This window comes from Bubalus bubalis, chromosome 1 (genome assembly GCF_019923935.1).
Source record: "Bubalus bubalis isolate 160015118507 breed Murrah chromosome 1, NDDB_SH_1, whole genome shotgun sequence".
Classification (NCBI taxonomy): Eukaryota; Metazoa; Chordata; class Mammalia; order Artiodactyla; family Bovidae; genus Bubalus; species Bubalus bubalis.
The window spans coordinates 38,605,427-38,665,073 of record NC_059157.1 but is presented as its reverse complement, the minus strand read 5'-3'; the positions used below and the strand labels follow the sequence as shown (position 1 = coordinate 38,665,073).

The window sequence follows — 59,647 nt, the reverse complement described above, 5'->3', positions numbered from 1 at the left end:
CAACCATCTCATCCTCTGTCGTCCCCTTCTCCTCCTGCCCTCAATCTTTCCCAGCATCAGGGTCTTTTCTAACGAGTTGGTCCTTCGCATCAGGTGGCCAAAGTACTGGAGCTTCAGCTTCAGCATCAGTCCTTCCAATGAATATTCAGGACTGATTTCCTTTAGGATGGACTGGTTGGCTCTCCTTGCAGTCCAAGGGAATCGCAAAAGTTTTCTCCAACACCACAGTTCAACAGCATCAGTTCTTTGGTGCTCAGCCTTCTTTACAGTCCAACTCTCACATCTGTACATGACTACTGGGAAAACCATAGCTTTGGCTATATGGAAAGGCTGCATGTCTCCTTAAGTTTTTGGCATTGAGTCTTTAGACAATACATGGTGATTGAGGAAATATTATGCTCTTTGACTCTTCTGTTCTCACCAACTTTGTCATATGGGACAATTATACAAAGGGTTATAACGGATGAGAAAATTTTAGTTTTCAATGTGAACTCAGTGTATTTAACTTTCAGATGCTACTAAGAACATAATACATATGTGATACTGGCCTCTCTTTTAAAGAAATAACTTAAAAGTACAGCTTCTTTTTTCCAGAAATGGACCTTATTCAATTATTTTCTTCCTTGTATGATAAAGAGTCCCCTTGCAACACAGAGGACTTTTTGGTAACTAAGACTTTGCACTCAATGAGCCTTGAAAAGGTGCTGGTCAGAGATACTGACCTCTGAAAAATGTGAAAGCCCACAGAAAAAGTACAGGATAAGCCATCTGGTCTCCAGTGGTTAGGTTAATTTGTCACCAAATTTAGAGAGCCCAGGGTTTGGAAACGTTCCAGCGGAAGCTGTTTTATTTTCTTACTTGTTAAACTTCAGTGACTAAAAGGACTCTTGGTCTGCAGAAGTAGATAAAAGGCGCTGTATCCTGCTGTTCCTGATCACTCACTGCTCTACCAGGCATTCAACCATGAGACTCCATTTATTGCTTTCTGTTCTCCTTCTCTCTTTGGCTATAATACCAAAAGGTAGGTGGTGAATAACTATAGAGCTGGATTTCTTAGGAGACCTACTCAGACACTGAGTTATACCATGGCCATCTTGACTCAGACCTTAACGCACAGTTTCAGGGATACAGAGGTCCAACATGAGTGTCCTCCTTAGAACTGATGGGGTCCAAATTGGGAAGAAAGACAAGGATTTCCATCAACAGAAAACAAGTTCCAAGAGCTCCATGATTACAAAGAGGGGCTCAAATATAGGTGGAGGGGGAGAAGCCTTGACATCTGACTCAAGGATATAAATCAAGTAGCTTTCACAAGGGCCCCCATCTCCAAAAGAGACAGTGGAAATGGCAGCTATTGGTTCAGACTTGGTTAGCAAATGAACGTGACCTGGTATCTATTGGCAAAGGAATATTTGTGAAGGGTGCAAGTTAGGTGTGTAAGACAACTCAACAACAACAAAAAAGAATTCTATCGAGTTATTAAAAACCAACAGGGGGCAGGGGAATTTGGAAAAAGCACAGAAATTTGGGATGGCGCTTCAGTGGCAAAATTTTAAGCATAATGGAAAATAAGCAGAAAGGAATTCTAACAGTTCGAGGTACATCCTTGGTGCTCATGATTGAGAAGCTGGAATATTAAAGTGTAGATGAAGGAGAAAGGGAACGTGTCGTTTTCAGGCTGGGTCATTCAGATCCTTGTAAAACTGTTCACAGCAGGGTATTTCCACCCCTCAACATCTGGCTTCATTTGGGTAACTCTCTCTTTTCCTTGAATCATTTATAACATTCTTTCAAATACAATCGAATATATTGACTTGTTTGATCTTTACCTGATCTATGAATATCTTAGGAACTCTGATGTATAGTTGTCCCCTTGATTTGTGAACTCTTGAGGGAGTTCACATAATTCTCATCTGGCCCTCAGTTCTGTCAGAAGACAACACACTTGCAGTGACAGCTAATATAAAATTACACAATGTTAAGGACTTAAAGATAGAGGGCAATTTAATAGTTAATTTCTTAATTTTACAGATAAGAAGATCCATGTCCACACAAAGAATGTTTTCACTAAGATCACATAGGTAGGGGCAACACTACAGCTGGAACTGAGTATTTCTTTTTAACTTTTACTTTATATTGGACTATAGCCAATTAACAATGTTGTGATAGTTTCAGGTAGACAGCAAAGGGACTCAGCCGTACATATATATGAATCCATTCTCCACCCAAACTGCCTTCCCAACCAGGCCACCATATGACATTGAGCAGCGTTCCATGTGTTTTCAAGTAGGACCTCATTGTTGAACCAAGTATTTTTAATCTGGGTCAGTGTTGTTTCCATTAATCTATACCCACAAAGTGGTAACTCTAATTTCTTGCAGGCTTTTTAATCTCCTAATTAGACACTGAGGAACCTGAGAAGATTTTTAAGGTTCCTCTTTGGGGAGTCACAGTGTCTTTGAAACATGTTACTTCACTTAACTCTAAACTCTTTTTCTTCAGTGTTTGTGGTAGGCATGTCCATTCGGCTTAATATTCTGGCATTATTATTCGGCATAATATTCGGCATTATTATTACACTAGTCTGTAGATTTTCCTGATCAGTGTTCCTTAAAATTAGATAATAGTGATAAATTCTCAGATTGCTGAAAGCAATTGCATCAAGGCAATTATGTCTGCATGATTGATTAGTGAATATTTTATTTTATTTTTAATTTTTTGTTCATGCTTGCTTTCCACCACTTAAGCTAAATTCAATTCAACATAAATTACTGTCTCCATCCAAAGTCATACATACCCCATGTTAAGAACCTTTTTTTTTTTTTTAATTAAAAAAGAAAAAGTTAAGGGGGATAGTTCTCCTGGAAGTAAAGATCCAGCCAAAAGTCATCACTGGAGTAGGACAAAGGATATGGCAGTGGTTCAGTTATAGGGTGAAAAACAATTTTTAAAAAGATTATCCTAAAACAAAGACCAGAAATAACTGACAGGAAAATAAGACTCCAAGAAATCTAGGCCTAAGATTTAGAGAAGTTCTTAGGGACTGGACACCCACAAATACAATCATATATCCAAGAGTGGGGACCAGACAGTCAAAAACAGGCTGGAGACAGGAAGTTTTAGAAGGAATAAGAGACAAATAGTGTGTGTGGTATCAAAGAATACGTATCTGCATTCAGTGGTAAAGAGTGTGTACTGAGTGCCTGCTACTTCCCATGGGCTGTGGGAAACACAAAAGATGCAGCGGGAAGCAAAAGAAAGGACGTCTTCCCACAATACAAAAGACAGACACTAGGTAAATGATAACAAATTTATCTATAATTATAAATTTTGCCAAGTACAATGAAGAGGAACAGAGTATTAAAAGTGCCTGAAGCATGTGGTCATGGTCAATTTGCAGCATCTGGGAAGAGTTTCTTGAGGTATGCCTTTTGAGCTGAAAACTAGGAGGTACGTGTTCATGGATAAACCACTTGCAAGGAGCCCTCAATGCTTCTGGCAAAGGAAGAAGTCGGTGTAATTTCCCTAATGCAGAAGAAACCACAGTGTCTGCAAAGAACGGCAAGAAGGCCCCTAGAAGACAGCAGTAGTTTATACCAGAAAATGTGCCACGCGTGTCATGGCATTACGCACCAGTAAAAGCTACAAAAGCCAATGCTAAATCTGCAGGGGTGCTTCAAGAATGAGGGCAAGGACTTCCCTACTGGCCCAGTGGTTAAGAATCCAACTGCCAATGCAGGGAACACAGGTTCAATCCTTGGTCGGGGAAGATCCCACATGCCACAGGGCAAGTAAGCCCGTGCGTCACAACTGCTGAGCCTGAGCGCCCTAAAGCCCATGTTCCTCAACAAGACAAGTCACTGCAAGGAGAAGCTCCTGCACCACAACAGAGAGTGGCCCCTACTTGCCACAGCGAGAGAAAACCTGGCCTCAGCAACAAAGACACAGTAGCCAAAAACAAACAAATTAATAAAAAAGAACAAGAAGGGCAAGTCTGCCAGACTTTATACTGGAAAGTGGTAGATCACTAGTATCTCTATCACCCAGGAGTTTCAGTTTACCCTTAAAGTAGGATTATCTACAGGTTTTAGGCAGCCTATGAGCCTGAGATGTCTTTCCTTTTTTTAACACTACTTCCACTATTCTTTCTTTATAGTTTCTCTTCCTGGTTCTGCCACAGAAGGAGTTTCAAGTGTAGGGTAGCTTCCTTCTTTTCTAATCCTGAGATAATTATCTTTTGAGGTACCCAAACAGAATGGAGCCTCAGAAACCACCGGCAACTGTGTAGAAATAGATAAAGGGTATCAGTAATAATAGGTAATATCATTTATTCTATCTCAAAGCCATTCTTCTGTAAATGTATTGCTTTATGTACACTATCAATACATGGATGGTGAATTAATGATGTTGTTAAATCTCTTTCTGTGCAGCAAGGACTGGCCTTATTCCAGGACAGAAACAGTGTAATCTGCTGAAAGGGGTGTGCAGAGACGGAGGCTGCACCACTATAGAACAGCCCATTGGTGTATGTAATGAAGACAAAAGATGTTGTAGAAAGTGGTGGATATTTTTTCCCTATCCAACGCCAGCTCCCAAATCAAAATCTCCTTGATAAGAGCCAACTGTAGGCTCTTCAAACTCTAGAACACATGCATGAACTTCATAGGCTCCAGCTTGGCCCAGAACTCCAGAACTTGAGGATAAATTATACAGACTCCTCTTAAACTTGTTTTTTCTCCATTGACTGGAAATAAATGTCCTAATTCTACTTGTATTCATCCCTGGGGAACTTCTTCTCAATGCACCGCCAGCATCTTAAGAACTACAAGACTGAACTAAAAGACAGGCCATCTCATACCCTAAAAATGATTCTCTTAAAAAGATAAAGTTTTAAAATAAGAAAAAAAATCATAAGGGTAAGAAATAACAATAGGTAGTTTTGCTTATCTAAAGGGGAATATTAGACTTCCTCTTCATCTGACTCTGAACAAAAATCATTTTCATTGTTAAGATAGACCTACTTGGGTGGCCTGACTCAAGGTCTGTTCATCACGTGATCCTGCTAACCGGGGCACCTGAGCTGGAGGCTTTTGTCCCACTCAGTCCTGCCAACACTAGCTGAGGCTGGTCTCGCCCCCTTTCCCCAGGCCCTGGGGGAGTTAAACACAAGAACTCTTCCCTGTGAGGAGGTTCATGGGTAGACGACAGAGAGCTAAGAACTCAGTGAGCCCTGCTCGTTCTTTCCAAATGTGCCACGAGATCATTCCACATTCTGGCTGAAATCATTTCCACATAGTAATTCTGGATAATTCATACTTTGTGCTGCGTGTATACTCAGTCCCTTCAGTCATGTCCAACTCTTTGGAACCCTGTGGACTGTAGCCCACCAGGCTCCTCTGCGCATGGGATTCTCCAGGCAAGAATACTGGGGTGGGTTGCCACACCCTCCAGGGAATCTTCCCAAACCGAGGATCAAACCCATGTTTTCTGCACCACCTGCATTGCACGTGGATTTGTACTTTATAGCTAAGAAAATGAAAGGGGGAGAGAGAGGACAAGAATGTTACAGGATACAGGTTTCACAGGATGGAAAAAAATCTATTGAATGAGGCCAAATGACTCCACAAACACCTCTGCTTAGCCTTCCTCCAGATGCCCTCCACACCCATCTCACAAAGCAAGGCAATCTCTCCCTCCTTTGTGTTTCTACACACACAGGCATACCTCCATGGGAGTTCTTCACTCATTTTAGTGAATTTGATTTAATTCAGTTGCACTGAATTAAAGTTTGGTTTAATTTGGTGACACTGAAATTTCCTGAGATAACAAAACTGTCAGATGTGGATATGTTAATAATAAATTATCTAGAACATCCTGGGTTTTTATATGAATATAAATGTTTTGATAAAACTTTGATTATCCATAATTGTTAAGATATCCTTTGTAACTGAAGAACCTCAAAACTGAGATGATGAAGACTAGTTACATTCTAGGAGGACTAGAGATAAATGTCAAATGTTGAAAAGACAAGTTGGTTGCTCCACAAATTTCTAGAATGGCATTTTGAAATAAATTCTTCACCTTTGTCTAGTTTATTTTATTCTCTTTTCCCCTTACTTGTCTAATCCACTCAAAATACAACAAGGATTCAATAAAGAAACAATTTTGTTAATGAAGTTCATGTTAGATTTGAGTAATACAAACCAATAAGTTCCTTTTAACTTATATTTAATGAACACTTTATCATTTTATTACATTTTTGAAAACTTAAAAGTTAAAAAAAGCTTTTAAATATGACATAGTTTGCCACAGAAGATACTGTATTATTTTAGATTCATATGCTCAATAAAACCAGAATTGGCATACACCATGGGAAATCGTGTCAACTATAGAATAGGAGGTGATAAGGCTGAAGGAGGAAAACATCTGGGCTCAGCAAAGCAGACTCTGCCTCCTAATCCTGTGTTATTATACCTTAACAAAATGCAAGTTAGCCATCACTGTTCCACTCAAGAAAAGACAAACCATGACCCCTCGTGGCTAAAAGCCTCTTTCCATTTTTGACAGTTTTCAGTTTCCCCAACAGCTAAGAAGTTGTAGCTTTTCTAGCAGAGTACGCAGCATTAGATAAAAAATTGGAAAAATATAATAAGTATATACTATTAATAAATATATGGTAAATTGGAATATACAATAATCATTGAAAATACAGGTTTAGCTTGCATACTAATGGAAGTTATTTTCGAATAAAACTCATTAAGATGGTTCTGGTTTCCCTTTTCTATAGAACTAATACTTAATATGATGCAGTTAAATAAAGAAAATAAATTGGAAATGGGTATTTTAAATTCTAGTAACGCATATAAATATAATGCATATAATAAATACGCATATGTAAACTGACAGCCTTAGGAGTCTCATACATCTTCATGACTCAACTAATAGAAATCATCAGCACAATGCCCATAAGTGAAGTAGTCACCCTCCCCAATCATTTCTAAGCAATAGGTCTTTGGCTATAATTCAAAACAACAAAAGAAGGGGAGTAATTGTAATTGTTAACTCAACCCAAAACATATGTGCAATTGTGTCATAAATACATATGAACTCATCAAATTTACTCAGAATACTAGAGAAATAGAGAGGCTAACATTTGTCCCAAGCCCTCATGAGTTCCTCAGCTGGAATTAAGGCACTTTGTATCCAAAATCATTATTTAGGAGAAATATTAAAGATGATCATTTTCTTATAGGAAGAAGGAAAAGAATAGCAAGTTCTAAGAGAGGGAAGGCTAAATTGGGAGATTAGGACTGACACATACATACAACAAAATAGATAGAAGGGATTAGATCTGGCAGACAGAGTGCCTGAAGAACTACGGAGAGGGGTTCATAACACTGTACAGGAGTCAGTGACCAAAAACATCCAAAAGGAAAGGAAATGCAAGAAGGCAAAATGGTTGTCTGAGGAGGTTTTACAAACAGATGAGGAAAGAAGAGACTTGAAAAGCAAGGGAGAAAGTAAAAGATATACCCAACTGAATGCAGAGTTCCAGAGAATAGCAAGGAGAGGTAAGAAGGACTTCTTAAATGAACAATGCAAAGAAGTAGAGAAAAACAATAGAATGGGAAAGACTAGAGATCTCTTCAAGAAAACTGGACAGATCAAGGAAGTATTTCATGCAAGGATGGGCACAGTAAAGAACAGAAACGATAAGGACCTAACAGAAGCAAAAGAGATTAAGAAGATGTAGCAAGAATATATAGAACATACAAAAAAGATCTTAATAACGTAGATAACCATGATGGTGTGGTCACTCACCTAGAGCCACACATTCTGGAGTGTGAAGTCAAGTGGGTCTTAGGAAGCATTACTACCAACAAAGCTTGTGGAGATGATGGAATCCAGCTGAGCTATTTCAAATCATAAAAGATGATGCTGTTAAGGTGCTGCACTCAATATGTCAGCAAATTTGAAAAACTCAGCAGTGGTCACAGGACTGAAAAAGATCAGTTTTTATTCCAATCCCAAAGAAGGGCAATGCCAAACAATCTTCAAATTACCATACAATTACACTCATTTCCCATGCTAGTAAGATTACGCTCAAAATCCTTCAAGCTAGGCATCAACAGTATGTGAATTGAGAATTTTCAGATATACAAGCTGGATTTAGAAAAGTCAGAGAAACCAGAAAGAAAATTGCCAACTTTTGTAAGATTATAGACAAAGCAAGGGAATTCCAAAAAAACCCATCTAATTCTGCTTCATTGACTATGCTAAGCCTTTTACTGTGTGGATCTACAAACTGTGGGAAATTCTCAAAGAGATGGGAAGATCAGACAACCACCTGTCCCTGAGAAAACTGTATGCAGGACAAAAAAACAACAGTTAGAACCCTACATGAAACAACTAACTGGTACAAAATTGGGAAAGGAGTAAGGCAAAGCTGTAGATTTGAGAGAGCTAAGCCTTAGGAAGGTTGATAAGGAGTCTAGGGCCCTCAAGGAGGAAGAGGTCTTGGACCCCTTGAGGTTTTTTTCTATATTGCGTTGTCTTAGTCACATAAGACATTTTTTCTTAAACTCTGAGTTTTTATGACAACAATCTTTAAGACTAACTTTCTTTAAGCCCAGAGCTAATGATTACACAACAAAATAACTCATCTTGCTCAAGGATATGTTTTTCCTTAGGCTCTGTACTAATGATTATATAATAGCAATGTATCTTGCTGGACATGAACCTTCTGACTAATCTTGTATATTGTGGGAGTGGGCCTGGTAAAGTATGCTGCTGCTGCTGCTGCTAAATCACTTGAGTCGTGTCCAATTCTGTGCGAACCCATAGACGGCAGCCCACCAGGCTCCCCTATCCCTGGGATTCTCCAGGCAAGAACACTGGAGTGGGTCGCCATTTCCTTCTGGGGCACTCCCTCTTCTGATGTCTATGCTGAAACTTTCTCTGTCCTTTTTAACTTTAATAAAACTCTGCTACACAAAAGCTCTTGAGTGATCAAGCCTGGTCCCTGGTCCCAAAGCTAAATCTTCTTCAGAGATGACAAATTCGACATTGTTCAGTGTATAGCTATCATATTGTCATCCTGTTTATTTAACTTATATGGAGAATGCATTATGTGAAATGCTGGGCTGGATGAATCACAGTCTGGAATCAAGATTGCTGGGAGAAATATCAACAGCTTCCGATATGTACACGATACTGCTCTAATGGCAGAAAGTGAAGAGGAACCGAAGAGCCTGTAGATAAGGCTGAAAGAGGAGAGTGAAAAAGCTGGTTTACAATTCAACATTCAAAAAACTAAGATGATGACATGCAGTCCCATCACTTCATGTCAAATAAAAGGGGGAAAAGTGGAAGCAGTGACAGACTTTATTTTCTTGGGCTCCAAAATCACTGCAGATGGTGACTGCAGCCATGAAATTAAAAGACACTTGGTCCTTGGAAGAAAAGTTATGATCAACCTAGACAGCATATTAAAAAGCAGAGACATCACTCTGCCAACAAAGGTCCATCTAGTCAAGTTATGGTTTTTTCCAATAGTCATTTACTGATGTGAAAGTTGGAACATAAAGAATGCTGAGTGCCAAAGAATTAATGCTTTCAAACTGTTGTGTTGGAGAAGACTCTTGACAGTTCCTTGGACTGAAAGAAGATCAAACCAGTCAATTCTAAAGGAAAACCCTGAATATTCTTTTAAAGGACTGTTGCTGGACTCCAATACTTTGGTCACCTGATGTGAAGAGCCAACTCATTGGAAAAGACCCTGATGCTGGAAAAGAGTAAAGGCAAAAGGAGAAGTGGTGACAGAGAATGAGATGGTTAGATAATACCATCAACTAAATGGACATGAATTTGAGCAAATTCCAAAAGATAGTGAAGGACAGGAAAGTGTGGCATATTGCAGTCTGTTGGGTCACAAAGAGTCAGACACAACTTACTGACTGAAGAACAACAATATACACACAACTACATATAAAACAGATAATCCATAAGGACCTACTGTATACCACAGGAAACTCTACTCAATATTCTGTAAAACCTATAGATGAAAACAATCTTTAAAAAAAAATCACTCTTTCAGTCAGAATTACCTCAGAAATCTCCTACTTTTCATCATTTCCCACAGAAACCTCCTTCTTTCTGTCAGAATTCCATCAGAAACCTCCTTCTGTTTGTGACAATTCCTTCAGAATCATCCTTCTTTCTGTGAGAATTCTCTCAAAAACATACATCTTTCTATCAATATTCCATCAGAAACTGCTTTCTCTTTCTCAAAATATCCTCAGAAACATCCATCTTTCTGTCAGATTCCCCTCAGAAAACTCCTTCTGTCAAAATTCCCTCAGAAACCTTCTTTCTCTCAAAATATCCTCAAATCTAATTTTTTGTCAGATTCCCCTCAGAAAACTTCTTCTGTCAGAATTTCCTCAGAAACTTACTTTGTACTCTGAGGATTCTTCAGAAACATTCTTTTTTATGTCAGGATTCTCCCACAAATCACACTCTTTCTCTCAGAACTTTCTCAGAAACCTCGTTCTTTCTGTTAAAATTGCACAGAAACCTCCTTTTTCTCAGGAGGAGGAGGAGGTCATAAATACATCTTTCAAAGCCCCTCATTTGTAGAGGGAGTGACACCATCAGTAAGGAGACACTAGCACATTAAATACATCATCCATCTGTCTCTGATAAAGGAAAATGAGACACCTTCCTGAGTCATGAATTTGATGGTTTTTAGACCACAGTAACGGAGAAGGCAATGGCACCCCACTCCTGTACTCTTGCCTGGAAAATCCCATGGACAGAGGAGTCTGGTAGGCTGCAGTCCATGGGGTCACTAGCAGTTGGACATGACTGAGTGACTTCACTTTCACTTTTCATTTTCATGCATTGGAGAAGGAAATGGCAACCCACTCCAGTGTTCTTGCCTGGAGAATCCCAGGGACGGGGGAGCCTGGTGGGCTGCCGTCTATGGGGTCGCACAGAGTCGGACAGGACAGAAGCGACTTAGCAGCAGCAGCAGCAGACCACAGTAAAGTATAAGCTGTGTTTGACCTGAGATGTCGCACTCTATCACAGGCCAAGGACACAAGGGCAAGGTCTCCAGAATGCAGCCCACTTTTCCTCCCTTCCCACACTACTTAAAAGCTTATCCTGGTTCATAACCATTTCTGGTATCTCTGCAGGCTTAGGGCGAGACCCAGCCCCAGTTTACACCTAGATTCTGAATATACCAGCCTTGGACTGGACTGATGTGGCTCCTAGCAGCCCTCAGACTCTCCCAGGACTTTACGAAGAAGGTAAAAGCTTAGAAGGACCACAGTGGGCACAGGTGAGCTTCCAACTAATGTATGCCCCAGGACTGCATCCAGGAGCGCGCAGGTCTTTCCCGTCACAGACAGCCAGACATGAGCCAGCCCTACTGGAGAACCCAGAGCTCAGAGGCATCATAACAGCCCTGTGCTCACTCACATCAAGCTCTGAGATATGTAATTAAGTCCTGGGGGGAATGGGCGTGGTCTGCTTTGTAAGGAACCTTGGCATGAAGCATCAGGAAATACGTCATATTGTCATCACTGTGATATTACGGGAATTGCAGCTGCTGAATGCTTCTCCCTATGGCTGCAGACCTGGAGCCTTTATAAAGTGAGCGACCACACTGTCCTGTCCAGTCTCAGCTGGGAAGCCAGGCAGCCATGAGGCTCTTCTACCTTCTCTTTGTGTTACTCTTCTTGTTCTTGCTGCCTGTTCCAGGTAAGATGCATTGGGAAATGAGAGGGCTGAACAGATAGAGAATTTATCATTCAGAGTCAGCCCTCTCCATTCTTCTGGGGCTTTTAGACAAAGTAGATTTATTGTCTAGGAACTAGACATCACCAATTTGTTTTTTTTTCTGACAAGACCATTAAAAATCTGAAAGTAGTTGTCTCCATCTCTTCCGATTAGTCAATCAGCTCACAAACCACCCCTTCATGGGAGGATTGTTATACTTGTTCATGAGACAGGAAGAAAGTGATGTAAAACTTTAATGCCAACAGGAAAAATGGGCTTAATCTGAGGACAGACGCACAGATTCCCATTTTTTAGCTTAGTGGTTGGAGGTAGAGTCTTTTGGCCTCTTAAGGGCCCAAAGGACTGTTGCAGCTCCTGCCACCTAGGTGTCACTTTGTAGTGCTGTGGTTAATAATTTAATGTTATTTAATAATTTATGTTTCTTAATGTTATTTAATAATAAAAATGTTATTGAATAATAATAGTACATAATATTTAATAATATTAAATAATAAAATGCTATTTAATAATAATATCTAATAACAAAATTTTATTTAATAATAATAAAAATGTTATTTAATAATTTAAAGTTATGCCATTAGGTCACCGTTTTGATGAAGCATGTACCAGATGGTGACCTGATGTACTGTGTTCATTGCTTGTACCCAAAGAACATGTGTACTTAGACATTACTTGTATTTAAACAGCTCATGTACTTAAACATCATGAAGAATGGGAGCATCATGAAAACATCCACCAAGAAACGGGAAAAGCATCAACAGTAGATAAAGATCAGGAACAGTAGGATTTGGGGAATACCATTTTTCTCCTTTGATCTGGCCAGTCAAAGGGTCAATCAGGTTTTTTCCCATTTCCCTCATGTGCAAACTCTGAACTCCTTTGAGAACAAAGAACTTTGTAAGTTATAAAATGGCACACACCTAGACTCACAGTGTGGTCCCCTCCACGCATGGACGCATGTAGTGGATGGTGCTCCCCCTGGGACTCTGGTGCGCTGACCACGGCGACTGCCCAGCTGCTGCGAGCCAGAGGAAGGTGCTTTCCCCTGGACGGGTGAGATTCATTTGCTAAGTGTTATTGTAAATTCACTTCTTTCCTTTCGCTTTGATCCTTGATTTGTACTAGCCTAAATACTTTAATAAATTGGTTTCTGTTACCAACCTGTGGACTACATCTTGAATTCTTTAAAAGAACCACTGAAGCAAAGCAAAATGTTTTTGGCATAGTCAGCATGTGTCGAGATGTGATTGCTTTTTCATGGTAAAGTTGATCCTATTCCAGGATGGGAAGATCCTTCTTTCAGCAGTTTAGCTCAGGAATGAGAAAGGGAGCTGGACTATGTGAAAACTGGGACACTGTAATGTGGTGTGCTGAGCCACTGGACATGTTGGGGCAGCTTCCCATGGTTAACTTGGAGAAAGCTAAGGAACAGATTCTTTTTTGGAAAACAAGGTTGGTGTTTGTTCATGGCTTATAGGAAAATACATACTAGGAAGGCAGAATTGGAAACTGAAAAGGTACAAATAGAAAAAGAAATTCTGGATTTACAAAGCCACACGGCTATGTTGCAATGTCAAAATTGAGTCTTACCTGATCAGCTTTCTAGATATCAGACAGTGTCAGAGAAAGCAAAAGTGCATGGGGCTAAATACAAATTATCTTCACTGCAAGGGGTGAGTCAATCAACACAAGGTACAGGTTGTCTTGGCCCATGCCGGCCCTGATTGGGACCCTGCTACCTGGGACGGTGATATCTGGGATAATGAGGAAGATGATGAATACATGGATAATGATGATAGTGTAGAAAAGTCAAAGGAAGGAGAACTTTGTCAGGCAGAACTGACTTTACATGGAAAGATGGAGCAAAGAGGGGGCCATGCTCCCACAACTAAAATGATATACAAGGATTATACAGAAGAGATGAATGATATACCGTCCCACAGCATGCAACAGGCTGGAGAGCCGCTTGTAGCCTGGCTGGTCCAACTGTCTGAAACAGGGGGTCATGGAATAGTTCCAGATGACCAAGACTGTATTAAATTTATCCCTATATTCCATGACCCACAAGTTCAACAAGCCTTTGGTGATTGGAATATTAATTATGGGCAGGGACCTGTAGCTTTGCTACAACTATGTGCTGCGGGACATGGAATTAAATGCCCTACTCTTGGCTCTTGGCCAGCTGCACCAAATCTTGGTATATACTGTGGGAGTGTATACAAAGATTGAAGGAAGAGGGTATGAAAATTTCTCTATATAATAGACAGGGACCAGCTACTATACATAATACTGCTTTGGATGCAAGTAGCTGTAACCAAATTATTAAAACTGCTCCAGCTGCATATAAGAACATTATTGTGATTTTATTGTTCTCTGATGGAGAAGGCAATGGCACCCCACTCCAGTACTCTTGCCTGGAAAATCCCATGGATGGAGGAGCCTAGTGGGCTTTAGTCCATGGGGTTGCGAAGAGTTGGACACGACTGAGCAACTTCACTTTCACTTTTCACTTTCATGCATTGGAGTAGGAAATGGCAACCCACTCCAGTGTTCTTGCTTGGAGAATCCCAGGGATGGAGGAGCCTGGTGGGCAGCCATCTATGGGGTCTCACGGAGTCGGACACGACTAAAGCGACTTAGCAGCAGCAGCATTATTCTCTGAAACTGGAAGCCCAATTCAGGAAGTTATTGAGAAAGTGCAGCAATTAGGAGATCTGGGAGAATGGGAAAATCCGAAGGCAAAAGGTAATGGTGGAAATAATGGCAATGGCAAGCACCAAATGTCAGGAAAGATATGTTTGCTGCACTGTTGAAAGCTGGAGTGTCTTTTGCAGAAATTGATGGAAAAACAACTGTGGCATTATGGCAGAAGTATAAAGCTCTGCGCTTAGTTGCTCTGTCGTGTCCAACTCTTTGCAACCCCATGGACTGTAGCTCACCAAGCTCCTCTGTCCATGGAGATTCTCCAGGCAAGAATACTGGAGTGCCATGCCCTCCTCCAGATGATCTTCCTAACCCAGGGATCAAACCCAGGTCTCTTGCATTACAGGTAGATTCTTTACTGTCTGAACTACCAGGAAGCATAAAGAGAAAGGCCTTCATATCCAAAAGGCTGAAGTAGAAACTAAAGATCTTGGAAACAATAATCCATTTTCCCAGGTCATTTCTCCTCCTGCTTCTTCTGTTATATTCAGATTTGTTGCCCAAATGAAGGGAAGGCCAAGCCCTGGAGCTTTCCAAGTCAGATTGGTTACTAAAGACATCTACCTACATGTGCAAATTCAGATGTTTTGGGAAAATGGATCTAAAACAATTATTAAAGTATTAGTTGATACTGGGCTGGAGGCCAATTTAATTTATGGAAATCCAAAGATCTTTAAGGAGCAGTTATTATTTCAGGATTAGGAGGCAAAGAATCTAAAGCTGTACAAACCTCATTACACATGAAAATTAGCTATTTACCTAAAAGAGAATATCAAGTTATGATAGTTCCCATTCCGGAATACATAATTGGAATAGACATTTTAAAGGGGCTCACTTTAAACCTAGATGACGGAAAATACCAATTTGGTGTGCACATGATTAAATTAGTAGCTCCAGTGGTTGTTGGAAAATTGTTGGAGCCTCCAGTGACCCTCCCAGAAACTACTCAGGTGGTCACACAAAAGCAGTACTGTATTCCAGGGAGGGCAAGAAGAAATTACTATTAAAGAACATGTTGATGCAGGAGTCTTAATTCCTGCTCGAATGGAATGAAATAATCCTGTATGGCCTGTAAGGAAATCTGATGGATCTTGGAGGGTGACAGTAGACTATAGAGAACTTAACAAACACACTAGGCTTTTAACTTCAGCCATCCCTGATGTTGTTAACTTTAATTGAATAAGTGCAGAAACATGCTGGTACTTGGTATGCTGTCATAGATTTAGCTAATGCTTTCTTTATTGATCCTTAACAGTGGGATCAGTTTGTCTTCACATGGCAGGGGCAACAGTATACCTTTACTACACTATCCCAAGGATATATTCATAGCCCTACAATTTATCATGGTATTGCTGCTAAGCGTTTGGATGAGGTGGCTCTACCTACAGGAATGCAGATTACTCATTATATTGATGATAATCTCTTTGAAGGATCTGATGAAGAACAAGTGAGGACTCAGCTGGATGTAATTATCCAGCCCATAAAAATGAAAGGATGGGAAATAAATCCTGAAAAAATTCAAGGTCCAAGACAATCAGTAAAAATTTCAGGAATAATTTGGAACAAAGGAAAATAAGAAATACTCCCTAAAGGCAAGCAGAAAATTTTGGAGCTTGTTCCTCCCCAACCTAAGAAACAGTCCCAAAAGTTTATAGGATAATTTGGCTTTTGGAGGCAGCATATTCTTCATCTCAGGCAGATATTACAATCTCTTTATAAAGTAGTCAGGAAGAAATATAATTTCGAATGGGGAGAGGCACAGAAGTTGGCTTTTGAACAAGCTAAAATAGCCATTCAAACTGCTTTGGATTTATGGCCCATTAGAGAAGGCGCTATGAAATTACAGGTGTCTATGGATGAGAATTATGCAAACTGGAGTCTATGGCAAAAACAAGAAGGGGAAAGAATGCTTCTAGGATGTTGGTTACAAAAAATTCCTAAGGCCAGCACTCCCTCTGAAAAACAATTGGTAGCCTGCTATTGGGCATTAATTGACACAGAGGCTATGACTTTATATCATAAAATACAATTAAGGCCAAATATTCCCATTATAACTTGGGTTATGAGTACCCCCAAAACTCACTGAATTGATTATGCTTAAGAGTCTAGTATAATTAAATGAAAATGGTATACTCAAGACCAGGCAAAACCTGGGCCATCTGGCCTTCTGTTATTACATGAATGAATGTTTGACTGTTCTGATGAAGAAGCTTCCCAATTACAATATCAAAAACCAACAGAAGAATCACCCATAAAACAGAAAATAGAATATTAACAGTTAACTAAGGAACAAAAGCATCATGCATGGTTTACACATGGTTCTACTACATATGCGGAGGCAACCTGACATTGGAAAGCTGTGCCTTATAATCCTGCAACTCAAAGAGTAATGGCCACTGAAGGGGAAGGGGAAAGTAGTCAATTTGCTGAGTTATTTGCAGTTTTCCAAGTGTTGTGGGCAGAGGATTTTAAAGAATGTCATATCTATGCAGATTCATGGTCAGTAACTAATGGTCTTACTACCTGGATGCCTCAATAGAGAAAACATAACTGGGAACTTGGATCTAAACACATATGGGGAAAGGAATTGTGGCAAGATACTTGGGAAATATATTCACAGACTAATGTTTCAGTTTTTCCTGTAGATGCACATGTACCTGAGATAACAGAAGAAAGAAAAAATAACAGGGAACCTGATCACTTGGCTGAAATCAACAGTGCATCCATTGTCCCTGATTCTGAACTAGAAGGATTAGCATTATGGGCTCATCAGAAAGCCAGACATCTCCATTGTATATTCTTGCCTCCTTTGTCAAAGATAAGGTGTCCCTAGGTGCATGGATTTTTCTCCGGGCTTTCTATTTTGTTCCATTGATCTATATTTCTGTCTTTGTGCCAGTACTATATTGTCTTGATGACTGTAGCTTTGTAGTAGAGACTGAAGTCAGGCAGGTTGACTCCTCCAGTTCCATTCTTCTTTCTCAATATTGCTTTGGCTTTTCAAGGTTTTTTGTATTTCCATACAAATTGTGAAATTATTTGTTCTAGTTCTCTGAAAAATACCATTGATAGCTTGATAGAAATTGCATTGAATCTATAGATTGCTTTGGGTAGTATACTCATTTTCACTATATTGATTCTTACAATCCATGAACACAGTGTATTTCTCCATTTGCTTGTGTCCTCTTTGATTTCTTTCACCAGTGTTTTATAGTTCTCTATATATAGGTCTTTTGTTTCTTTAGGTAGATATATTCCTAAGTATTTTATTCTTTTCGTTGCAATGGTGAATGGAATTGTTACCTTAATTTCTCTTTCTGTTTTCTTATTGTTAGTGTATAGGAATGCAAGGGATTTCTGTGTGTTGATTTTATATCCTGAAACTTTACTATATTCATTGATTAGCTCTAGTAATTTTCGGGTGGAGTCTTTAGGGTTTTCTATGTAGAGGATCATGTCATCTGCAAACACTGAGAGTTTTACTTCTTCTTTTCCAATCTGGATTCCTTTTATTTATTTTTCTGCTCTGATTGCTGTGGCCAAAACTTCCAAAACTATGTTGAATAGTAGTGGTGAGAGTGGGCACCCTTGTCTTGTTTCTGACTTTAGGGAAAATGCTTTCAATTTTTCACCATTGAGGATAATGTTTGCTGTGGGTTTGTCATATATAGCTTTTATTATGTTGAGGTATGTTCCATCTATTCCTGCTTTCTGTAGGGTTTTTATGATAAATGGATGTTGAATTTTGTCAAAGGCTTTCTCTGCATCTATTGAGATAGTCATATGATTTTTATTTTTCAATTTGTTAATGTGGTGTATTACATTGATTGATTTGTGGATATTGAAGAATCCTTGAATCCCTGGGATAAAGCCCACTTGGTCATAATGTATGATATTTTTAATATGTTGTTGGATGCTGTTTGCTAGAATTTTGTTAAGGATTTTTTCATCTATGTTCATCAGTGATATTGGCCTGTTCAGTTCAGTTCAGTTGATCAGTCATGTCCGACTCTTTGCGACCCCATGAATCGCAGCACACCAGGCCTCCCTGTCTATCACCAACTCCCAGAGTTCACCTAAACTCATGTGCATTGAGTCAATGATGCCATCCAGCCATCTTATCCTTTGTCATTCCCTTATCCTCCTGCCCCCAATCCCTCCCAGCATCGGGGTGTTTTCCAATGAGTCAACACTTCACATCAGGTGGCCAAAGTATTGGAGTTTCAGCCTCAGCATCAATCCTTCCAATGAACACTCCGGACTGGTCTCCCTTAGGATGGATTGCCCTGTAGTTTTCTTTTTTTTGTGGCATCTTTGTCAGGTTTTGGTATTAGGGTGATGGTGGTCTCATAGAATGAGTTTACCTTCTGCAATTTTCTGGAAGAGTTTGAGTAGGATAGGTGTTAGCTTTTCTCTAAATTTTTGGTAGAATTCAGCTGTGAAGCCGTCTGGTCCTGGGCTTTTGTTTGTTGGAAGATTTCTGATTACAGTTTCAATTTCCATGCTTGTGATGGGTCTGTTAAGATTTTCTATTTCTTCCTGGTTCAATCTCTTTAGCAAGTGGTGCTGGGACAACTGGTCAACCATTTGTAAAAGAATGAAACTAGAACAACTTTCTAACGCTATACACAAAAATAAACTCAAAATGGATTAAAGATCTAAACGTAAGACCAGAAACTATAAAACTCATATAGGAAAACTCTCTGACATAAACCACAGCAGGATCCTCTATGACTCACCTCCCAGAATATTGGAAATAAAAGCAAAAATAAACAAATGGGACCTAATGAAAATTAAAAGCTTCTGCACAACAAAGGAAACTATAAGCAAGGTGAAAAGACAGCCTTCAGAATAGGAGAAAATAATAGCAAACAAAGCAATGGACAAAGCATTAATCTCAAAAATATACAAGCAACTCCTGCAGCTCAATTCCAGAAAAATAAATGACCCAATCAAAAAGTGGGCCAGAGAACTAAACAGACATTTCTCCAAAGAAGACATACAGATGGCTAACAAACACATGAAAAGATGCTCAACATCACTTATTATCAGAGAAGTGCAAATCAAAACCACAATGAGGTACCATTTCACGCCAGTCAGAATGGCTGCTATACAAAAGTCTACAAACAAATGCTGGAGAGGGTGTGGAGAAAAGGGAATCCTTTTACACTGTTGGTGGGAATGCAAACTAGTGCAGCCACTATGGAGAACAGTGTGGAGATTCCTTAAAAAACTGGAAATAGAACTGCCTTGTGACCCAGCAATCCCACTGCTGGGCATACACACCAAGGAAACCAGAGTTGAAAGAGACATGTGTACCCCAATGTTCATCGCAGCACTGTTTATAATAGCCAGGACATGGAAGCAACCTAGATGTCCATTAGCAGATGAATGGATGAGAAAGCTGTGGTACATATACACAATGGAGTATTACTCAGCCATTAAAAAGAACACATATGAATCAGTTTTAATGAGGTGGATGAAACTAGAGCCTATTATACAGAGTGAAATAAGCCAGAAAGCAAAACACCAATACAGTATACTAACACATATATATGGAATTTAGAAAGATGGTAAAAATAACCCTGTATGTGAGACAGCAAAGGAGACACAGATGTATAGAACAGTCTTTTGGGCTCTGTGGGAGAGGGTGAGGGTGGGATGGTTTGGGATAATGGCATTGAAACATGTATATTATCATATATACATGTGAATTATCATGAATTATACATATATACATGTATATTATCATATATACATGTGAAACGAATCGCCAGTCCAGGTTCGATGCATGATATGATACAGGGTGCTCGGGGCTGGTGCACTGAGATGACCCAGAGGGATAGGATGGGGAGGGAGGTGGGAGGGGAGTTCAGGATGGGGAACACGTATATACCCATGGCAGATTCATGTCAATGTATGGCAAAACCAATACAATATTGTAAAGTAATAAATAAATAAATACAACTGAGAAGAAAAAAAAGAAGTTAGACCAAAAAAAAAAAAAAAAAAAAAAGAAAGCCAGACATCTTGGTGAAAAGGCTACATATAGAGGCGGGGGCAAAATCATGGTATTCCTGCAACACAAGATGTAATAAAAATGGTAATAGCTCACAGTCTAATACATCGGCATCTAACCAAGTGCCCCCTTTCTCAAAGATTAACTGGACAATTACAATGAGGAACATTACTTGGCAAGATATTGCAGACTGACTATATTGGACCTCTACCAGTTAGTCAGGAATGCCAATAGGTATGTACAATAGTAGACACTTATTCTGGATATCTAGTTGGTTGTGCTTACAAACATGCAAATCAGCAAAATACAATTGAAACTCTAGAAATTATTACTCCATACTATGGTACCCCAGTTCAAATTCTAAGTGAAAATGGATCATACTTTAAAGTTAAGTTAATTAAAACCTATGCCCAGACAAGCAATATAGAATGGATTTATCATATCCCTTATTATCCCCAAGCAGCCGGTTTAATTGAATGGATGAATGGACTTTTAAAACAACACTTATTAAAGTTAGGAGTGGGAGAATATAAACAATGGAAAGATAATTTATTTGAAGCCTTGCAACAATTAAATAATAGACCTATTGGACAAAGTGAAACCCCCTTGATGAGAATGGTGAGTCCTAATCTTAGTTTATCTGTGACCCTCATTTCAAGATGGGATGCAACCTTAGAGTATTAGGAAATGCAACCAGGAGCTATGAAATCTTTTAAAGCTACTCCTGAAGCAGCTGGATTGGATCTATATTCTATTGAACAGACTCATTTAAATCCCTCAGATACTAAAGTGCTTCCTACAGGAATTGGAATTAAATTAACTCTGAAACATCTTGGCTTGATTAAAAGCCTTTCTAGCCTGACCATTAAAGGTATACAAGTCTTGGGAGGAGTAATAGACAATGATTATCAAGGGGAAATTAAGGTTCTTTTACAAAATGGTAGGGACCACCTGGTGTTAATTGCTGCTCCAGATCAGATTGCACAATTATTCATTTCTCCCTACTTACATTTAGAGTTATCTATTGGAATGCCCCTTGCCTTGCAAACCCTCCGGGGAGACAAAACGTTTGGATCCTCTAATCTAACGTGTCCTGGGGCTAAAATATGGTTTAAGTTACCCTATATGAATAAACTATAACCAGCTGAAGCTATAGCCCAAGGCCCAAAAATGTAATTGTTGCTAAGACTACGGGAATGGAAACACCTAACCATATCCCTTTACAATATTGCTACGCTCAAGAAACTTAAAATATATATAATGTTTATCACACAAACTGACCTAATAGATCTTTTCCTGAGAACCTTTGTCGCTTGGACACAGGCCGACCCACAGGACAATGTCTTCCTCTCTTGGGCCTGCTTCTATGCAACCTTCCAGAGCCAGTCATACTGTTGGGCCTGTGGAGCTCTATCACTATCTTCCACTCATGGACCTTGGTGGGTGTCACCCTTAAATGGACCTGACTTTTAAGAATATGTCATTTTATTCAAGAAAATCAAAATCAAACCAGAAGTTTAAATGTCCTTAATATGACTTGTTAACTTGGTGTAACAATACTGATGGATTAGGACACAATTTGCATTTTGATTATGATCAAGCAAAAAGAGTTGCCTGTGACTATTATATGAAAGAAAGAACCAATGCTAGCCATGCCCATAGAGGAACCAAAGCTACACGATATGGTACCCTACAAATATGCCAAATTTGGGACCAATATAAATGGGTAACTTCAGAAAAGGGACGATTGATAAAGGCAGCCCCAATTTGCTGGGAATAAAATAATCATACCAAATTGTATCCTAATAGTACTAAATCTCTAGCATTCCTACCAACATCTTGTGTAACATCTTGATTAAATTTGTGTAATCAAACAGAAGCAGTGAATCATATGAATTCACCAGATTCAGTCATATGGCCAGGGACTGATTGGATAAACAACCCAGGCATATGATTTTAGCCCCAAATGGAACTCACTGGATATGTGGGGTTAATCTTTGGTCCTGGTTACCCACAGGATGGACTGGAAGATGTACCCTGGGACTGTCATTTGCACGTGGTCAAATTAAATGAATTACTACACACCCCAGCCAATTTCCCTATAGCACAGGCAAGATAGACACGATCTGTGTTCCAGTGGTATGGCTACTTAGCTGCAATATTTGTGCCATCACTTGGCACCATTGACATAATGCTTATAGTAGAAGCCTTGATTAATTTTAAAAAATAAGCTTTAATGTGCAAAGCCATACTTCAGAATAGAATGGCATTAGATATATTAACAGCAGCACAGTAAACTTGTGCCATAATTCACACAGAATGTTGTGTGTTCATCCCTGATCATAGTGCTAATATGTCAAATTATCTTCAACATATGAAGGGAGTGATCAATAAGTTAAACAACCCTAATGTATCTATATGGGACTCTTTGCTGTCTTGGTTTTCCACACCTTCACATTGGATAATGCATGCTTTGGTTTTTCTAATCATACTTCAGTTCAGTTCAGTTCAGTCGCTCAGTCATGTCTGACTCTTTGTGACCCCATGAATCACAGCATGCCAGGCCTCCCTGTCCATCACCAACTCCTGGAGTTCTCTCAGACTCACGTTCATAGAGTCAGTGACGCCATCCAGCCATCTCATCCTCTGTCGTCCCCTTCTCCTCCTGCCCCCAATCCCTCCCAGCATCAGGGTCTTTTCCAATGAGTCAACTCTTTGCATGAGGTGGCCAAAGTACTGGAGTTTCAGCTTCAGCATCATTCCCTCCAAAGAAATCCCAGGGCTGATCTCCTTCAGAATGGACTATTGGATCTCCTTGCAGCCCAAGGGACTCTCAGGAGTCTTCTCCAATACCACAGTTCAAAAGCATCAATTCTTTGGTGCTCAGCTTTCTTCACAGTCCAACTCTCACATCCATACATGACCACTGGAAAAACCATAGCCTTGACTAGACGGACCTTTGTTGACAAAGTAATGTCTCTGCTTTTGAATATGCTATCTAGGTTGGTCATAACTTTTCTTCCAAGGAGTAAGCATCTTTTAATTTCATGGCTGCAATCACCATCTGCAGTGATTTTGGATCCCCCAAAAATAAAGTCTGCCACTGTTTCCACTGTTTCCCCATCTATTTCTCATGAAGTGATGGGACCAAATCATACTTACTGTCTTGTTAATTGTATGTTATTGTGCTATGCAATGTTTATCAAATCACATGCACAGTTAATGTTAATGGTTATAGTTACTATAATACTTGACTCCCTTGTGACTTGTAACATGAGGGTCAAAATGTAGTGCAATGGCTAATAATTTCATGTTACCGTACCATTCAGTCACTGTTTTGATGAAGCATGTACCAGATGGTGACCTGATGTACTGTGTTCGTTGCTTGTACCCAAAGAACATGTGTACTTAGACATTACTTGTATTTAAACAGCTTATGTACTTAAACATTATGAAGAATGGGAGAATCATGAAAACATCCACCAAGAAAAGGGAAAAGCATCAACAGTAGATAAAGATCAGGAACAGCAGGGTTTGGGGAATACCGTTTTTCTCCTTTGATCTGGCCAATCAAAGGGCCAATCAGGTTTTTTCCCATTTCCCTCATGTGCAAACTCTGAATTCCTTTGAGAACAAAGAACTTTGTAAGTTATAAAATGGCACACACCTAGACTCACGGTGCGGTCCCCTCCACGCATGGACGCATGTAGTGGAGGGTGCTCCCCCTGGGACTCTGGTGCGCTGACCACGGTGACTGCCCAGCTGCTGCAAGCCAGAGAAAGGTGATTTCCCCTGGACGGGTGAGATTCATTTACTAAGTGCTATCGTAAATTCACTTCTTTCCTTTTGCTTTGATCCTTGATTTGTAATAGGCTCAATACAGAATACATTGGTTTCTGTTACCAACCTGTGGACTACATCTTGAATTCTTTAAAAGATTCACTGAAGCAAAGCAAAACACAGTTGAAGAAGTGGCTGCCATGGTCACGCCACCTTTGAGGCTGAGCTGAGTTCACAGAAACGTTGTTAGTTGCTAGCCTCACCTTCTCCTTTACTCCTGATGGTATAGAAAAGAAAAAAGAAATCAAAGAAAGGCACCAGATAACTTATTAGAGGGATTCCAAAAGCCTAGGACTTGTACCACGGCCTTCCTAAAACCTTCCCGTGTGCTCCGTTTCTTTCCTGCAGGCAATGGCGGAATCACAATCGGGTTACAAAAGTATTATTGCAAAATAAGAAGAGGCCGGTGTGCTCAAATTGGCTGCCTTCCAAAGGAGGAACAGATAGGCCACTGTTCCCTGAGTGGCCGAAAATGCTGCCGGAAGAAGAAATTAAAAATCCGGAAACACAAGGAGAACGTCGCAAAGCGTGAAAATGCCTCCTTGAAGACTCCAGAAGCCAAATCAAATTAAAGACTTTTTACAAAAAATTAGAACCTTGATTATTATTTTCATTATTATTTTTTAGCATTGTTTATTGTGCTAGTTGTTACCAAACAGGCAACTTAGAAAGTATGACAGGCAACTTAGAAAGTGTTAATGACTCACCTTTAATTCAAATAAAGTATAACCCATAGTGAGAGGGTCCAAACTGATGTTCCGAAGATTGTCAGATTTTATTCCTCTTTCACAGCTTTCACCCTCCAATGACACTGGACCGCTTGTTCTTTCTGAAACACTTACTTTGCCTTCTGTCATCCATCTGAGCTTTACAGTCTGTCCATCTGTTATAGCATCTCCCCACCAAATCCATCTCTGAAACTTCAGGGCATCCCTGAGGGTCTTCCCAGGTCCTTCTGAGCACTTTACAGCTCAGAGATATGGGGAATCTGGCTCCTCCTCAATTCTGCCCTTGGCTTTCCTCTCACTCTTGCCTCTGTTCTGACTGACCTCAGGCCTGGATGAAATCTCTCCTCCAGCTATGTGTCCAAACCCATCTCTCAGATCAGTTGCTCAGTCGTGTCCGACTCTTTGCGACCCCATGAATCGCAGCACGCCAGGCCTCTCTGTCCATCACCAACTCCCGGAGTTGACTGAGGCTCACGTCCATCGAGTCAGTGATGCCATCCAGCCATCTCATCCTTTGTCGTCCCCTTCTCCTCCTACCCCCAATCTCTCCCAGGATCAGAGTCTTTTCCAATGAGTCAACTCTTCGCATGAGGTGGCCAAGGTTCTGGAGTTTCAGCCTTAGCATCATTCCTTCCAAAGAAATCCCAGGGCTGATCTCCTTCAGAATGGACTGGTTGGATCTCCTTGCAGTCCAAGGGACTCTCAAGAGTCTTCTCCAACACCACGGTTCAAAAGCATCAATTCTTCGGCACTCAGCCTTCTTCACAGTCCAACTCTCACATCCATACATGACCACTGGAAAAACCATAGCCTTGACTAGATGAACCTTTGTTGGCAAAGTAATGTCTCTGCTTTTGAATATGCTATCTAGGTTGATCATAACTTTCTTCCAAGGAGTAAGCGTCTTTTAATTTCATGGCTGCAGTCACCATCAGGGGCACCTCAAATTTTACCTCCTTCTTAAAAACACAGTTGGTTTCACCAACAAATATGATCTTTCCTTTTAAAAGGGTTCCGACCTGAGTGCTTCATCTATGAGCCTTACTTGATTTTTGCATTCACTACATTTGCATGTTTCTAATCTCCATATGCAGTTGCAGGATTTTGAAGGGCACTTCATCATTTCATCACTTCTGGCCTAAGCATCTTGACACAAAAGCTGCTCTGCAAGTATTTAGTGAGTTGAAGAACATTCCAAGGCCTTGGAAATGTTGCACTGTAACTATTTATTGGTCCCTTGAGGTTGACACAGAACGATTTCAGCAAATGGAGTGGCAGGCCCATCACCCCCTACTCATGTCCCTAGTCACTAGCTTCTCAGAAGGTACTAGCTTCTCAGGAAGAAAGGGCACATACTCAAAGACAAGAGCTTGGACCCCACAATTCAGCATTAAAAAAAAAAAAGGACTGTGATGGGACTGTGTACTGCCCTCCTAGAGTACACACCTAAGGAACCAGGCAAAACCTGTGAAACTACTGATTCAGACTCTTGCACAAGCAGTCCAGGACCGTAATTGAGGAGAGAAGAAAACAAGTGAGGTGAGGGACTTCCCTGGCGGTCTGGTGGCTGGGATTCTGTGCTCCCAACACAGGGGGCCTGGGTCCACCCCTGGTCAGGGAACTAGATCCCACATGCCACAACTAAGATCCTGCCTGCCATGATTAAGGTCCAAGGCAGCCAAATTAATGAATTAGCTAATTAAATTTTTAAGATGTCTGTGCTCAACCATTTATAAGAAAAGAAAACAAGTGAAGTGAGACTTATGCCATCTCCAGGCTCTACAGATTTCCAGGCCTAAAGCATAGGGAACAAGAACCCAAACAGACCAACAATTCTTCTGAGGCAAAGAGAGTGGGGTCAAAGTTCAGAGAGTGCAGGCATCTTCACTTCTGGACAGAAAACCAGCAGTGGGCGTCGGAATCAGGGGTGTGTGCCTGTGTGTTGAGTTGCTGCAGTTGTGTCCGACTCTGCTACTCTGTGGACTGTGGAGGTGCTGACCCTTTGTGACCCCATGGACTGTAGCCTGCCTGTGTAGCCTGCCTCAAAACTCTGTGCTTTTCATTCAATTCTAAAACTGCTCTGAAAAATGAAGTCTATGATACTAGATGGAATTTTGGTTCAGCTTGATGGGATTAAGTGTGATGCTAAGATTCTAAACCCTATCTTAAGGAGAGAGATGGTCATTTCAGTAAAAAACAAAACAAAACAAAAAACAAGAATCAGATATAAACTAGCTATAAAAACCCACTTGAGACATCGAATATAAAGGCAAATGGATTTAAAATGAAAGGATGGAAACAGATGTGCTGTGGTCATTGTTTAGACCCTCAGTCGTGTCCAGCACTCTTGAGACCCCCATGGAATCATCCAGTCAAGATTACTGCAGTGTGTTGCCATGCCCTCCTCTGGGGAATCTCCCCGACCCAGGGATCAAAACCATGTCTCTGCATCTGCTGCATCTCAGGCAGATTCTTTACTGTTGAGCTGACAGATATGCTATGGAAACATTAATTTAAAGAAAACATGGTAGGCTGTATTGGTTAATTGACAGGCTTCCTGGTGGCTCAGATGGTAAAAATTCTGCCTGCAATGCAGGAGACCTGGATTCTATTCCTGGTTTGGGAAGATGCCCTGAAGGAGGGCATGGCAACTCACTCCAGGGTTCTTGCCTGGAGAATCCCCATGGACAGAGGAGCCTGGCAGGCTACAGTCTATGGGGTCACAAAGGGTCAGACACAACTGAGTGACTAAGCACAGCACAATCAAGTAACTTTTAAGAACAAGGACCAGATATAGAGAGGGGCATTAATCCTAATGATAAAATGTTTAATTCATCAAGAATACATATGAATACTGAATCAGAATGTACTTAGCAAAGGAATTTTAAAATTCTTAAAGAAAATTTACAGGAAGAAGAGGAGAAACAGACAAATTAACAATTACAATTGGAATTTCCCTGGCAATCCAGTGGTTAAAATTCCAAGCTTTCAATGCAGGGGGCACAGATTCGATTCCTGATTGAGCAACTAAGATCTCTTATACCATATAGAAAACTCACCCCAAGATAGATTAAAGGTTTACACATAAGGCCTGAAACCACAAAACTCCTAAAAGAAAGCATAGGAGAAAAGTTCTTTGGCATGGGTCTCCACAAAGATGGTTTTGAGCTTGACACCAAAAGCACAAGCCACAAAAACAAAGCTAAAGGGTAGGATGCATCAAACTGAAAAGCTTCTGCACAGCAAAGGAAACAATGAACAAACCAAAAAGACGGTGCTCTTTTAACGCTCCAGTGATCTCTGAGGCTGGGGGAGATGGCAGCAGTGCTGCGGGAAAGAGAGTAGGGTGAGAGAGGAGGGTCGCATCCCAGGTCACGTCTGAGTCCCTGGGATGGCCGCCGAATGTGGGGACTTGGCTTCGCACAGGCAGGGCTCAAGAGCGAGTCATAGTGAAGGAAGGTCAATCCAGGGAGGAAACATGCTACACGGAGAGTGTGGGCCATCTTGGAAGGCAAGCACAGCACCAGGGTATGGGGCTGTCGGTGTTTATAAGGGTGGGTCATTTCATAGGCTAATGAGTGGGAGGAGTATTCCAGCTATTTTGCAGAAAGGGTGGGGATTTCCAGGAACTGGGTCAGCACTCACTTTTTGACCTTTATGGTCAGCCTTGGAATTGTCACGGCGCCTCTGGGTGTGTCACCTAGCTGTCATGTTACAAAGGGATTAAAAAAATATATTTACTTCAGGTCTTAGTTGCGGTATGCAGGATATTCATCTTAGCACACTGGCTTCGTTGCCTCACAGCATGTGGAAAAGGCAACCCACTGCAGTATTCTTGCCTGGAAAATTCCATGGACGGAGGAAGCTGGGGGCCAAGGTCCATGGGGTCGCAAAGAGTCGGACACAACTGAGCGACTTCACTTTCTTTCGTGTGGAATCCTAGTGCCCAGGCCAGAGACTGAATCCACATCCCCTGCGCTGCAAGGCAGATTTTTCACCACAGGACAACCAGGGAAGTCCCTGTCATTCTTTTAAAGGTTGTGCCCCGCCCAATTCCGGTCTCATTAGCACCAGATAGCTGGCATTTGACAGCGCTATTCGAGCTTTCGTGTTATAGGAGAATGTCCTGGTAAAGCTCTCAGGACACTGTGGTGACTGCAGGAGGCAGGCAGGAACATTGGAAGAGAGGTCGATTTTGCTCCAAGTTACATCACTGCCACTTAGTAGACTGCAGCCTTGGACACATCTTTTTGTTGGATTTGCAGCCAATTTTAATCGACTGTTTAAGTCAGTTTTGCCTGTGGCCACAGACATGGCTTTCTAGTCCTTGGGACCACCTTGTATAAACCTTGGGGCATACCTTCCTGGCGGCTTTGTTTAGGGGAATTCAAAGAGATAATTTGAATAAAAGTGGCCAGCTACTGAGCAAGGCTCATTGCAAAATATAATTGTGGGACAAGTTCAAAGAAGAAAGTAGTAAAAGTGTCAGTGGGGGAGCACAGCATTAGACCCAGCCCTGGTCCCCTTATGAGGGCAGGTCCCAACGTGACTGTCAGAAGCCATGGTGCCCGCCCCGTCCACAGGAAGGGAACTGAGGACAACGGCCTCTGCCCATAAACACCGAGGGCTCCGTGCTGAGAACACCTGTTTGTGGAGTCGTAGATGTAAAGGGCTTTGCTCTTCAAAACCTTATCTGTAGGACTGGGACACCCCTTCTTGCCTGAGGAACTGAGGCGCTTTGCTGGAAAGACCCTGCCTCAATTTCCTACTCACAGGTTAAGGGTTTGGGGACACAGCATTTATCATCCCTTTGAAGAATGAAACCACGAGTTACCTCTCAGCCCAGGCATGTAGCAACCATGATCCACATGGCCTTGTTTGGCTTTGAACCTGGGAAAACTAATAATTCGTGTAGACTTGACCAAAAATTAACCCTTCCCTCTATCCTATATGAACTCATCTCTGGTTTCTGGTGAGCCACCCTATGCTTTCTTGGGTGTGTGACCTCCTTGCTGAGGCAACAGGACCCTTCCCTGATGGACAGAGATGCCCCTGGGCGCTATCTCCAGGATTAACATAGCTGCAAAACACTCATCTTTAGACCTTGCCAAGGAAAATAAGCCACTGCAATTGTGCAATTCCTGACAAGGCCGTGTCCCACTGGTGAGGAACCATGGCAAGAAACTCCCTTGAAACTCACCATGGCACCCTGACTAGCCTTTTGGAAACGCCCTTCTATGAAAAGTCATGCCCGGTCTTGCACATAAAACTGCATCATCAGCTTCCTTAAAAGAAAAAAAAAATCTGCTGTGCTGCAAATCATAGATCACTAAAATACACCAAGTTTTGTTTTGTTTATTTATTTAGGCTGCACCAGATTGTAGTGTGGCAAGTGGGATCTAGTTCTTTGACCTGCTGTGCCTGGGAGTACGGAGTCTTACCCACTGGACCATCAAGGAAGTCCCGTAAAATAGCATTTTTAAAAATTACTTTTTAAAAAAACTTTGTATTGGAGTATAGCTGATTAATACTGTTGTGATAGTTTCAGGTGGACAGCAAAGAGACTCAGCCATGCATATACATGTATCCATTCTCCCCCAAACTCCCTTCCTGTCCAAGCTGTCAGATAACATTAAGCAGAGTTTCCTGAAAAGCAGCATTTTTCAATGAAGAGACACAGTAGACAATGATTTAGTCGCACTTCTTTCTCCAGTGTAGTATTATAGCATGTATATAAATTGACCCTGTAGTATAGATTTTGCCTGCAAGGTCCATAAGTAAACAAATATATATATATAAAATGTATAGATAATTATATATATAGGTCGATGATGTTTACCTCTCTCAAATATCATTTAGAGCTAAAGCAGAAGGAATCATGATCAAGACCACTTATTTTCCATCAGAAAAATCCTATCCCTGGGTGCCAGCCAGGGACTCTGTCTGCTTGAGGCAGCCTCCATGGCTTTGCCGAGCCTCAGATGCGAGACTCTGAGCCACAGCGGGGGACCTGAACAGGACTGAAGCTCCGGGGGCTCCTTCAGGATGGGGTCCCCCAGGGTACCCACATTTCTAAAAGGCTTGGAGTTCTACTCAGAGCTGCATGGCAAGTTCCATCCTGAGATTTAGTGTTTCTGAAAAGCCAGATCTCTCTCCAACACTGAGATAGACAGAGGTTACTAAGTGAGGGATGTTACTTGGTGATGGAGGTCCCCCAAACCCAGTGAAGGGGTCCCCACTGCTGGGCCTGCTTCGTGATACTAGGCTGGGGAGATGCATTCAGTGGCAGCATCATCCTCCCACTCTGTCTCTGATGAAGGGAAACAGAGCACCCATCTGCCCATCACATGTCCCACTGAGATTTCATGAGACAGGTGTGTGATTGTGTTGCAGAGAATTAAGAAAAGTTTTTCCCCCCTCTTTCTTTTTTCCCTTTTGTGTCTTTCTCCACTTTAACTGTTCCTAACGTACAGTCTGAATTGATAACCAAGTTTCTTCTTTGCAGAAGACTAACCTATTATGCGAACTACACCTGACACCTATGGCCCTCCATTTCTGCAGGAGCCACATTCTGCATCTATTATCCTTTAACTTATTCTAGCCATGTCCTGATACTTTACTTTATTGTATCATGAACCTCTCCTTGTAGTTTGTTACCTCTCTTTGCTCTATTTTAACCTCATGTTGATGCTTAACTTTATGGTGCACTCTCTTTGGAAGCCACCCCCTAGTGGTTTGCTTTCCCCCTTTTGTATTACAGGAAGAAAGTCACCAGGAAATCCCCAAAGGACAACGGACCCAACCACCGGGACCAACTGCCAGACCCAAATACCTAGCTACCTGACACTGGCCTATTGACTGTTTCCCAACAGTGCAAAAGAGAGAATTCAGGACCCCTACACCTTTTGTCCCATATCTCCAAGCTCTTACTGTGAGCCCCGACTGTTTGATCCCCTGGATTCCTGATGGAGAAGAGACAGGCTCCTTGAGGCAGGAACCTATCGAGTTCTCCCTTCTGCCGGCTTAATGATTAAAGCCATCTTTCTGTTTCCTCCAAACTCTGTCTCCACAATTTTTATTCAGCTCTGGAGGGCAAAGAAAACCAAGATTCTGGCGGCGAATGTTGCTGCCATCCCATAACAGGCTAGCTGGCGTGGGGAGCAGGTCGGGACCACTGGGTCTCTTCCCTCAGTGGCACAGGGGCCAGAAAGAGCGTGGCTGTCTCTGTGGATGCTGGGAGTCAGCAAGTCTTGCCCAGGAAGTGAAACTGCCTCTGAATGAGTTAGTCCCTATTTGGGCCTGAAACAGCCTTTCATGGAAACAGTGTATGTGTTAGTTGCTTAGTTGTGTCCCACTCTCTGCAACCCCGTAGACTGCAACCCACTAGGCCCCTCAGTCCATGGGACTCTCCAGGCAAGAACACTGGAGTGGGTTACCATTTCCTTCTGCAAAAGGAACTATAGATATAAAGAAAGTGAAGTCGCTCAGTCGTGTCTGACTCTCTGCAACCCCATGGACTGTATCCCACCAGGCTCCTCCATCCATGGAATTTTCCAGACAAGAGTACTGGAGTGGGGTGCCATTTCCTTCTGCACAGGAAAACAGTGGGCAGATTCAAAGCCCTAAGCGAAGGTTCAGCAAGAAGTCTGTGCCCTTGCCAGGGGAAACAGGCAAGTCTGTGCCGCTTGCCACACCCCTGCCCATCAGCTGAACTGACTGCCATGGAGAAGCTTCTGGTCAAAAGGGCAGCAGGAAAGCTTTTTCTGGGGTTTTCCACAGCCTCATTAGCATACGAGTGACTGACCCTGCTTTGTGCTATGAAGGCCACTCCCATGACACACAGGGAAGAGGCTCAGGTAACCAGTTCCTAATAACCAAATCCACAGCCAGCGGAGAATTCCTCCCGGAACCTGGGACCTTTATAAAGCGGCAAGCGCAGCCTCTTCTCCAGCATCAGCCGCAGAGCTTGGGACGCCAGCATGAGGCTCCATCACCTGCTCCTCGCGCTCCTCTTCCTGGTCCTGTCTGCTGGGTCAGGTGAGCTCGTGGGAGCCCCGGAGGGGGCCGTGGGCTCTCTCTCGTGTTTCTACCTCCTTCTGTCCTGCTACCCTCATCCACACGTGGTCAGACTAAACCCACTGTATTTGATGCTTCTGAGAAGCCAGTGCTGAGTCCTTAGTAGCGAGACGGGTCTGAGAACCGCCCTGCAAAATTCCTGGTTGTTTCTAAGCCACTCTAGTGAGTTAAAGCTTCTGATCCCATCTCCTCATTGGTTTCATGAGGAGGAAACAGAAGATGCCTCTGTTAAGTGACTCTCCTTTTTTTCTTTTTCATAAAAGCAAGAAATTTGATTTTGTCCCATGACAGAAGCGCAGAATGTTGCTTTATAAATCTTTCTATTTGAAGGGTGGCAGCTCTGGGGGACCAGAGAAGTCCAGAGGAGAGTCAGGCCGAGCCTGGGCTTCGGGAGCTGCCCTTGGGACACTCCGTGCTGAGTCTCCTCAGCAGGAAGGTCCTCCAGGACACGTCGCTGATGATGCGACCCTCGCTCCACAGCTGGGAGGCAGCACATCCAAAGCAGGGTGCAGGATCGGCTGTCTGATTTTTGTCTTACCCTTGATATTTCCGGAAATAGGATGAAAATATATAGGAAGGAAGGAGGGAGGGAGGGAGAGAGAGGCTGCAGAGACTGAGACCTGAGACAACTGATTAGATGTCAAAATCAAGTTGAAAAGGCCTTGTCTTATCAGTATTGTTTATGACTGTAACCCAACTCTTAGCACAGTGGCAGGGAGAGAGGACAGGGGTGTAAGGAATGTGGCCTCTCAGTGCCCGGGGCCCAGCTTCAATGCCTGGACGGGAAACTAGAGAGGGACCAGAGCTGCCTTATGGCCAGAAGAGAAAAAGGCGTGTGAGGAAGACGGGAAGGCCTCTGGTCGGGAGGAAACACAAAGGGAGGAGGAGAGGGGCTGACTGGCAGCAGCGCTGAGAGTGTTCTGAGTCAGCAGAGACCAGGATCCAAAGCTTTTTTTTCTGAACCATTGTCACTGTCAGCTGTAAGTTGCTTTGAGAGTAAGTTCTCGTTAAACGGTTCTTACACTTTCAGCTGCATCTTTTCCTCCTATCTCAGCTCCACTACTTGACTGACTCCAATGTGTCGGAAAACTAAACTGTGATAATAGACCCCTGCGGGCCGCTTCTGACTCCTGGCGGGAAGGTGGATGTAGCAGAGCTTCCCGGTCTTTGCCCTCATGGTGGAGCTGACCCCGCACACAACCAGGGTCCTCACACCCCAGTCCCTCAGCCTGTGGTTCTGAAAACATGAGGGTCCACCAGAGCCTGGGCAGGGTCAGCATCTGCCTGGAAGCTGGTCCACGGGGCTCCTGGACTCACATCTTGTTGTCACGAGGCCGTGTCCGCATCTCAGCACAGAAAGCCCCAGGGCCTCGCTCAGAGGGGACACAGCTGGCCTTTTTGAGATGCCGCTTTCCTGCTGACACGTTTTTCCCTCTTTGTTCTCTTTTTAGGATTTACTCAAGGAGTAGGAAATCCTGTAAGCTGTGCTAGGAATAAAGGCATCTGTGTGCCGAGCAGGTGCCCTGGAAACATGAGACAGATTGGCACCTGCCTCGGCCCCCCAGTAAAATGCTGCAGGAGGAAGTAAAAGAAGGCAAAGACGTGGCCAGGACCGATGAGGAGTCAGAAACTGCGCCCTTCGACAGAGCGTCTAAAATTTAAACCAGAATAAATTTTGTTCAAAGTTAAAGAATCTTGCCCAAGGTCACTGAGGTTGTTGTGTGGTGTCTGATCCCAGGTGAATTCTGAAAGCCCTGAGGATGTTCTCTGAGCTCCCCACGCGAACCATCGGGGAATTGTGGTGGGGTGCTCTGTGCTCCCAGGGGTGTGACCCCCCGTTCCTTGGGGGCCTGACCTTCCCCAGCCCCTCTGTCTGCTGTCCTTCCTGCTTCCCAGCCCAGGGCACCCTGTCCTGCCCCGCGTCTCCCCTCAAACATGCACCCCAGAGGTCCAGAATCACCAGCACACCAGTCCCATAGGAAAGCCCCCGCCCCCGCTCCGGGAGGAAACCCCCCTCCTCTGTCCCCCTGCAGCCCTCACTTCCATTTGGTTTGTGCTTCTTACTCCTGCCTTGTGTGCACGTGGATACACTTCTGATTCCCTTTTGGGCTATAAGATCTCTATAGGCATGGACTTGTCCTATTCCTGTAAGTGCTGGGCATTGAGACGAGACATTGCTTCACAAATTGTCATCAACTGAATGACAGAGTTGACATGGACAAAGCATGTCTCTCTGTGTGCACATGATATGATGAAACTAGATGCTATGGAAAAACAAGTCCTGTGGAAAGCACAATTCAATGAAGACAACACAGCACAGAACACAGAGACCTCAGGGGTCAGGGCGAGCATGCTGACCTCAGCCTGCTTGCAGTTTCTTCAGAGGGTTTGCTAGTTAAACCAAGAGCCTTGCTGGTGCATGCTGTATGTGTGAGCAGCTCCCTGATCTTTGCACTAACTCTTCCCTTAGTGCAAGCTGAGGTCACCAAGGGGATGGTGTTAGGAGACAGGGTCTTTGGGAGGTGATTTGGTCATGAGGGTGGGACCCTCCTGGGTGGAATGAGGGTCTTTATGAAAGAGACCCCATAGAGATATCTCACCTCTTGTGCCCTTTGAGGACACAGGGAGATGACCACTGTCCACCAGCCACCTGCTCTGTCTTGATCGTGGAGCTCCCAGCCTCCAAAACTGAGATGTAAGGGTCTGTTGTTAGTAAGCCACCTATTACAATACCACATGTAAAATAGATAGCCAGCAAGAATCTGCTGTGTGACTCAGGAAACTCAAACAGGGGCTCTGAGACCAGCTAGAAGGGTGGGATGGGGAAGGAGATGGGACGAAGTGTCGGAGGGAGGGGGCATGGGTGAACCCATGGATGATTCTTGTTTTTCTATGACAGAAAACCACGAAATCCTGTAAATCAATCATCCTTCAGTTAAAAAACAAAGTGCAAAAAAAGAGCCACCTGGCCTATGGTGTTTCTGTTTCAGTAGCCTGAAAGGGCAGACACAGGACAAGTGAGAATTACAGCACAGGTGGAAATAAGGTACCTCATCATTCGGCCTTAAGATAGGGAAGTGACGTGGAGTATCTGGCTGTGCCCAATGTCTTCTCATTACAAGGAGCTTTAGATGTGGAGGAGGGACGCAGACCCGTGTCAGAGAGATGCGCGCTGAGAGGCTAAACCAGCTCTGGCTCACACTGATGTGCAGAGGCCATAAGCCAAGGAGGGCAGGCAGCTTCTAAGCGTGAGAAGGAAGCAAGCCTCCAGAAGGAACGGCATCCTGCTGACACCGTGATTTGAAGCCAATGAGACCCATTTGGGACTTTGGATCCTCAGAACCACAATAACAAGTATGTGTTCCTTTAAGCCATGTAGCTTGTGGCAATTTGCTACAGTGGCAACGGGAAATCAATACAGCAGTAGCTTAAAACCATGCCTTGAGCCTAAAATTAGCAGCTCAAAAGACACAAACCTGTGTGTTTAATGGAGGAAAAAAATGATAACATTTTATTCAGCTTTATATTTCTTTTTTTCACAGAAATGCTCATGGTGCATCTGCCAACTCCTTTTTATCTCAAAGGTTGTATTTTGGACTCAGTCTTACACGTCATATATCTTATATCCCTTTTATCCTTTATTTTTAATTTTATTGTCATGGAAAGTTTATCTGATATTGAGTATGGTTTTGTGGTGCCTCAATTAAACTTTTATCATATTTTTTATTGGGATTTCAGTTTTTAATTTTTACTTAGCTTTTTAAGTTTTATTCTAAATGTATCTGCTGATGCTTTATTGCCCTAACATTTCTGAGTGTTATGTTGGACTCTTGTGTGGGAGGAATGCTCTTCTAATTTCAGCACCAAGAAGAGGGTGGCTTTTCCATGTAACTCATGAACCAAACAGGTTCCCACTCTGGTGTTAGGCCAACCTTTCCCCCTGGGTCTTGGGTCTCATTTCTCTTGCTTACTTGTGAGTGAGGCCCAAATCAGCTCTACCTCTTGCCACCATCTACTCAGTCTATGGAGAAGGCAATGGCAACCCACTCCAGTACTCTTGCCTGGAAAACCCCATGGACGGAGGAGCCTGGTAGGCTGCAGTCCATAGGGTAGCTGGGAGTCGGACACGACTGAGCGACTTCACTTTCACTTTTCACTTTCATGCATTGGAGAAGGAAATGGCAACCCACTCCAGTGTTCTTGCCTGGAGAATCCCAGGGACGGGGGAGCCTGGTGGGCTGCCGTCTATGGCGTCGCATAGAGTCGGATACGACTGAAGCGACTTGGCAGCAGTAGCACTGAATCTATAAAAACTAAAAGCAGGGATTTACCCAGCAGTCCAGTGGTTAAAGACTTCATGCTGCCAATGCAGGGGGCTGGATCCCATCCCTGGTTGGGGAATTAAGATTCCACATGCTAAAGGAGAGGCCAAAAGTTATAAAACAGACAAATAAAGAAAACCCCAAAGAGCCAGTGTTTAAAAAAAAAAAAAAAACCTAAAACAACTAAACAGCTCTTCTTTGACATGATAGCAATCATCAGCTCGGTCTTCTTTGCACTTAGTTCTTCAGCAAAACTCTTTGGAAGGAGTGTCTGCAGCCCCCATTTCCTCTCATCATTCTCAGGGGGATTGATACCATCAAGTCTGGCTGGTCCCCCCTCCTCCCCCAGGATTACTCCTGCGAATGGGGATCACAAGGCATCCTGTGTGACCTCACTCACCCCTTCCTCTGCTCTTTGTTGACCTGGCCCCTAATTGTGTAGCCATGGACAGGGGCTCTCAGGTGTCTTTGCCTGAGTGGACGGGTCGCAGTCCACCTGAGAAGGGCAGAGGAGACAACTGCAAGGTAGGTTTTCAGGAGCGAGAGAGACATCTGTGGTTGAAGAAGGGGTGGGAATAGATGCGTAACATTTAGGGAGTCAGTGTAAAGGATCACTTTCAGTATAAAAGTACAAGAGAGAAATGTGGCCAATTGCCTTTAGCCTATTCTTTCTTTTCTATTATTATAAAAGTACTGTTTCTGGGGCCAAGGAAGTAAAACCCTCACAGATATTCTGTAGAATTAAGTAAGGCTTATTTAAACAGCTTGCTACAAACACTCTATTTTTAGGTTGATGTCACTAAAGTAAAATAGATCTCCACTTAGTGAAAGATTCAAATGCTGATCAAAAGATTAAAAGTGAAAACATTTTATTGCTAAGTTGCCTCAGGACAGAGAGAAAAACGTCAGAACATATAGTTCACGTAAGATGGAAGAGAGGTGGGTGAGTGAAGGGTAGAGACCATGACGTATTATGACCTGCTTTGACCTGTTATGTTCAGAATGGGTGAGTGGGTGCTTGTGCTCGGGAACGATAAAGCAAGTTAATGGGCTCTCTCCAGACCCTCAAAACCCTAAGGATCAGGCCCTAGCCTTCCTTCCTTTTCTCCTTACCTCCTTCCCTCCCTGATTCCTTCCATTCATCCATTTATTCATTCACCCACAGGTTGACTTTTCCATACTAGAACCCGTTCATACAAACGTTTGACTGACTACCTGCTCTATGCCAGGCACTGTTCTAGGTGCTGAGAATGTGAGATAATAAAACAGGACTTGTTGCTTTAGAAATTTACATATAAAGAAAAAGAGAGATATGAACACTGTAAAGCAAAACTGAGTGGAGAGAAGGAAGAGATGGAGAAAATTTTCAGTTATTTACCTGGTATGCATGTGTGCTAAGTCACTTCAGTCACGTCCAACTCCTTCCAACCCTATGGACTACAGCCCATCAGGCCACTCTGGCCATGGGATTTCCCAGGCAAGAATGGTGGAGTGAGTTTTTTGACATCCAGGGGATCTTCCTGACCCAGAGATCAAAACTGCATCTCCTGCATTGGCAGGTGGGCTCTTTAGCACTAGGACCACCTGGGAAGCCCCACAGCTAGTACCCTTCTATGCTTTTAACTTAAGAATATGTTGATGTAATACCCGTATTAACAAATACTCTAGCCTGTAAAGCCTCACCTGGTTGTGGTCTATGCAAGAGATGGCCTGGTAAGCTTGCTTAGGATGGATCAGTCTCTCTGGAAATGGTAGCAAGAAATATGTTGAGAGTGCAAAAGGAGAGAAGATCATTTCTGTTTTCAAAATTCTTTTTGCTTTTTAATTGGAAAACGTGTGTGTGTGGAGCGGGGGCAGTATTTATTCTGAAAGGAGAAAGAGATAGATGCAGAGATATGCAATAAAGCTGAATAAATAGATGAATAATTTGTTAACAGAATTCAATTTTTAATTATTTTTCTCAAAAACAAAAAAAACAACAACAAAAAAAAACAGCCCCAAACCTCAGAGCCATAAGCAGAAGTGAGCATCAATGTGGAAACCCTGACTTCCTGCAAACTTCTTCCTTTACAAAAAAGGCAAACACTTGGGTCTGTGACCTTGTGTCCATAGATGAAACACCCTCAAATTACTCCCAGGCCATAACTGAATACCTCTAGTAGGGCTTCACAGGTGGCGCAGTGGTAAGGAAACACAAGAGACTCAGATCCGATCCCTGGATCAGCAAGATCCCCTGGAGTAGGAAATGGCAACCCACTACAGTACTCTTGCCTGGAAGATTCCATAAACAGAGGAACCTAGTGGTCTACTTTCCATAGCATCGCAAAGAGTCGAACCAGACTGAGCACAGTACCACCACCAGTCAGAATACAAGTCTTTTCTCTCTGTTTTTCAAACTCTTTCCCAGATCGCCTGCCTGATTCAGGTGTGCCATCAGACACTGCCAGGTCAACCTGGAATCCAGAAAGCTCCTCTTCCATCATGAGGCTCCTGTACCTTCTCTTCCTCTTACTCATATGTCTTATCCAGATGGTATCAGGTAACTGGCAGCTATAGCTGGCTCCAAACTTGGAGCCTGGAGTAGGGAAAGTCAGGTTGATTCCTCATTCAGTGATATGCTGAAATACATAACAACGGAATAATACATCTGAAAGAAGCATGCATATACAATATGCTCCATTTTTCAAATAAAGAAAGAGAAGCTTAAAGTGAAAAATAGTCTCCCGTGATTGCCCTTAACTAGTTGGTACTAAGTCCATAAATTCTAATGGTGATAGATAACATTTACAGGAGACTTTACAGCTTACAAATCATTTCCATGTGACTAACAGTAACACTAATAGTAATAGCAAATGATATTGACCACTTCCTCTTTACTGAGACACTGAAACTTTTAATGTTTTATCCCAAATGTATTTCTCATAGCAGTATTTACGGGATAGGTGTTTTTAGCACCGTTTTACAGCTGGGATTTAGAAATAAAGTAATTTGTTCAAAGTTGTGCCAGTTGTGTGTAGGGAGGACTTTAACTCAAGCCCAAGCGGATCTGGTTCCAAAGACCATGTTTTATTAAATATTCAACAATCCTAAAAAACAAATTTACTTGCTGAGTTATAGAAACAACAAATTTATGTATTTGTTTATATATATATATAAATTTATATATTTGTTTATATTTAAACAACAAATACTTTACTTGTGATCCATGCATCACTCGGGACATACTTATCCTGCTAGGTTATGTGTTGCTCAGCTGCAATCCAAGCTAAACTGGGTGTCCTGCATTTTCCCTGCAGCCCTCCTCAGGTGACACGGCCTCCAGATCTTAGCATCTTCAAAGACCCAAAGTTAATTCTTGCTCAAATGACACCAACCCGGGAAGGCCTGGGTGCTCTGATCAGACCCCCCACCCCTGAGGAGCAGCCACCACCGTGGGTGCTGCTGGTCCTGTGTCCGAGCAAAGCGCTCTCAGGACTCTTGTGCTAGCGATTAAAGGCCCCAGCCCTGAAGGGAAACGTCAGTTCCTCTCAGAATTCATTAACCAAGCAGGTCCAGTTGTTTAGTCACTCGGTTGTGGTCCACTCTTTGTGAACCCATGGACTGTCGCCCACCAGGCTCCTCTGTCCATGGGATTCTCCAAGCAAGGATACTGGAGTGCGTTGCTATTCGCTTTTCCAGGGGATCTTTCTGACCCAGGGATTGAACCTGCATCTCCTATGTCTCCTGCATTGGCAGGCGGATTCTTTACCACTGAGCCATCAGGGAAGCCCAGGGGAAGCCCCATAGACCCTGTTTAAATGAATGAGCACAATCACCTTCCTACAGAACAATTTATGGCCCCTTCTCAGCTTTTCTACAATTTAAAAAAATATGGAAAAACATTCTAAGCTTGTAAGTCACACCAAACTGAGGGGAGTGCCAGTTCTGTCCCTGTGGACTGTAATTTGGAGTTCCTTGCTATACAAGATGAATTCTGGTAGCTTTAGTTATATATGCCTTATTTATTTGTTTCTTTTTCACCTCTCCTTTCTTTATAGGGAAAGGAAAAAAGAAAAACCTTGAATGTGAGAAAATGGGTGGTGCCTGCAAGTATCAGAACACCCATGGGTGTGTCATCCTGCCTGGAGAATGCAGGAGTCGGAAGAAGCACTGTTGCAGAGTCTAGTTTCAGCACTGGAGCATCCACAGCAGCAGGAGACACTCCCCACCACTGAGTCCTGTTTAAAAAGAGCCACTGCTGACTTGGGTCCTGTGGGGTCTTTCTGAGTGCATGAGGTCATGAACTGGATGGGAAGATTTCAGTTGGAAGTCTGGCCACACCACTTGTTAGCTGATTAACTCTGGACAGGCCTTGCCTTTCCTAGGTCTCAGTCTCTGCTCCTGTGACTGTTTAAATGGATGTTCTCCACAACCTAATTTTGTTGTTGGTGGGTTTAGTTGCTAAATCATGTCTGACTCTTCTGTGACCCCATGGACTGAGGAGCCAGTCCATGTGATTTTCCAGGCAAGGATACTGGAGTGGGTTGTCCTTTCCTTTTTCAGGAGATCTTTCTGACCCAGGAATCGAGCCCGCATCTCCTGTGTCTCCTGCATTGGCAGGCAGAGTCTTTAGCACTGAGCCCCGGGAAAGCCAACCTGTTAATCTATGTCTACAAATGTATGGACTGGGGGAAAGAGCTTTGAGTGTGTGTGTGTGCGTGTTATAGTATGAAAAGTTACCAAGGTTTTGTGTCTCTTTGTGGAAGGACGTCTGTGTTTCCATTGGCATATGGGTTTCCACATGGTCAACATGTGCTTAACGTCACAAGAGACAGAAAACTGCTTTCTGAAGCAGCTGTGGTCGCTGCTGATAATCTCAGTGGCCTCTGAGTTCCCAGTCTCTCCATGTTCCCATCCCTCGTCACACCTCCATGTAAAATTCTCAGTGTTTCTCTGTTACAAGGATGAAGGACAAATTCTCTAGTGTCTCAGGTCCTTCACCCGTTGGCCATACTTTCTCGAGTTTCATCTTATCTCAGCCTAGTTCTCAAACTAACCCCTGACACAGTGTCAGTCATCTTTCTGGCATAGTGTGTTCTCCTCACACTGAAACACACTTAAGCTACTTGTCCTCTGACTTTCCCTGCCTGATTTGTACTCGCTTTTTATAGTCTCAGCTCACACATGGCCTTCACTGGGAAGACATCCTTCATTCACCCAACTTGAGTAAGAGAAGAGACTTTGGTTCCATGGCCTCAGCTACCAGTACAGTTTCTAGCACACAGTAGGTGTTCAATAGATGCTGACAGAATAGTCGATGAATAAAGAAAATGATAGAATGAAGTTTCAGCTTTCCAGTGTAATTCAGGGATGAATGTGAATTCCTCAATTTACTTAATTCAGGAAGTTCCTTCAAACATGAGTCCTTCAGTTCCTCCTTAAACAGCAGAAGCTCCTACCAGAGCATACCCCTGGTATGGGAATAAGACAATTTATTTCAGTCACACAAGTTTAGCATTCTACTACTGTGTAATGGCAACCCACTCCAGTACTCTTGCCTGGGAAATCCCATGGATGGAGGACCCTGGTAGGCTACAGTCCATGGGGTCGCGAAGAGTTGGACTCTACTGAGCGACTTCACTTTCACTTTTCACTTTCATACACTGGAGAAGAAAATGGCAACCCACTCCAGTATTGTTGCCTGGAGAATCCCAGGGATGGGAGCCTGGTGGGCTGCCGTCTATGGGGTCGCACAGAGTCGGACACGACTGACGTGACTTAGCAGCTTAGCAGCAACTGTGTCCACAACCTGCAGAAAGAACAAAAATGTCTGTTTTTGGAAGAAAGTATTGAGATCACTATCCAAGGGAGGAAATAATTCAGTCCAACCAGGAATCCCCAAAATATACTGCCAGGAAAGTATTCTGTCTTATGCACTGCTTTTTCCTCACTTTGTCCCTCCTATTTACTTGCTTGTTAAGCTGAAGGACAAGGCCAGATTTCAAGAGTCTGTTATAAACAGAAATTTTATGCTGCAACTTGGAAGCTGGGATCAGAGACTTTAAACATCTCTCTTGTGCTGACATTTATAGCCTGCCACTGTGCCCTCTGAAATAGGCCATTGTGGAGTTCTCAGATAATGTCTTTCAGAAACACATTAAAACTTCATACTTTGTGTTTCTATCTTCCTGGAAAGGGATCCCACCAAAAATAAGATGGTAACGCAGCCCTCAGATACTTACTAAAATGTGTAAACGTACTCACACAGTATGCCATGCGCTTGAAGAGTGTCAGCAATACTCTGAAGGTCACTCACTATTCCCGGGCTAAGAACATATGCCTGCTTTCAGGGTTTCTCAGATAAGTCTTAAGATTAAAGATCTAAACATTAAGACCCTGAAGCCAAGGACCTAGAATGATCAGGGCACCAGCTGAGAGGAGAGAGGTTTCTAAAAGAGAAAAAGGAATAGCCCACCTGGCTCCAAACCAGGACTAAGGTTGGTTTGGGACTTCTCTGGTGGTCCAGTGGCTGGGAGTCCACCTGCCAGCGCAGGGGACACAGGTTTGATCCCTGGTCCTGGAAGATCCCACATGCCTCGGGGCACCTAACCACATGTGCCAAATGGCTGAGCCTGTGATCTAGAGTCCAGGACCCGCAACAAGGGAAGCCACCGCAATGAGAAGCCTGAGGACCACAAGTAGAGAGGAGCCCCCAGTCACCGCAACTAGAGAAAGCCCGGGCTCATCAGCAAAGACCCAGTGCAGCCAAAAATTAAAAAAAAAAAAAGTTTCTTTTCCTGCCTCTTAGGATGTGGGGGAGATAAGCAAGGGCCCCCCAAGGACCCTCTAAGTCCAGCCTGTCCACTCTGGGGCATTAGTAGAGGTCACCAGCTTTGGAGCCCAGGTTGAGTGGTCAGAGGGCTGGCTCTCATTGGCTTTGGCCTGGGGGGTCAACGCCCTGTGGGGTCAATGCCAGGGCTGGCGGCAGGCTCACAGTCCCCGCTCTGCCCACTCATGGACGTCAACCTTGTTTCCACTTTCTTGAACTGCCCATTTTCCCACAGACTGGAGGTAAGGTGCCAGCATTCAGCCTCTAGCAGAGAGCTTGCTCATCACAGGTCCTTGCACCCCCAGCCCTGTGCCACATCATGGAGGCTGTCCTGATGCCCACCCATGCCACCCTGGGCTTCATCACAGCAGCTGTGACCCAGGAGCTCTGACCTCTGGACTGCCCATCGCTGGGACCCATGGATGTCCTAGTGCCATGCTGAGAATCTCCCACGAGTTCTGTGGCTCTCTCTTCATTCTTCCTGAAAGCCCAGTCCTGTTCTCTCTGATTGAAAGTTAGCCCAGTAAGGAAACTGACTTGGGGTCACTCATCTGAGTGAGGCCACAGAATTGATGACTGTCCCCAGTGGGCCCACAGCAGAGAGCGGCCTGTTGACCAGAAGCAGACAGAGGATGGGGTCTGGGGGTGGGCATTGGGGGAGCTCCTGTATCTATCCAGCCCCTGCTTGCTTAGCTCATTAATCTGTCAGGTTTTGTGAGCTAACACCCTGGGAAGCATGGGGAGGCCTGAGCAGTGAGACCTAGGAAAGGAATGATTGGTCAGATGAGTGTATTTACCTTAAGGTAGAACATTGGAGGCAGACGAGAGTGAGGGAGAGACAGAGACTGAAGGTGGGTGAGCACAAAGCACAGCAGGGCAGCAAAAGACAATAGTGGACTCCCTGCAGGAGGTGAGGCGCCAGCTCTCAGGGACCCTCCAGCCCCTCGTGGTGCTCACCCATACCAGCCACTTTTCTCCCCCAAATCCAGGTAGCTGTAGTGTCCCCTCAGCTGTCCCATACATTCAGCTCTTCTGTCTTGAGGCAGGGACTTCGGTGCCCCATTGGAGGATGAAAGGAATGAAGACAGCTCACCAATCTGACCAGGCATCTTGAGACCAAAAAATGAGGCCGCTGAGTATAATCAATGAGTAAGTTGATTACCGGGTGGGGGGCGGGGAGCACCTTCAGAGCAGGACTCCAAAGCATTCAAAGCTCACTCCACCCTCCAGGAGCCACTGGGACCATTTTATTGCTAACCTGGTGTATGTGGGTAGGGGGTTGGAAATAGGAATGTGTTTTCCTAAGATTTGTGAAAGGGTAACTGCTCACATGGGAATACATCAGGGAAGGTTTTTATCATCGTTTGGGGACTAACAGAGCATAGAGGCTGCCTGGTCCTAATGGTTATTAAACAATATCTATGAACTACAAGACCCTGATGACAGAGATGTGATTCACCGCACAGGCCAGTTCCGGGTCAGCAGAAGGACGGTGGGAGCTGCACGAGCCCAAGATGGCGTCAGTGATGCTAACAGACATCCAGGCACCCTCCTCCTGGTTTTCCTTAACCTGCTGTTTCTCTCCTCTGTCCCCGGGCTTTGGCTGAGCCGTCCCTAACTTAGAGTCTCAGAGGCTGAGTGTTGGATTTCGTTTCCTTTCTCACCCAGAAAATCTTGGGCTTCTCATAAGAAATGATCCCTCTTATTCTGAATGAAGCATTTTCTGTAAAAAAAAGTCTTCAGAGTGACTGACTCAAGGATTCTCATACTTTCCCTCTCATCCCAAGATGATGGCTGATTACTCATCCTACATTTATGTAATTAGTCAGGACCCATCAAGTGAAGTGTATTGAAGTTCATTATGACGGTCTTCATACAACCAGAAAAAAAATTAGTCTTACCTTACACAGATTCTAATATCATCCCTAATGGTATATCCATGAGGAAAAACAAGACTAGAGATATTCAGTGTGGTGTTCAAGTTTGTGGTGACATAAGTTGGATTCAGGAATCTAACTCCAGATTCTGAATTCTTTATTACTGCAGGATGTTCTACTGGTCTCCTTCCTCAAGGATTAGGTATTAGAATCAAGTTAAAATTATTATACATTTTTAGAACTGATAAATTGGCTCATGACTTTTCATAGACTAGTGATAATCTAGAAATTAGGACTTAAAAATAAAGATGTTTATATTAATGTGCTGACTTTAAAATTCCTTGTAAAAGGAAAATGTGTGCAAGAATAGTAAAATTATATTTATAAAGAGCCACATAGTGACTTTCACTACCAGTTATTATAATCTATGATGATGGCTAGGCTCAAAATACGTGGCATTGGCAGAGGAATTAAAAAAGAATCCCTGAGACAAAAAAGAGCAGCCACAAACAGACTATGCAGACACTGACCACTAGTTTATGATAAAAAGTGACCTTTACATGAGTGGCGGGGGCAGGGGGAGGGGGTGAAGCGAGCTGTTTCTTTAATAAATCATGCAGAGCTGATTGATGATCTATTTGGAGAAAAACTATTTTATGCTCTAAAGGAAGCATGAAGTGGATTATAATGGGGTTTTAAATAAAATTTTTAGATTCAGGATATTTTGTAAAGAGTCAGTATGCATTATTTGTTTTATGGAAAAATTAGAAGCCCATTCCAATAATGGAAGATAAACTGTTCAGAAAGAGCACACAGTGGGCCAACATCAGACACAAGGCATATGCAAAGTTCTGTGATGACCTCGGTCGGCAGACCATACAGGAAGAGCAACTGGAGAAACTACATTTGTATCTGTATCTGGATATCTTTACAGACACTGATGTACACTGATCATAGCCCATTGTTCATCCACAAGGCCGCTCTGAATTTTCTTTAATTATTCACTGATTGGGACCCAGTTATAGAACTGGTCCTCGTCACATCACTGCAATGCCAGTCACACTCTTTCCCGTGAGATTGTTCAGGTTTTGGAAGAATGCTCGTGTCTCTTGTCCTTCCTCTTTGTCTCCCGCTTCCTGGGCATCTTGCCTCCTGTCTCCGTCCTCCCGCCCTAAACCTGCTCTGTAAACTGCAGAGAGCTGTGGTCCTGTCAGGGCCTGCTCCCGCCCCAGAGGGAGGAGAGTGACACCTGTATGGAGAGGCGGCCTACTCAGCAAGCGACAGACGGGGCCACGCCTTGGACAAGACAGTGAACAAGGAAGACACCGAATGACGGCACCTCTCTCAGGACTCCAGCCTCGGGCCAAAGTGGCTTAAGGGTCACATTTGCTCTGTGAATGAAAACACTTTGCAATATTTAAAGCATAATATAAATTTAGTTCTTATAACTGTCTCCCCCTACTGCCTACCCTGAGAAGAACTTTAATCAGTCCTAATGATAAAACATTCGATTGTGTAGATGTGAGAACTGTCTGCTTTTATTTGCACAAGAGGAGACTTGCTCAGGGTCTCTCGCCGGCTTCCTCAGCTGAGCTGCCTCCATCAGCTCCACTTTATTTTGCAGCAAATGGTGAATGCCAGCAGGGTCCTCTGAAGGGCTCACAGCTTGGTGTCCCTTGCTTCAGGCAGATTCCACCCCGAAGATGGCAGGGTCTTTCAAAATTGAGTGCCCTAGTGCTGTCTAGAAAAGGAAAAGACATTTATATGAAGCCTCATTGAAGTCCCATGAGGAAATCTGGGACTCTCACCATCTGACTGGGATCCCCTTCTTTCCCAGCTAAACACCAATAGCAAACATCGCCCTCGTATCCCTCACTCTCTATTCTGACATAAGATGTCAGTGTTGCTGATGAACCTGGTTCTAGAAGATTCCACGTGTGGGAGCAACTAAGCCCCTGAGACACCACCGTGAGCCTGTGCTCCGGAGCCCGGGCTCCACAGCGAGAAGCCCCTGCAATGAGAAACGTGTGCCCTGCAACTGGAGAGTAGCCTGCACTCTCCAAAACTAGAGAAAAGCCTGCACAGCAACGAAGACCCAGCACAGCCAAAAGGAAAAACAAACAAACAAACAAAAATAAATATATATATATATATATATATATATATATACACCCTTCCTGCCACAGGAACACCTGGGTGTTAACCGCAGGGTCAGTAACCGCTGCCCCGTGTGCCTCACCAGTCACCCCACCTATCCATCATGCAAAACCCACCCAGCTCTCACAGGCTCATCAGATGGAAGCCTTGTCCAGTGGAACTCAAGGTCACACTGTGACATGTGGCAAGAGGTCTCCGGTCCAGGCCTGAATAAAGGAATTTTGTCTCATACTGGGTTATACCAGCCAAGTGATTCAACTGATTTAGTTTACAAATCATCCAGCTCACTCAAGGGAAAGGAGAGGAGGGAGAAAGTTACCACCAACAAGACATTTAAAGTCACGAAGATGCAACAACATGCTTTGGAAAGAATTCTCTCATCACTCAATGCCTAATTTGGGTGTGGAAGTGACCTACTAGTAGCTCTGTCATGCTTTACTTTCTGATGATGGTTGACTTAGGGAAGGAAAAACCGAGTAATGATAAGAAAGGGCATCATGGCTGGTATTTACCAGGCAGTACCTGGAAGAGGATCGAGAGAGCGGTGAGGAAAACATGGAGGAGCCTCAATCTCGGAACTGAGGTCCCGGAAGGCCTGGTGGGAAGAATCAAGGACACAGTCAAAAGTCCGAAGAGCTCAGGGCCTCCAGGACCAGAGCAGACACGACCTCCTGCCCCGGGGCCCTGCGCCTGCCTCGGAAGGAGGAGTGTGACTGCTCTGTCCTTTCTTGCTCCCTGAGCCTCAGCTGTTGCTTGCCTTGGGTTTGCTCAGACCTGGGCTTTCAGATCTGGGGTTGAGGCCCTCCTGAGCCCACATCTATGGAGGCGGCGTCCCCGTGAGGCAGAGGCTGGAGCATCCAAAGCCAGTGTAGGGTGGGAGTCCGGCTGTCACAAAAGGAGGGTAAGGCCAGCCCCTTGCGGGTGAGGAGGTTCATTAGAAAAGATTTAGAGCCCAACTCATTGGATCTTCAGGGCAACTTGAAAGGAAGAGCCAGAATGGTGGTGGGTTATAACCTTCATGGAGAATCCATATTAAAGGAAGAAAGAGTGCATATTGGTTAAAAATTAGTGGAGAAATATGTCTAATTATTTCTAGGATTTGAATTTCAATGCTTACTTCCATTTAAATCTATCATAGTCTTTCTGATTATAAAGAATAATACATATCAGAAAATTTCAACTTAAACAAAATTTCAAGTCATAAAGAAATGCAAAAATGGAAGATTTAATAAAAACCCATAGCCCCACACTTCAGTTATAACTACTACCTACAATTCAGAGTATTTGAGCTCTTTTCCTTTGCAAATGAAATTGTGTAAATATTTCTTTTTAATTTAAAATACCGAATCTTATTTCACAACCAATGTCAGTGTGTGTTTTTATCACTTAAATATTATCTTGGAAAATTTTTAATATCTATTCAAATAAATTTGCCTCATATATTCATATGACTACACATATATCTTAAGAAATTTATGTAACACTTACTTTTGTATGAATTCCTATAAGTGGAATCTCAATATATATGTACTGTTCAAATTTTAAAGGGTTTTGCCCAATTGCCCATGCTAGAAACTGTTGTACCAGTTTATCCTCTTACTGACAATGTGAAAAAGTATATTTGACATTCAATATTCTCATTAATATTGGTTTTTATGAATTGTTTCAATTTTTGCAAATTAAATGAGTGAAAAATATTCCTTTTTTATTTTAATATATCTTTTAAAAATTGTTTCTGATGTTGAACATTTTTTTAATGTTCACTGGTCATTCTTGTCTCTTACACTTTACCATTTTTCTATTTTTCTATTCATCTTTCCTCGCTGACTTCTAAGAATCCCATGTATATTTAAAATCATTAATCCTTTCTTATATGTGTTGCAAAAAGTGTTTCTGGCTTGTTTTTGGCTTTGTGCTTGCTCATCTAATAGCTGAAATTTATAGGTACCCTCAATGATTACCTTTGCTCATGTTTAATTTCCTTAAAGATATTTGTTTGTATATTTACCTAATTCTATCTGTATTCCTGATCAGTTTCATCCTTAATCAGCCCTAGAAGAGAGGCTCTTCTGAAAAGCTGTGACAGACGAGTCCCCAGTGTTGTAGCCACATGTTCCGGGAAACAAACTCACTCAGAAGGACAATGCAGATAGTGGAGTGCAGTTTATTACACCGGCAGGCCCAAGGCAGAGTCTCCTCTTAGCCAAGGACCCTGATCAGTTTTTGTGAAAACCTTATATACCCTAAGTGTACTTGCTCAAACCCACCTCCCCAAATTCCTTGAAACTAGTCTGGACAAGGTAAAAGAGAGAGACAATCAAAGTTAACTCATGATTCATGTGTCGTAAGCCTAGATAGCTAAACAGTGGACATTTATCAATAGGCCTGTGGTCATATACCAATAAACATAATAGAATTTATGACTTTGTTCTGTTACAGAGATAATTAGCATATTCTTTTAGGTGACAGAGAGTCCAAGTCCTGAGGTTCTTTTATTGGGGGGGGGGGTGTCTGGTTTTCCATTGGTATGCCATTTCTATAGACACTGGGCACAAAGTTCAGAGTCCATTGGGAGGGTGACCATGCATGTAGCCTAATGTTCACAGCCTGGCCTATGATGGAGTCCAGCTCTGTTTGTTTCCTCCTTCACCAGCAGTGACCTGAGAACTGTTTCTTGCACCATCCAGCACTATGAATTTCCTGAGCCCACAGACATGCCCTCACTCCCACGTGTCTCATATGGAAGGCTCATGTCTGAGTTCATGTCTCTGTCCTCTTTGGAAACCAAGTCTTGCATAGAAGAGAAACAAGCTCATACATGATTGGAAGGAAATGAAAATGATCAGGGCCACCCGGATGGTTCAAGTACAGCAGGCCATCAGGGGGAGGACGGGGGAACACATTTTGTACACCCATCAGAGCACCTAAACCACACAGCCTGCCTGGCACCTACCTAGTCCTGGTCAGAGACAGTTCTGTTCCTTGTGCTCTTCTGTTTGTCTCTGCCGGAGGCAGCACTAAGTGATCTGAGCTATTAATAACACAGCTCCTCGAGTTCAAGATAATCAAATCTCCCTCTTCAGTCTCTTTCAGGGGGCATGGCTACACTCAGTGATTCTCTATTACCAAATAACATTTAAATTATTCCATTAAGTTAAACACAATGTTATTGCTTCATTGAAATTACAGGTTTTACTAAAGAAAAAAAAAATGATATGTGGGTGATTGAGTCTAAGAACTAGATTTCCCTTTAGATGTTTTTGCCTCCTCTTAGTACAACCTTTTGTACTAAGAAACTTACCTTCAGTAAGTTTCTTTCTGGGTCCTTCAGAGTGTTTTTGTAACTTGACTCCTAGATATTTCATGGTTTTTCTTTTTGAGCCACATTCTTCTTTCATTACATTTTATAACTGCTACTGTCTGCATAAGAAAAGCTGTGGATCTGGGATAATAATGCATCACTAGCCCACAAGTTGAACTCTTATTCATTTAGATTTTTTGTGGTTACTTCTCAGTGGTTTTGCAGTTCTAAAATTATAGGTATCTAAGAATTATCATTAACCTCCTGGGTTCTGAAGTGTAGGATTGTTCCTTTCTGCTCTCAATGAAAGACATTGACTCACAATGCCTGGAACTGTCAGAGATCCTCAAAGCCAACTTCCTTACTTCACAGAAGAGGAAATTGTGGCCAAACAAGGTCAAAATCATGTCTAGGGGTTATCCTCTGGTAAATGTCTTTTATGCTGTAAACTCTTTCTCAGTTATGACAATGCAAAAATTAACTTGTTTCTATTTCCCCTGTTTTCCTGTTTCTTTTATCCCTTCTTTCTCCTGTCAAAGATCAACTTCCTCAATCTCCAGAAATGAAACAAGGTTTTTCAAAAACAGTTTTTAAAGACAGTTTCTGTTTTTTAAATAGATGCTTCCATCTTTTTTTCTTTATGTGTAATTTGTTCTGTAAAAACCTTTGATTTTTCTTCCAGGGCTTGATGAAGAATTTCAACTCATGCATGAAGCACAAGTTGTAGTTTCAGCCAAGATGTCCTTGGGTGGTCAGAAATGACTGTGTCCAGTGAAGAAATGGAGGGAATCTTAATGACAACACCCACACCCAGTGCTTCTGCGACCCTGGGATTAAGTCTACCACTCTTGCAGGGTCAAAATGGAGATGACTGAGTTCATGTCAAGATTTCTGTTTGAAAAGTTAGAGCAAGATAAACATCCACATTGGGTCTAGTAATGTGGGCTAATTCTGATTATGGGCCCTGAGTGAAATCTCTGGAGGATGTATGAGCTGTGAGAGAAACTGTCCAAGGCAAGGATGGTTGCTACTTCAAAGGAGAGAAAATAGAAATGGAGGGAAGAAGGGAGGGAGAGAGAGCAGTCACAAGAATCTCATAAAATTCTTCTTCAGTTTTGGGGCCATAAAAGGCCCTAGTCTGCTCCCCACATGCTCTTCCAGCAGAGCAGGGCTGGGAGCATGTGGCCCTGGGTTAGCACGTCTCTTCTCTGTCGGGTGCTGGCACCTCTGTTCCCACCCGGCTCTGCTCTGAGGAGCTTACTGACTCCACTCTGACAGGACAGGCCTCGCTCTGAGCCCACGTTCTCTCCCTAGAGAAAGAGAATGAAGTCCTTGAGTCATGAACGAGTTGGGAGTCCTGTTATGTGTTGCCTTTGTTTCACCTACAAGACTCCGAGGTCTTGAAAACCCAAGACTGAGACTCCTCAGCGTTGAGCCCTTAGGTGTGAACCAGACGAAGAATAACTCGAATAACTCGAGCCTGAAAAAAGGAAGCACCTTTGACAGAACCATAGGAACATGGGATTCTTCTCCTTTGCCTGTGACCAGACTTCTCCCATCAGAGCCCGGGCTCCCACGCCTTCCATGCTGGACCCCTAGAGGGCTCATTCATCGCTCCTGAATCAGGGGCTCAGGAACCCCGGCCTCAGGCCTGCCCGCCTCTGCACACACTCCAGTCTCGGGGTCGTGCTTCCAGTGAGAACAAGAAGGGGCCCTTCAAGCCCCCGAAGCTCTGCCTCAGGTCAGTCTGGGGGAGGCACCATCCCACGTGTGCACGGGCAGCTTTGGGTCTTCTGCCGCGGTCGGCCGCCATGAGCGTTGGTTGTGCCCGGAAGTGTGTCGGGTATCTGGCGGAACCGCGCCAGCTTCCCATGGAGCTCCCCAGGACCCTCTCTGTGTGGAGTGCGCTGGGACCCTCCATGCGGCCTCTGGGGGACGACCTCGAGCAGCCGTTCCCTCTGCGGGGAGCAGGACCACACCGAGGTCAGGAGGACTAAGCCCCGGGTGGACGCAGAGCCGGGCCCTGCCAGTGCGCGTGTCCGTCCCGCAGCCCCCTCGCTCCCTCAGAAGCAGCCTCAGACACCTCTGGGATGTCGTGTGGAAAGATGACCCTGCACCGAGGCTTCAGACCCCGGGCTCCGGTCCCGGCTCTGCCTCTGACTACAGGTCAAGTCCCTTCGTGACACCTCCGGGCCCTTGTCAGCGAGATGCCAGAGCTGGGTCAGCTGACCCCCAGGCGCCCCGGTTCTGAGGCACGTGGCTCCAGGCACTTCTGAGAGGCACGCGGGCCCGACGCAGAGCCGGGACCGTGGGAGGACGGCCGCTCGCCTGGTCCTTGGTCTCCCTCCTGGGGTCCCCCGAGCCGAGACCCCGTTCCCCCCAGCCCTCAGCTTCGCTCACTCACCTCCTCTCCCTCCTGTGGGCAGCAGTGCCTGAGGAGCCTCTCCTTCGTCCTCCAGGGCCTGTTCCTGGAGGCGCCCTGACCGCCCGCCGTGTTCCCATCACCCGGTGCTAGTGAACCAGAGAAATCACTGAGTGGGCACCTGCGGACGTGCGGCGCCTCCTGGCAGGGACCCAAGGGCCAGCGACTGGCGCCCGGGGCCTCTGTACCCGGGCCTGGCTCATCGGCAGAGACTGGAGGGGATGCGAGGCTCCAAAATACGGGGGGCTCGTCACTGCCCCTCCCTCTCAGCAAGCTCAGGGAGCCAGTCACCCGGACACCCGAGAGCTGAGCTGCTGGGCGAGTGGAGGGTGTCGGAGGGTCCGAGCGCTGCTGCAGCGCCAGGAACACTGAGGACGGGAGGGCACAGAAGGAGGAGAACAGCTCTCTGTGACACCGTGGCACGGCCTTAGGGCTCAGATGGTCAGATCCCCCTGCAGAAGGGAGGAAATCAAGAGGAAATAGGGCGGCATGCCAGCAAGAAAAAGAGAGAAAACCTGTCTGGGGAGACAACGCAGTAAATCATAGGTAGACGTGTGCTTTAACCATCGCATCAGCGGGCAAGTAGGGGGCAGGGGCGGGGAAGCAAGGAACTCAGCTGAGAAGAGGTGAAGAGTCTTGGGGTCTTCAGTACGTTGGTCTGTGGAGGGTGCTTCATCAGGCGCATTTGAAATAGGGAGACATAAAAATGGTTTAGCTTGAAAATGACAAAAATACTTTGGCAATAATATTAATAAGTGTCCATAAAAGGAAATAGCACAACATTGCTTAATTTCACCTTTTTACTCTTTTATTTTCTGAATTCTCCTCTGATTATTATTCAGAACTCTAGACATTTCCTCCATGAAAGAGTGTCATTAAGTCTTAGGATTAACTGAGAAAACACCAATTTTAGAGTCAGGAATCTGGGCCTGTGGCTCCAGAGATGCCACTTGCCCATGGACCCCTGGGAAGTAAGTAGCCTCTCTTTTCTGGACCTTACTTTTCTCATCTGGAAAATGCGATGATCATTTAGGTCCCTCCAACTCTGAGATGCTACAGCATCGGAGCCCAGGGCTCGCACCTGCTGACACTGGGCTCTGATGGATGGTTTCTTAGCAAAAAGATACTTCCTGCACTAAGTAAAAGCCAAATTATCTGCCTCTGGGGAAAATATGTTTGTCTGTCCTGCTTAATAAAAGGAAGTAAGTTACTCAGAATGTAGGCCTATCTTCCTGCTTCATGTTACAGGAGTATAGTAATCTAACATCCTTGAAGTTTCTGGGCAAAGCACTCAAGTGAGAGAAATTACACAAAGATAGGAAACAGTCAGATGGGTCCCTTTGGGCATCACCTGGTTCTCAGTTTCTAGCACTCTCCTGGCCCCCTTTCCAGGCACGGGGCAGCTTGGCTCAGCACCATTCTTTCTGAGACCCATTTCCTCTGCTCCCACGGTTTCCAGTTCCTAGGCAGAATCAGGTACAAAATGAACAAAATGTGCTCCCAGAATGCCAGGGGCTTTCAGCTGGATCAAACAGATCCACACTGTAACAGTTCATCACTATTCACTGCCCTGAGGAGGAGGGGTCTTAAAGGAAGGAACAGCTGTTCCTGTTCCTATGGTGTGGGGGTGGGGGCAGGGGGAGAGGTTGAGACAACTTTGCTGTGAGGTCAGTTTTTGATTTATGGTCTAAGGGATGAGTCAGTATTTATGAGGCAGACACACACACAGTGGTGAAGCCAGTCCTAGAAAAAGGAAGATCATAGGCAAAGATAGAAAGGTGTAGATTTCACTGTGAATTTGGGGAGTCATGTGTCCTTTGGCTAAAGAAAAAGGAAACACTGTAGGATATGTAGACTCAGGTTTGGATATTTGAATTTGTCTTGTAAGCAAAGAGAAGAAACTGAAGGACTTTAAATGAGGAAATAACACTGTCAAGTTTGTTATCTGGAAATAACTCGGTAGCTATATATAGACTGGATTCAAGATGTGAAGGTAAAGGACTGTTATAAACCCACCATATATAAAACAGCTAGCTAGTGGGAAGCTGCTGTATAGCACAGGAAGCTCAGCTTCAGGAAGAAGAGATATTCTGACTTGACCATCACATGAGGGAACCACACTGGTAGGAAGTAGTCTGCTTAGGAGGCAGCAGTTGTGAATCTAGTTATGAGAAAGTGGATGGTCCATTTGTGTTATTCTCATTGGTTACCTATTGAAAGAAGGTATTCATAGGAACAATCATGCATCATAGGGAGAAATCCCTGTAGCCTGGAACCCAATTCTGTCAACCCCCCTACAAAACCTCTTTAAAGCAGATTGTACAGGGACAGCCCTGGTGGTCCAGTGGTTAAGACTCTGTGCTCTGAATGCTGGGGCACAGGTTCGATCCCTGGTCAGGGAACTAGATCCCACATGCCACAACTAAGAGTTCACGTGTCACAACTAAAGATTCTGCATGCAACAGCTAAGAGCCGGCACAAATTAAAAAACAAACAAACAAAGAATCAGTATAAAGCAAGCAGTTAAATACAATAAATTAAGAAAAATAGCACAGGAATATTTCACCTGGACAAAGAGGAATCATCATCAAACAAAAACCATTCAGAATCTCTCCAAAGATGCTGAAAGAAAAAGGAGGTGGTGGGGACCAGGGAAGGTGGGAAGGGAGAAGAGACAGGAAGGTGTGCAGGGATCTTAGAGAGAATCACATGCCACACGGCACAGAGCTAGACACATCTGGGGGCCGCAACTGGGGAAATTCACTTCTGGTTGCTTTGATTTTCTTTGAAAACCTGGCATGACGTCTCTCAGCTGAGAGTAGGCATGGGGAGCTGACAGGAGCTTTGGAGGAGAAGGTGCCATGTGAAGCAGTTGTGGGGAGTGAAGGCGAGCGGAGGGGAAGGAGGCGTCCAAGCAGGGCCAGTGGCGAGACAGGACCCGCTGTGCATGAGGCGTCCTGAAAACAGGCTGAATCCAGGGGCGTGCGAAGGGGCTTAGCAACATCAGGTCAAGGATTCTAGGTTCTACATCTACAAAGGGTTGAGCCAGAAAGACAGGAGGTGGAAGTCGAGAGCGGTTGCTTAAAACTGAGATTACAGAGGGTTTGCAGGTCCTGGCTAAGAGGGTTTTGTGTGTTTTCCCTTCTTGACACCAACTGTGTGTCCAAGGCTTCAGCTCAGTTCTAACACTAACCACCCCAGAAGGAGGGTCAGCCTCACAGGTATGATACCAGTTCCACAACACTGTCCCCACCTAAGATGCCAAATCTTGGGTCCCCAGCTCCCCCACACTTCTGCCCAACTTGGCTTCAAACTCAGAAATCCCAGTACCTTCCCCTTCAGGTTGTATGATTTGCTAGACTGACTCACAGAACTCCAGAAGACACCAGAGGAAGGGCCAGGCCACGGCCCCCTCCCCGGGCTCCTTTGTTTTAGAAACCTTGGTTGATTTCTGTAACTGACCATTTGGGTCACTTGTTTGTTGGTTTCTCCTCCTACACTGTAAATTCTCCCGCCTATGTTTTAAATTCACCAATAGTGCATCCTTGAATGGAGAAGGCACTGGCAACCCACTCTAGTATTCTTTCCTGGAAAATCCCAGGGACGGGGGAGCCTGGTGGGCTGCCTTCTATGGGGTCGCACAGAGTCGGACATGATTGATGCGACTTAGCAGCAGCAGCAGCCTTGAAAACCCAGACCCCCAACCCTAACCTGAACAAAAGCAAAAGCCTAGGCCCCCCATGCATTCTCTCCCTACCTGACACCATGGTAGGGAGAGTGTGCTGTGTACGTTTTAGGTCTCCTAAGCAAAAAGCCTCTATTTTTTTTCTTTTTTCAGAGCTTCCTGAGTGCATCAGACCCACAGGGGGCAGTCTGACCACAACACTGGTGATTCACAGGCTGAGAATAGCAGAAAATAGTGCAGGACACCCTGGGCTCCCTTTGCCACCCTGGTGGTGCCTCCAGCTCCCTGCTGCAGAGGCCACATGCGTAATCTGGGCCCAGTAAATGACCAAGCCCTCCTGGGTTCTCAGTGTTGGCTCCACAGTCACTGAGGCAACAGTCTTTATGGAGTACCTGTCAGGAGCCAAACACAGACAAGTTCGTGGTCCCTTCCCCCTCCCAGAGGTCACTGTTGTTCTTGATATTGTTCAGTTGCTTTCCCAGTCATGTCTAACACTGTGACCCCAAGGATTGCAGCACTCCAGGCTCCTCTGTCCTTCACTATCTCCCGGAGTTTGCTCAAATTCATGTCCATGAGACTGTGATGCCATCCAACCATCTCATCCTCTGCCACCTCCTTCTCGTGCCCTCAATCTTTCCAAGCATCACGGTCTTTTCCAATGAGTTGGCTCTTTGCATCAGGTGGCCAAAGCATCAGAGCTTCAGTATTAGGCTTCCAATGAATATTCTGGGTTGATTTCCCTTAGGATTGACTGGTTGATCTCCTTGTAGTCCAAGGGACTAATGCCCACCATTCAGTGAAGATGAGGGTAAATGTTATTTAAAGGTAAACTACAATGAAAAACAATGTGAGTTGAGAACTACTGGCATTAAACTATGGGAACTTACCAGAACTACTGGAATATAAAGCCGGAGGTCCTTGCACTGCTGAGAATGTGTCCTGACCTGCCCACCAAGATTCCACAGAGTTCTGCAGGCGGGATGAGCAGGAGAGGGTTGGAGAGGAGGAGGGGAGGGGGTCAAGGTCACTTAGGATTGGATGGCGCTGTCCCATAGTTTGACAGGGATGCAGGTTCCAGCTGGACACTCAGGATCTGTGCTCCTCACTCTATGCAAGCTCTGTTTCAATTTAAAATTGGCAAAGACAAAATGCAGGGTTTGTAATAAAAAGAGCCCTTTAGGTCTCATTTTAAAATTGGTAAATGGGCCAGACAGGAGGGATGGAGGACCACTCCCATGTGTCCTCTCACCTATAACGGACCACAAATGCTGTCCATCTCAAAGCTTCTAATGGCTGGAAACCCACACTGTTAGGAAAAGGGAGACAAGACAGAGAAGAGCGAATCTGAGAACCTCCCTGTGGTGCTTCATCTCAGGTACGGACGCGGCTGGGCCTTGCTGCCCGGATATTTGGCCAGACATCATTCTGGATGTTCCTCTGAGGATGTTTGGAAATGAGACCTACATTTAAATCAGTGGACTTTGGTAAAGCAGATTATTATTACCCCTGAGTGACATGGGTGGACCTCATCCAATCAGTTGAAGGCCTGAATAAAGACTGACTTCTCCCCAAAGGGAAGGAATTCTGCCAGCAGCCAGGTTCAGATTTGAACTCCAGCATCAGCCCCTCCCTGAGTCCTTCTGGTCTACCGCACTGGCACTGGATCTGTTTGTTTATTTGGGGACTTGCCAAAACGTTTGTTTGTTTTGGGACTTACTTTCATAATGGTGTGAAATGATTCATTAAAGAAATGGGTTATTTCTGTGGAGAACCCTGACTGACTGACAACCAAATGTGGACAAGTGAAGAGGAAAAAGATGGGAGGCACCCTCCAGAAAGCCCCACAGGGATGGGCTGTGGGTGTCTACACTCTGAAGTAACTTTTCCTGGGTTGCAGAACCTTT

At 43.8% G+C, this 59,647-nt stretch overlaps 3 protein-coding genes, 1 long non-coding RNA gene and 1 pseudogene across 4 annotated transcripts; all 5 read left to right on the top strand.

Moving 5' to 3' along the window:
• Positions 1-963: 963 nt before the first annotated feature.
• Positions 964-4,710, top strand: LOC112586094 (beta-defensin 130B). Its single transcript, XM_025289523.2, has 2 exons — positions 964-1,025; positions 4,435-4,710. The coding sequence occupies exons 1-2, from the start codon at positions 964-966 to the stop codon at positions 4,610-4,612; spliced, it is 240 nt and encodes a 79-aa protein (XP_025145308.1). The 3' UTR covers positions 4,613-4,710.
• Positions 4,711-11,524: 6,814 nt separating this feature from the next.
• LOC123332728 lies at positions 11,525-12,921 on the top strand. Its single transcript, XR_006549717.1, has 2 exons — positions 11,525-11,766; positions 12,492-12,921. It is a non-coding gene; the product is annotated as an uncharacterized LOC123332728 (long non-coding RNA).
• A 5,063-nt stretch (positions 12,922-17,984) lies between these two features.
• Positions 17,985-24,939, top strand: LOC112585950 (annotated as a pseudogene).
• Positions 24,940-32,949: 8,010 nt separating this feature from the next.
• LOC112578537 (lingual antimicrobial peptide-like) lies at positions 32,950-34,879 on the top strand. Its single transcript, XM_044938760.1, has 2 exons — positions 32,950-33,132; positions 34,623-34,879. Exons 1-2 carry the CDS (start codon positions 33,075-33,077, stop codon positions 34,757-34,759), a joined length of 195 nt encoding a protein of 64 aa, XP_044794695.1. The 5' UTR covers positions 32,950-33,074; the 3' UTR covers positions 34,760-34,879.
• A 3,071-nt stretch (positions 34,880-37,950) lies between these two features.
• LOC123332566 (beta-defensin 33-like) lies at positions 37,951-41,740 on the top strand. Its single transcript, XM_044938756.2, has 3 exons — positions 37,951-38,018; positions 39,901-40,032; positions 41,531-41,740. Exons 2-3 carry the CDS (start codon positions 39,975-39,977, stop codon positions 41,656-41,658), a joined length of 186 nt encoding a protein of 61 aa, XP_044794691.2. The 5' UTR covers positions 37,951-38,018; positions 39,901-39,974; the 3' UTR covers positions 41,659-41,740.
• The last annotated feature ends 17,907 nt before the right edge of the window (positions 41,741-59,647 follow it).

Excerpts from the sequence above, each read along its gene's own strand:
- LOC112586094 (XM_025289523.2), top strand. The coding sequence starts at position 964 with ATGAGACTCCATTTATTGCTTTCTGTTCTCCTTCTCTCTTTGGCTATA. Across the intron at positions 1,026-4,434 it reads GCTATAATACCAAAAGGTAG|GACTGGCCTTATTCCAGGAC; the intron begins GTGGTGAATAAC and ends CTGTGCAGCAAG.
- LOC112578537 (XM_044938760.1), top strand. The coding sequence starts at position 33,075 with ATGAGGCTCCATCACCTGCTCCTCGCGCTCCTCTTCCTGGTCCTGTCT. Across the intron at positions 33,133-34,622 it reads GGTCCTGTCTGCTGGGTCAG|GATTTACTCAAGGAGTAGGA; the intron begins GTGAGCTCGTGG and ends TTCTCTTTTTAG.
- LOC123332566 (XM_044938756.2), top strand. The coding sequence starts at position 39,975 with ATGAGGCTCCTGTACCTTCTCTTCCTCTTACTCATATGTCTTATCCAG. Across the intron at positions 40,033-41,530 it reads TCTTATCCAGATGGTATCAG|GGAAAGGAAAAAAGAAAAAC; the intron begins GTAACTGGCAGC and ends CTTTCTTTATAG.